The 64263-nt window shown below is 37.8% G+C and overlaps 3 protein-coding genes across 4 annotated transcripts in view; 2 read left to right on the plus strand and 1 right to left on the minus strand.

Moving 5' to 3' along the window:
* Nucleotides 1-284: 284 nt before the first annotated feature.
* LOC135472292 (transcription initiation factor TFIID subunit 1-like) lies at nt 285-35091 on the plus strand. 2 transcript variants are annotated; one of them, XM_064751735.1, is made up of 43 exons: nt 285-484; nt 869-1000; nt 2143-2367; nt 2897-3005; nt 3509-3649; nt 4676-4959; nt 5770-6126; nt 6716-6895; nt 7706-7949; nt 8719-8778; nt 9366-9469; nt 9869-9991; nt 10688-10756; nt 11114-11230; nt 11819-11992; nt 12680-12853; nt 13436-13626; nt 14237-14351; nt 14938-15079; nt 15398-15528; nt 15807-15887; nt 16156-16422; nt 17072-17150; nt 17754-17850; nt 18296-18419; nt 19764-19907; nt 20479-20615; nt 21023-21082; nt 21583-21685; nt 24208-24413; nt 25320-25428; nt 25806-25904; nt 26216-26308; nt 26917-27001; nt 28123-28190; nt 28969-29091; nt 29377-29469; nt 30143-30295; nt 31138-31261; nt 32104-32216; nt 32496-32588; nt 33528-33624; nt 34112-35091. In XM_064751735.1, the coding sequence occupies exons 3-43, from the start codon at nt 2251-2253 to the stop codon at nt 34537-34539; spliced, it is 5808 nt and encodes a 1935-aa protein (XP_064607805.1). In that variant the 5' UTR covers nt 285-484; nt 869-1000; nt 2143-2250; the 3' UTR covers nt 34540-35091. The 2 variants fall into 2 exon arrangements, with proteins under 2 accessions (XP_064607805.1, XP_064607804.1); XM_064751734.1 differs by lacking the exons at nt 285-484; nt 869-1000; nt 2143-2367; nt 2897-3005 and having other exon boundaries at nt 3514-3649; nt 21583-21700.
* Nucleotides 35092-37943: 2852 nt separating this feature from the next.
* On the plus strand, nt 37944-46796 carry LOC135473814 (uncharacterized). The gene is made up of 10 exons (XM_064753722.1): nt 37944-38404; nt 38678-38861; nt 40146-40683; nt 41834-41939; nt 42521-42653; nt 43266-43358; nt 43693-43820; nt 44122-44168; nt 45090-45207; nt 46038-46796. The coding sequence occupies exons 3-10, from the start codon at nt 40172-40174 to the stop codon at nt 46203-46205; spliced, it is 1305 nt and encodes a 434-aa protein (XP_064609792.1). The 5' UTR covers nt 37944-38404; nt 38678-38861; nt 40146-40171; the 3' UTR covers nt 46206-46796.
* A 1450-nt stretch (nt 46797-48246) lies between these two features.
* LOC135472693 (ubiquitin-like protein 3) overlaps nt 48247-64263 on the minus strand; it is a 24323-nt gene continuing 8306 nt past the window's right edge. Inside the window, exons 2-5 of the mRNA XM_064752319.1 lie at nt 61678-61786; nt 56911-56997; nt 53061-53138; nt 48247-52362 (exon numbers count right to left, since the gene is read on the minus strand). Coding sequence (XP_064608389.1) covers nt 52301-52362; nt 53061-53138; nt 56911-56997; nt 61678-61786 — 336 coding nt within the window. The 3' untranslated portion in view covers nt 48247-52300. The remainder of the gene's footprint in view (nt 52363-53060; nt 53139-56910; nt 56998-61677; nt 61787-64263) is intronic.

Genomic DNA, 64263 nt, shown 5'->3' on the forward strand with positions numbered 1-64263 from the left:
CTGCACATGGTAGAATAGTGCATTTACCACGTAACTAACACTTCACTTCACTTTCACTTCGCCTTGTGGAAACATGCCGCTGTATTTAGCCCCATTGAGAAAAAAATGTTTTGCTTCTCACAGAACGCGAGTACCTCTATGTTGGATCTAACTACAAAAAAAAGCCTTTTCGAAGTAAGTAACTTTCTGAGAAAGTGTCTTAGAGTATAGAAAATTACTTTTTTTTACAGTGATCGGGCCTGTATGTTATAAAAAAAATCAGATCAGATTGATGCTGTTGTTGCGGCATTTTACACAAGATAATTCTGTTTGAATGATACTAGCAATGTTTTTTGAGAGAAATAAACTATAATGAGTAATGGGTTGGAGATTGTTTACCTTGCTGAAAGGTGTTACCTAACCAGCAACAACAAAGAAAAAGATCATGTGGTCGGGTACAGGTGGAGCTTAGGCCCCTGGCCTCAGATGCAGTGCGGTAGAACAGGTAGGTTTGATTAGCTACCTCTACCAGTTTTGGTGGTCTCACCTTTTTCATTAGCAGCCTGCTTGTCTCGAACATCGCCACACATTAAAATGAAATCTGTCCATTATCATGGCTGTGGCGTGTGTAAATAATGTCACATCCTTTGTGTGGAGACTTTCCAAAGAAGCTATGATTCTGCCACATCAGCATAGTTCATTTTGAAACTTATGACTACTGCAATATTTCACCAACATATGTGAACTACAAACCCATAACTACTCCACTTGGGTTCACAGACTAGTTCTATTTTGTGAAATATTGAACTGAGCCAAATGTTACAAAAGTCACCTGCCATTGCTCTAAGAGTGGACGCAGTCGCAATTACGGTTTGCTTTCGTTTTGTAGTGGGATGATGATCTTCGAGGTGAGGCCGCTGAAATTGTAGCGCATATTTGTGGAGGTCTGTACTTATACAGGAGACACTCTAAAAGTGTCCGAGGAGCAAGGTGGCAGAACTCTGGCACTACTCCAAGAAATGTAAATATAAGGATGTGTGACTTCTGAATCTCTGTAGTGGCTTTAAAATGATATCGAGGTGAAGGTGTCATCTAGCAGGATCAGCATTTTGCCAAAAGATTACTAGTCCTTTCAATCCCACTAAGAGCATCTTTAGGGCGAGTTGTTAAGTACATATAACCACCATTTAATGATTAAATATGGTATTGATTTTTGCCCTAGATTTTTGTTACTAGAAATTTTAGGTAATTTCAAGATGGTCAGTCACATCTCTTTTACTTGCTAAGTGGGCGAAAGTAAAGCCCACAAGTAGGCCTACTCGAATCCAGCCACTCAACCCAAAACTACATATTGCTTACCCACAACATCTAAGAAGTAAAGGAACACAGTTTGTGCAACAAGGCAAAATGTAGTTTCACCAATTTAAGCGATCCACTGCTATTTGTCAGCTGTAAGCGGGCAGTGTAACCTTTCACAGCATAACACCACGAATAACGTAGCGGTTTCAAAAGATGCATAAAAATAAAATGTCTAAGTTGGTGTCAGATTCTGCGTCTAAAAGAACATTGGCTTGAAACATATTGTATTCATTTACCTAATAAATCATTTTATTATTTTATTGGACGGCTGTCAAGGCCTGATTCCTATTGTCAATTTATAACCAAAACCATGTTAAAACCATAAGCCAAACCAGACAAGCCTGTGCATTGATTATAAAAAAATGGATGGGATTTGACTTGGTACAGAAATTAGCATACATTATTAATATAGACCTGAATCATTCAGCAATGTCCGTTGTAGTTACTCCATGTCGTTTTTTAATAACTCTAAGAGTCAAGTCCAATATTTCCATTAACCGGAAGTGAAATTACCGAGCACAGCATTCGGCAGTTCTTCTGTGCTGAATGGATGCTTGAAGCTGTCACTACTCAAATGCATTAGGCTTGGAAACTCCAGTAAGAAAATCCACAACAGCTAAAATTTTGACTCAATACCTTGCTGTCATTAAATGTTCAGTGCATGTATATTCTTAATTCTAAATGATAAAATTGAGCTAAGAAGCCTAAGGACCGATCAGTTTTGTTCATCACCCATACTGATTCCATTCTTCTCTTATCTATAATGAAACAGCTCTGATAAAGCTTATTGTTTTTTCTGAACAGGTTGTCTATATAGTATCATGGACTATAGCATGGTACCATCCCTGTTGTACCCCCCTGACTGATAATTGGATAGATCAGAGCACTTGGGACAAGCCTTAGCCAATCAGAATGGACAGCGAGGATGAACATGAGGGGGATCACCCCTCCACTGAGGCCTCTCTCACAGGCTTTCTGTTTGGAAACATTGATGAGAAGGGAGAGCTGGAAGAGGACTTCTTGGATGAGGTGATTAGATAATGACCTGTTTATTCATTACATTATAGACAAATATATTTGATTAGTAGACCAATGTGTTTTGAGGCATCTGTAGAGAAAATGTAACAGGTAGAAAAAAGATCTTTGAAATATTCTAAAGGAAAGAAGAAATTATTACATTGAATGACAAATAGTTACATGGAATTTTCTGTAACAAGTCATCCCTCTGTACCATCTGCTGTAAAAAAGAGTTATTATTTGGGGAATAAATTGTGTGAAGTTTATATGTAATTCACTGTTACGCACATAAAATTTCACATGATTTTTTAATAGCCATCTTAGTACATCAGGTTGACTAGTCAGTGAGAAATTCCATGTAGGTGATTATCTTATTATTAATAGATCACTTGCTGCTGCTTTAATGTTTAAGTTTTAAGAAACATAACGTGTTTGATTTTGTTTACATGCTGGTGGCCTGCTTAAGTTTCCTTTAAATTTGCTTGTGGTTACATACAGTAATGAATATTGTGTGAACTGACAGGAGTTGTCGTTGTTGTAGGAATCTAAGCGTCATCTGGGGGGTCTGACAACACTGGGTATTGGTTCCATGGTTAAGGAGATTACAGAAGACCGAGGCTCTGATGATGACCAAGGAAGCTTTGCCGATGGTAATCCAAATATAGTTTATTGCATAAGGCCACAGCAATTTAAATTGTTATTTCAAAGGCGAAATAATTATTTTTTTTCTTCAATGTCATCAGAGGGTATGAAAATAAAACTAAAATTTGAAAATTATATAATTTGTGAAATGCGAACTGCATCCCAGCAAGTTTTTGCTGTTGAAGACAAATATACACGATCACAACGCCTTGAAAAACATGAAAATCGTAAAACATCAAGATTGGACAAAATTATAAGGTGGATTATCGGTTTTATTTTTGATTGTGAGAGTTCTATTCATCTTAAAAGGTTTGAGGTTTGTTTGGGAGGTAGGTTGGTAAAATATAAGTTTCAGCACCTAAGGTTGTATTTTATGACATAAATGGATTTTTGGGGCGAAATTTTAGGTAATGCAAGTTAAATAGTGATGAGCACAGGATTACACCTCGATCAAATACTCAAGTCAGTGAATTGTCGTCATTCATTTGTGTATTTTCTCTTGATAATGCAGACAAATCTATGCTCTCGTTTGACTATGGGAGCAAGTCCGAAACAGCGGTGGACTACTCTGATATCACAGAGACAGTGGAGGATGACACAGAGGACAGGAAAATACGAGATTTCATGTCCACTGTTAGTCTGCCCAGACATGGTGAGTTGATATTTGTTCAACTCAAACAGCTGTTTAAACATGAGTGTTGTTCAGTCTATGTATGTCGGAGCTGTGCGTAGGCTGAGAGATGTGGTGAGTTGATGTCTTTTTTTTGGCCCGTCCTACTGCTCTAATTTTCAGCTGTGGCCTCCATGGCCTAGTGTTTAGTGTGCTAGCGCATCACATTGACTCAGAAACCTCTCACCAAAGTAGTCGCTGTAAGGTCAAGTGCATCTCATGCAGGCTTCCCCTCCTGTCACACGTGGGAAGGTCTTCCAGCAACCTACAGATGGTCGTGGGTTTCCCATAAGCTGTGCTTAGTTCCTCCCAGCGCAAAGCTGATTGTCATCTTATAAAGAAACGTTCTTGAGTAGTGCGTAAAACTCCAATTAAGTAAGTAAACAAATAATATTCAGTATTCCATGCAATGGCTCAAGTCAGGTGTTTCTTGTTTGGGATGTGTGAGACAAACCCATTTGATTTCCTGAACATTCTGGCCCTTCAGCAATCCCACTCTGCCACTGAGTACTCATATAACTAAGTTGATTGAGATTGTCAGGCTTGCGATATGTGTTTAGGATGTGACACTTTTCTCCACCTATAGAACTGATCGCCATCATATAAGTGTAAAATTTTTGGGAGTATGATGTTCAGCAACAGCATAAAAAATAGATAAAAAAATATGAACATCACTGTTCAGTGCACACGGTAAGAAATAATATGTACATAGTTGTAGTGATTGTTTTCTTTTTACTGTAATTCTTCAACCATTTCGCATATTTGCAAGGTTTTTATTCAAGCATATTCTGAAGGCATTATTCTTTGTAGACTGCTGAAGTCGTACTTATTGTGAAGCCCTTAAATTGGCCAATCCAACCAATGTAGGTTTGTCTCCAAAGTAAAATTATAAATGTGCATAAATTACATTGAAAGTGGCTCTTTCCTATGCGAAAATGTTGAGGAATTAGGGTGTCTTATTTAAAGCTCACAGTGAATGAAACCCTATGTGTTGTTTATGTGTATCAGATGATGATGATGAGGATTATGACCAGGAACCCCAGGCTGACACCAAACTCATGCCGCCACCCTCATGGCTGCCGCCCCGGTCCACCGGGCCTGGGCACATTGGGGCTGGGGGGGATGTTGTGAAAACTGAGGGAGCCCTCCAGACAGAAGCACAGGCTAGGGAGGCCGTACTGACTGGTAACGCTGAGGCCCAGAACCTCAACACCCCTCTGGCGGCAATGTTACCCCCAGAGCTGAGGAAAGTGGATGTCACATCCTTGTTCCCGGAGTTCAAACCAGGCCAGGTGAGAAATTAGTCTGTTGATAAAAAGAATGATTGCAAACTATTCCAGAGGTCAGCATCTTCATAGTCATGTAACATTTTATAAATAAAGTTCTTGTGCTATATGTATTCACATCTTGTGAGAGATTGATGTACAAAATTAGGCAGCAAAGAAAATGGGATTGAGTGTCTGATTGTCCTAAGTTATTGAATTGAATACTGTAATGCGTCTAATTTTTGGGACATCTTATGGGCTTTTTTTTGGTCAGAATACATGTAATTATAACAGGACTACAGAGTATTTCTTTTATCACGTGGTATGTTCATCAAATTAACAAAATGTATGTATGTTTGCTTTCTATAGAAAACGAGAAAGAAATGTATTGCCAATATATGTCCTAAAAGTTTAAAGATTTACAGTATCTTGTCATTTATGTTGCTTGTTTTATGAAAGAAACTACACACAAGTAGTATAGCTCCAAAAAGTGAAATGAAGCTTTGGTTTTCTGTATTACACTACCTGTATATTACGAGAAACTTACCAGTGGATCCAGTTGATTTAAAGGATTATTGTAGGCCAAATAAATGCAGAAGCGCACATTCACATTCTTGCTATACATCACTTTTATCTGTTTTATCACTTACTAAAGGGCCATGGATTTGTTGTTAAACTGAATCTGTGCGAATGAAAAAGCTTTTGTCATGGTGAATACATATAGAGGGAACTTCCTATTGTACTAAACTGTTATAAATGACCAGGCTCAGGTGTGGAGTGCTGTCATCACCAGATGCATCTGTCCTTCTGTTACTGAAATATATTGTGTATATGTAGGTGCTACGGTTCTCTCGGCTGTTTAAACCAGTTCACGTACCTCACCTGTATAGACGACGAAAACGAAAGAAAAGTCCAGAAGAGGAGGCGACTAAAGATGGTGTGAAAGAAGAGAAAATAGTGAAGGAGGATGAGAAAACTCCTAAAGATGAAAGTATGGAGCAGAAAGGTGGGGAAGGGGTGAACTCCAGTGGGACTGTATCTGAAGAGGGTATGGGGATGACCAGCACCCCTATTAAGATGGAGGTGAGGGAGGGGGAGGAAGCTGACGACGAGATGGAAGAAGAGGAGGAGGTGGTGCTGAAACTGAACATGGGCAGGGAGGCTTTACCAGAGGAATGTATGCCTGATGATGAGGTAGGTGGTCAGAAGTCGGGGTAGTGGGGCACTTACCAGTGGAAGATTTCCTCATGATGCAGTACGTGTTCAGAAGTTGTTTTTGGTATTTGGATTACCACAGGAGTGTTTGCTCAAATTGGAGTGTAATGTCAGTTGGGGGGTGGGGGTGTGGGAGATGGTATGTGTGCCTGATTTATGAGGTTTGCGAATTAAGAATGGCAGATATATCCACCAAAAATGTACAGCTCATGTTATTTCTCTTGCTCAATGTCCTTTGTGCAGATTGTATCTTGTTTGAACACTTGAGTACAGTACTTTACTCCCTTCAGACTGTTTAAATGTTGTAAAACTCTACACTGTATTCATCAGATTAGTTGTTTTTCTTATTCAGGCTTTAAAAGTGTACATCAGGTCATTTTTATTTGATGAATCAGTTGCTTGACATCCCTTCTTATACAGAATTGCTGCATATGGTCTGGTATTAGCAGTGTGAGTTAAAGCCATAATCATTCACCATTTCTCTCCTTGAGTGTATGTGAAGGCTTAAAATAATGCGAAAATAAAGTTGTTGGAATTTTGTTATATGATGTTGATTTTTTTTCTTCAGTTAACAATGTTAGAGTCTGTGGAGAAGACAACTGCAAGTGATAATCAAACCCCTAGTGGAGATAACGACCAGAAAATGAGGGTGGCGCCATGGCGATATGGCCCCGCCCAGTTGTGGTATGACATGCTTGGAGTGGATGAGACAGGCGAAGGATTTGACTATGGCTTTAAGCTGAAATCTGTAAGCTATAATGGTTTTGGATTAATATGTGACATGTTTCTTGTAAGTTTAAATTTTTAAATGTTCCTCAAAGTTTAAACAAAATGAATTGGTTTTTGTCTTTTGGATAGATGAATCTCTTACATATATGTTATGCTGCTATGACATGGACGTACATGTATTTGGGGAAAAAACAGTTTGTTGATAACGCTTGCCTTCTATATTTATGTGTATTATGCTGTGAACCAGGGTGTTCAGTAGTGTAATGTAGTAAAGTAGCTACAGTGTTGAATATCTGCCCTAATCTCATAACTGATAATGAGATTTCATCAGTCACTGGCTTACTAATCAAAATTTATTTCTCTCTTGACCACTATGATTGAGTGAGCTATGACTTACTCAGAAGTACCTGATATCAGAAAGTTTGAACAGTACTTTGCAGTGGGTTTCTATGGCTCTGATCAGTTTGCTGCAGTGTATGTGTTTGTGATGCAACCTGAATTCTATAAAAAAAAAGGAATTTTGTTAAAATGGCTTTTCTTTCAAGAGATTTTTTTTTGATGCGTGCGTGCTCGACATCATTAGTGGAAAGAGTGTTGCCGTTGTGATTTGTTATTATCACACATTACTAAAATTTAAGTTGTTTGCCAAGTTGGCTTACTTTTGGTATTTGGTTCTGTGTTGTGGGGAAAAAAGTGCATAAAGCAATAAATCTGTGTTTGATAGTTAAAGGCTGGTATTAGTAGGGAATTTTGTTTGATAGTTAAAGACAGGTATTAGTTGGGAATTTATGGATTCTTCTTTCCTTCACGTTTTTCATTATTTTCACAGGAAAGAACAGATGAGACTGAAGTGAAAGCTGAACCGGAATCAGAAGAGGAAAATCCAGACACGAAGATTGACTTTCCAGATGAAGCATTTCAGATGGTCACTCAGGTTCAGTGGGAAGATGACATCATCTGGAACTCTGAAGACGCCAAACAGAAAGTGCTACAATCTCAGAAGCTGAGGGCTGTGGCTGCTGGATGGATCCCCAGCACAAACTTCAGGACTGCCACACAGTTCATTCAACATGGTAGGTCTCAGTCCTGTAGCTGCTGACAGGAACTGACCAATCACAACACCAGTAATAACCACATCCACCACACAGGTTTCTATTCAGACTTGTTCGCATGATGGACTCTCTTGTCTGATAAAATGATGGCATCCACAAGTATCAGGTATTCTTATTGTCTCATGTAATATTTTGTCAGGTAGAGCAAGCATGAGTTGATTACGAATACCATTTGAAATTACATTATGACATAGTCAAAATAATATCAGAACATAGTGGTTGTGAGATTAAGCTGGAAACTGATTAAGGATAAGTTCTAATAGGCCAGACAGCTGTTTGGAGTAGTGCTTCTGTGGGCATGTGCCTATCCTGTCATAGATGGGACAAACAAAAGCACGTGATCATTTTATGCCTATGGTACAACATTACAGTCTTCCACGACATCCCAGAATTCAACTCCAGTCCAATTTCTTAGAAAGTATTTTTCCAAATTTTCGACTTGAAACTGCCCTAGAACACATGTACAGTGAGAACATGAGGATTAAAATGCACAAATTTTGCTGAACTGTGTGTAATTGCCAAAGGTGATAAAGCTTTAACAGGGTCACATAGATTTGTTTGTTCCAAAGTGATGAAGTCCCGATAATGCACACTGGAGACAGCTATCCAGCTTATTCCCAACCATAGTTTTAAAGCAATTTGGAATGTTTTATGATCAATCTAGGGATTTAAAGATATTTACAGCATTTATTGAACCTGTAAAATTCATGATCTGTTGTTGATTTTCCAGCCAGAGCACAGAGTGGCTTAGGTACACGATCTACAATGAAACATGGAGGGTTCTTGAAAGGTAATATAAGTGTCATAACAGGAATGCTATACCTGATTTTGTACCTGTATAGCTGAACTTTTCATTTCTCACCTTAAACACTTTCAGTGAGTACAACTGTCATTAGGGTAATACATACAAGTAATTAATCACATATTCTCCTGTGATTGTCTTATCATATATATTTGTATTCATCAGTTTTTACTTGAACATTGGGTATTCAAACAGCCTTTGGGGAATTGATTTTGAGGTAATCTGTTTTACGCTATCTGTGGTGCTATTATTATAATTGTAAATTAAATGTGACCCGATGTGCAAAATGCTAGTATCATGTGTAAATAGTACTTTATCCATGTGAATCAGCTACATACAGATGTGTCTATAAATAATTACTCTAATTCCTCAACCTTTTCGTATGTGAAAGACCAACTTTCACTGAGTTTTGTGAACCTTTTCAGTTGATTTTGGAGATGAAACTACATGTGTTGGGTTACCCAATTTCAGGGATTCACAAAAAGTATAATTTTATCAGTCAGTGTCTTGTCAGCATGTGAAAATGTTGAACAATGACAGTATTTGAAATCAACCATAAGTTTTCATGTTGACAGAGAGCTCTGATCTGAAGGATGGTGTGTGGTATTCTATCTTTCCCATTGAGAATGAAGCCTTGGTCTATGGCAACTGGGAAGATGATATCATCTGGGATGCAGAGGTTTGTAGGCTTTTGAAGTTTGCAGTATGACTTATGGTCTTTGTTACTTTTGCTACAATCTACTAATAATTAGATCTGACATCTGTTTCATACTTCCCACCTTAGCTTTCAGAAATACAGATCTGTACTGTAGTTATTCATGAATAATAAAGACCATAATGTAATATTTAACACAGATGCACCTGTTACAATGACAGCAAGCCGAACTTCGCTAACCAGTCTCAGAGCTAGCTAATAATTTCAGCAGTATGAGTAGTAGAAATTTCAGGTGGCTTTTGTATAGGGTGCTGACAGCATTCTGTAGCCAGAGGTTCCAGACATGACTAAAATGATGAAAATGTCATCCTGGATTCCATTTAGACGTGCTCATAATTTAAATTTATGTTTGATCTGTCATAGAATATGGACAGGATCCCGTCCCCAAAGGTTCTTACCCTGGATCCTAATGATGAGAACATCATCTTGGAGATCCCTGAAGACCGGGATCCCAAACAACAACCAGAACCTGCCAAGAAGGAAAAGGTCAGTGGTTGAAACCACCCAGTGAAATTACTAATACATGTGTATTGTTATGCGCAGTAGTTGTTACGTTTCTTACAATGATGCTGGAGGTCAAACTGGCATTTCCGGACTATGTGACTCCAACTACAGTTCAATCAATTCTGTTTCCTTGGATTCACTCCCCTGTCTATTATCATGTGCAAAGGAGATTCATTGACTTCCAGTTTTGATGATGTCTCTTTCAGTTTGTCAAAATTGAATATCGGAATTAGGTCAGTTGTATATTGCAAAGTGCAGTTCATTTCAATGTGTGTTGGAGTCATTGAAACGAGGGCCAAGGTAAAATACATGACTATATTGAAGTGGCATTGAGGAAATAGGCTTTAACCGTACAAGTGAAGGTTAGCTTGACTAAGAAATTTGTAGGAAAAACAAAATTTGGTCATAGGAAAGGCCAGATCACTGGCTACATGCAATTTGATTCAGGCCCCATAATTTTAACTTTTATAGTTTTTTTTCTACGGGACCAGAAGTGATTTCTTCAAAGAATAATAAGTGATGTGTGGTCATGCACAATTCAAAAATGCACCACATAATCCTGAAGAAAAATAGCATCCTGTACAAGGGCAACACCACCATGCTTCCCCAGTGCTGTTTGTTGCACAGAAAAATTCTTGAGCGTGAAAATTTTATGTTTATTTACCTTAATTTCACCAGGAAGTGAAGAAGTCTAAGATCCTGTTGGGGAAGGCTGGTATCCTGAAAGAAGATGAAGAAAAAGAAGATGTGAGCACATGTATTTCAATGTCTTTATTACATGTGTAGTATCTCATTACAGCTGGAAATTATGATTTGTACATTTCATATTAATATTCTTAGTTTGAAACATCAATTTTCTCTTCTACATGCACAGGTATTTATATTAATGAATATAGAATATATAATGAATTTAAATAATAAATTTGTAGAAGTGTAATAGCATAGAAAACGGGGGAATTTACTACAGATTTCAAGTTGAATGCACCTAAAGATTTCGCTTTAACTTCTAAAAATTAGCCTGATGGTCAATGAAGGCTAATTAATGGAAGCTATTATTGCTGAAATAACAATGCGATATGACACTAAATGTTTTCTTGTAATCAGGATGACACTTCCTCAGTACAGAGTAAGGACCCCTTCAATCTGTCCAATGATGAGTATTACAACCCCAAACTAACCACAGACACAGCACTGAGGACCAACATAGGGGGTAGTCTGCAGGTAAGATGGTAGACACAGTAGGAAGGAGTGAACAGTGATATATCTGTCAGGATACTCTACCAGTGTCTGGGGAGTGGCCTCTGTGACTCAGTTGGTTAGCGCGCTAGCACGGTGTATGGACCTAGGAGCCTTTCACCAATACAATCGCTGTGAGTTCAAGTCCAGCTTATGTTGGCTTCCACTCCACCCGTACATGAGAAGGTCTGCCAACAACCTGCGGATGGTCATGGGTTTCTTCCGGGCTCTGCCCAGTTTCCTCCCACCATAATGCTGGTTGCCGTCATATAAGTGAAATATTCTTGAGTACGGCGGAAAACACCAATCAAATAAATAAATAAATAACTAAGTACCGATATCTGTAGAACAGCACTTCAGAAATATTATGTTACAATACTGTTTTAATTGCTCATAACAAATTTGTAAATCCTGGTATTTGCCAAGACTAATGCACAATTTTTGTTTTCCAAATCTGTGCATTCATGATGAGTATATAGCACAACCGTGTGCAAAATCTTTAATTATGTTTTATCATAGGGTTTGTCAAACCTTCCCGTACGTTTCTTTACACTCTTGGCTTACATTTCCCAGCACTCCACCCCAAGTCTTGAGCTTCGTCAGCCGTTCTTCCCCACCCACATGGGACCCATGAAGCTGAGGAACTTCCACAGGGCACCGCTGAAGAAGTACTCGCATGGGGCCTTGTCTCAGGCAGGACCCCACCCAGCTCTGCCCCTGCTCAAACAGATCAAGAGAAAGGCCAAGGTGTCTTATTCTATGATTACGTGACATAAAGTCTTAAACTTTCAAACAGTTTTCTAATGATGATTATTACATATGAACTACATGACTGAAAAATGTAATTTTTTTTCTGATTCTGTTTAATAATGCCCAGGGCCTCCTTTCACAAAGCTTTGCAAATCTTTTTTTAATAATTAGCATTGCCATTGGGCATTATGCCCCAGGGAATGTCATGTAGTGAATAGATTACGAGAAAATGCATTTGCATTAAAAGTGGCTTTGGGGACCTACTGGCAAGTGTTCTGCAGCACAGTTACCCAGGACATCTCACCAATGCAGACATTATGAGTTCAAGTCCAGCTCATGCTGCCTTCCTCTCCGACCAAAACATGGGAAGGATGGCCAGCAACCTTCAGATGGTCAAACCCCACGTAATGCTGTCCACTTTTGTATAAGTGAAATATTCTTGATTACAGTGTAAAACTGCAGTCAAATAAATAAATCAAATAAATAAAAAATTGTCCATGTTTTCCTTCAGAAAAAAACAACTCTCCCTCTTATTTGTTTGCTTTTGTCTGAACCTAAGTTACAACAGTTGTTTGTATGTGCTGTAATAGTAAAAGTATTATTGTAATCTCCAGTTTAGTTTAGCCTGATGTGACTTTGAAGTTGTCTGTCCCCAGTACATCATCCTGTATCCTTTTTGATCAGATGCGAGAACAGGAGCGTCAGGCGTACGGGGGAGGGGACATGTTCTTTATGAGAACTCCACAGGACCTAACAGCCATGGACGGTGAGCTGATCCTGGCTGAATACTCGGAGGAATATCCGCCAATCATGATGCAGGTTGGCATGGCAACAAAGGTTAAAAACTATTACAAGAGGGTAAGACATTACTTCCGTTCTTATGACCTGATTCAGTCATTTTCAAGGTTTCTCTTCTTCTTGCAATTTGTATTTCAACTCACATAGGTTTGTATATGTGTGAGCAAAGTTGGAGTGGAAAGGTGAAATAATTTCAGAGTTAATTGGGAAACTGTTACAAGAGGGTAAGACATTGACTGCTTTGTTTGCTGGGTTACTTCCGTTCATACAATTTGATTCAAGTATTTCAAGATTCCTCTTCTTCATGCTATTTGCCTTTCTACTAATGTAATTGACTGATTAAAATTGAAGTGGAGAAAAGTATTTTGGGACTAAATAGGGATGTTTTAATTAGTGAGTTATAGATTGGAAACTTTACCTGTTGGGCCTATAGCGTTCTTACATGTTAGACCTGGCAAAAATTACCAAGTTTGCATGGTATGTCCGTCGGTCATTTGATCACATGGTCCCTTCAATTATCAAGAGTCCTAATATACTTTTTTATGGGATTTCACATCTAAACATTACTCTTGTTTAGACATTGCACTTACTATTTATTCAACCAAGTTCTGTATTGACTCAAACTTTATTATTGTTTTGTAGAAACCTGGCAAGGATAACAACCCTCCACAGTTTAACTATGGGGAGTTAGCATATGCGCACACGTCGCCTTTCCTGGGGAATCTGTACCCGGGGCAATGCATCCAGGCTTTTGAAAATCACATGTTTAGAGCCCCGATCTTTGAACATGATCTCCCGTCAACAGACTTCCTCATCATTCGCACCAGACAGCAGTAAGGCAGCTACTCTATTATGTGTATGCTTAAACAAAAGTAATGTTTGTCCCTTTTGTAATGTGTCATGTATGAAAATTTATCACTCTGATCTATCTGTCATGGTTTGAGCTTCATTCAGTTTTGTTAAGAACCCAGAATGAGCCCATCAGTTATTAAGGTGTACATTTATGCAGACATTAGTATCATTGTTATTATGGGTTTGTTACTCATGCACTTTGATCTGAAATGCAGATACATCTATGTAGTATGTTGAGGTTGTAGTATTAAGTTGCTGTGGGTCATAGTCTCTAATACGCTGATCTCTGGAACGACTGCCAACAACTTAGAGAGGTATTGAAATGTAAGCTAAAAGACAGACCTGTCAAACATCTCACCTACGTGAGCATCTAATAGGGCATGATAAACTACTCTTATGGAGAACTTCTTTTCGGGCCTTTCTACATGTTGAACTTCAGCTTTTTTGACATTATATGTTTAATAAGCACTCTTTTACTTTTGTTTAAAATTTATAACCCTTCTTAAAAAGAGAGACGTTTATGGCAGTCACTCTTTCTCTGGGTCCACGGGTCCGATTTACCTGATCTTTTCGTTTTTTTTTTTACCCCAGCTTCTTCATTAGAGAAGTTAATAATATCTTCACTGTGGGTCAGCTGTGTCCATTATATGAGGTCCCAGGACCAAACTCAAAGAGGGCCAACAACTTCATTAGGGATTTTCTTCAGGTATTGTAACAAATACGCCATTTCATTGTTAACAGGCAGATGTTTGTGGACTCACCAGAGAATATGCCTTTCTTTTGTTAGGAATATTATCTGATAATTGCAGGGTTCATAGCGAGTTTGAAGCTCTGGTAGTTAATGGCTCATGACTGTCTTTTCTATGTGGCCGATGATGATTTGCGTGGTTTTATTTTTCATCAGTACACATTTCTGAGTCAGTTACATTAATTTTGAACAAAATACCCATCATTAAAGAGTTTGTATTGGAGATTTTGGGCTAAGAATCCATCGTCGCTAATCAAATTAAAGTTTTTGTATTTACCAAAAGTAGGTCCATAATACCTGTACTACTGTATTTACAGTAGAAAAAAGAATTTAAAGTGATTTTAAAGTTTGAAAAAGTTACAGTTCGACCAGTTTTGAAAGGTAACATGTGCCCAGCTGAGGCTGATGTTTTGTGACAAGTAATTATTCGAAGTGTTATATAATAACATTGAAAGTGTGATTAGATTTGTGCTGAACAAATTTTTGCTTAAAATCACTGATATAGTATCTTTAAGTGCTGAAATATTTAAACAATTTTCTTCAGGTATTCATCTATAGGTTGTTTTGGAAAAGTAAAGATAATCCACGGCGTATAAAGATGGATGATATTAAGAAGGCATTTCCGTCCCATTCAGAAAGCAGTATTAGAAAGAGGCTGAAGCTGTGTGCTGACTTCAAGAGAACTGGTGAATAAAAAGTTTTACATATTTTTCTTTTGAAATAACATAATCAGGTAGTTTTTTGAAATCTTGAAAAAATTCTGGTTTTCTATGAACACCTACATGTATGAACATATACAGTTTTTATCATTCGCCTACTATTTAAGGATGTTGAAATGCTGTCAGAGGATATAGTGTATCAGAAAGTCCCAGAAATAGACTTTCCATTTGAAACAAGTTTTAATCTCTGGATAAGAATTGTTTCCTCTTGTTCAAGATGAACTCCAGAGCTTTTTAAGAAGATTTTCTGACCACAGTTGTTGTTACTGAGACTGGTTTTTACAGGTATGGACTCTAACTGGTGGGTGCTGAAGCCAGACTTCAGATTGCCCACCGAGGAGGAGATGAGGGCGATGGTCTCCCCTGAACAGTGTTGTGCCTACTATAGTATGCTGGCTGCAGAGCAGAGGCTGAAGGTATGGCACAAAAGTGTGTCGAAAGTAGGAGCTGCTACTGCAGCATGATGGTTGTATGGCGAAAGCTCATGATAAATGATACACAGAGCGTTAAATTATAAATCCGGGAAGTTTTAAAGCTGAAATAATATGATAAATATATCTAAAAAAGAAATTTTGATAAATATTTACCTTATTTTGCAGGAAGTTATAACACCATTTTGGAGTCATTGTTTATGCAACTGTGGTATTAAAAATATGTGCGTCCCATGATCCTTACTGAATGACTGTCTTTTCAGGATGCTGGGTATGGGGAGAAGTCATTATTTGCTCCAGAGGATGACAATGAAGAAGAGACACAGATGAAGATAGATGATGAGGTGGGGAGCAGGTTGTTTGGCTGATTTATGTGAATTACCTGAGTATATATTATTTTACAGAATGACTGTGATATGTTTAATTATAACCAACAGACATCCTGTGAGACCATCACAGCCTGATTGCAGTGTTTCGTATTACCTCGCTAATTTATCAAAGTGGCACACTTGTCTGACCTGAATCTTGTGGATATTTTAAAAATATTTTTTATGGTGTCTTTTTATTCACCATACAGCTTTATATATTTAAAACCGTATTCCCTTGCTGTAGGTGCGGACAGCTCCGTGGAATACAACACGAGCTTATATCTCTGCCATGAAGGGGAAGTGCCTGCTGTCTCTGACAGGTGTGGCTGATCCCACAGGGTGTGGGGAGGGCTTCTCCTATGTCAAGGTGCCCAACAAACCCCAGCCTAAGGAGGACAACAAAGACACCCCTGTGAAGAGAACCGTGACGGGAACAGATGCCGATCTCCGCAGGCTTAACCTCAGAGATGCTAGAGGTTTCCTCAAGAAATTTGGTGTGCCAGAGTCTGAGGTGAATAGATTTCAAATTAATTTCCATGTTTGAAACCTATTGGAACACTTTGGTTTTGATATCATTGTTCAACCCATAGAAATTTGGTATGATGGAGTCAGTAATTGTGTAACTTTTCTCATAAACTTGTAATGTAATTAATATTTGTCTTCCACAGAGTGGTGTCTCATAAAAAAAAAGGTAATTGAAAAGTGTCACACATCACCATGGTATGGTTGTAAATACATTGCTCTGTGCACGTATGAGTTCTGTAAACCCGACCATTATAAAGTTATCTCATTACAGTTTGAAGTGACTTCCAATGATTCCTGCAGTTTTGTTTCATCGCTTACATTCTGTTGAAATACTGTATTTCACCTAAAGGTTAAAATTTTAAAGTCGTACATATTGCATGATTCTGATTGATTCTTCCAGTATATCGGATCACTTAAGAGTGTTTTGTGAAGTTTGATTAATTTTTTTACCAGAATAACCAAGTGCTGGCATCAGAATTATTGTTTACGGTTCTATATGTGGTTCAGAAAGTGAATTGTCACATTCCATACTTTAGGTGAAATAAAGTGTTTAAAAACAGATGATAAGTTAACTTAAAACTTCCCAAGTCTTTCTAAGTGTTTGTCATAACATGAATGTTTACTGTATTTATCAGATCAAGAAGTTGTCCAGGTGGGAAGTGATTGATGTGGTCAGAACTATGTCCACAGAACAGGCTAAAGCTGGGCAGGAAGGTAAGATTCTCCTACAGACTGACAGGGGCCTTCATGGCCTAGTGGTTACTGTGCTAGCACAGCACAATGACCCAATTCAAGGCCAGTTCATGCTGACTTCCACTTTGGTTGTATGTGGGAAGGTCAGCTAGAATCCTGTGGATGGTCTACGGTTTCCCAAGGGCTTTGCCTAGTTTCCACCCACCATAATGTTGGCTGCCATATAAGTGAAAAATTCTTCAGTAAGGCATAAAACCCCAATGAAGTAAATAGATAAATCGTACAGACTGGCCACAAAGTGTGTACTAGCTGTATCACCTGCTGTCATTTTCTGTGGGTCCTTCGTGACACCTTTGAAAGGTCTTACAGTGCAAGTTCACCGACGACCATTTTTGTTAAACCAGTAGTGTTTTGCAAATCAATCACTCCATTTTCCTTCACCCATAGAAGTGACTGCTATTTTATAAGTGCAATATTCTTGACTACAGCTTAACATGTATATCAATGGGGCATTGTAGACTCTTCCACAATGCACTGATGATGCATCAAAAATTATGTGAGAAAGCATCAATAAACTTTCTGCAGACGAAGGAACAAACTACTGTATCCATTATTTTTTTACAGGAATGAGCAAGTTTGCCCGAGGGAATCGCTTCTCTGTAGCAGAACATCAGGAGAGATACAAGGAAGAGTGTCAGAGGATATTCGACCTTCAGAACAAGTGAGTGTTACAGAGATAATTGGCTCTGCCACCTTTGTATTTGTTACAGCGCGGTGACTGAACGGTAAACTGACTACATATCATCAGTCTATTAAAACAGTTTTCAGACTTCTGTTTCAGAATTTTAAGAAATTAAAAGCTGTTCAACTTATACTAGTTGAGGTATGAAGATCATTCTGTATACATGTATATTAGATAGTAGGTTGAAATTATCTAAAAAGAATTAAAAAAACAACAAATATTTTTTCTTTTAAGTGCACTTTCATGCATGTTTGAGTGTCTTTATGATTACTCATTGCATCTAGCTGTTCCGGTTTGCATTGTTCAGCCGGAATAAATGAGTATTGCCTAAATATTGCGACATGAACAAAATGGTGTGTGTATACCTTTCGAATTTCATATATGTGATTATATGTAACATGGACATTGTGACGGGTTTTGACAGAGTGCTGTCCTCTAATGAAGTCCTCTCTACGGATGAGGATTCGAGTTCTGGTGAGGATTCTGAGTTTGAAGAGATGGGCAAAAACATAGAAAACATGCTGGCAAACAAGAAGACAAGTTCACAGGTAAAGGACAACTGGTTATGGTCAGTTAGAGGCTTTTAAAATGTTCATTCATGCAAAATTATCATTTGAATGTGTATACATGTAATTCAAATTTAGTGATGTTTGATGAACATTTGGCGAAAGAACAGTAATAAATTTGGATTTTGCCAGTGTCCGTGGTATATTCTCGCATTGCATTTTGCATGCATTGCCATGCTGTTCCTACGCTTTATGTTTAAGTGAACAGAAAGTCTGCCACTATATATACATAGAAAAAGGGATATAGGACACAGTTATCACAAAAAAATATGTCAAAAATTCTATAAAGTTTTGAAAGCCAAGAAGATGAAGTTCAGCATTGAGCGTCACCTGATAATTGGCTATCACTTCAAAAAACCTATTAGCTTTCGATTGTCAGTGTGGTTTCTTATAGGAGATAGACTGATGTTGATGCAATGAATCGGAATTGTGGTTAGTTTAAGTGTTGAAGTGATGCACTTGCATCACACATTTATGAGCAGGGAAGTGAAAATGTCTGCCCATGTCACAGTGCCTACGTGTTGGGCAGGAGACTGCAGTAACTTGTCGCAGTGAGTTGGCAAGAAAACCTCCTTGAGAGAGTCATTGCTTGAAGAAAAATACTGTGATGTTGCCTTATTTTTCCTTGGTAAAGTCAGCTTTTTTATGAAATATCTTCCCAAAATCTGCATGATGTCAGTACAGCCAGCTAGGCCTAATACTTACACCCATGCAGGTTACAGACGAAGAGCAGGACTGCTAAAAGATGGCCGTTGTGCCAACAAAGATCGTCCTGACCGAGCGCCAAACTAATAGAAACATTGACCCTTTGAAAACAGAACAGAGCTGAAAGTCTGGTTGCTTTATCAGGCGTTTTTGTTTGTATTTTTGTCATTACCGCACTGTTTAATAATGATGGTACAGGAGAGCTCCCAGGTTTTGTAACTTCACTCTAGATAGCTATAACATGGCAAAATGGTGTCACCAAATGAATGGCTAGGTGCTGATGATTCTTTGCTATTTATTTTGTCGATAAGTGGTGTAGAATTTTAAAAATATTTTTAGAACATTTCTGGAATATTACTTTATTAATTAATTCAGATTTAGTGGCTGACTTCAAGTTCACGTAAAGTTCATATCTCAAGCTATTATATTATAAAAGATGAAGAAATTGTTTCCAAGGTGCCCTTTCTTTGGATGCAGTCATTCAGGAACTCTGGGTTTGTTATGTTGCAATTTATAAGTGATGTTGGATGTGTATATTTAGTTGTAATCAACAATCACATTCATGTTCTTGTGTTGTTGTGCCAGCGTGTATTATAACATGTGTTGTTGTTGTTGATGTAGTTGAGTTTAGAGAAGGAAGAAGCTGAGAGAAGAGAACTACAGAAGATGTTGATGGGAGAAGATACGGGTAAAGACAAAGACAAAAAAGGAGGCAAAGGGGGAATCCCTGTTAAGGATGACGACGCACTGGCTCTCGGGGGAACGGTAAGAATAACTACCTTAATCCCTCAACATTTTCATATTTGAAAGAGCAACTTTCAGTGCAATTTATGTACTTTTTTGTTTGATTTTGAAGACAAAGCTACATACAAAAAGTATCATTTTACCAGTGTACACAAGTTAATGCCCTCAGGACATGCTTAAATAGACATCTTGCAAACATGCGAAAAGGTTGAAGAATCACTCTAGTTCTATTTGTGAACCAAAGTCAAAGAATAACTGTTATTATAGATCTGTTTGTGAGCAGAGATTGGCAGGATTTTTTGGTTCAGCCTTCGATATTAACTCCAGGAGAAATTTACAGGATCAATTATATAGTCACTTATAAAATTGCAATTAAATTCAGCATAGGTAACTTTTTGCCAGATTTATGACCAGTGTTTTGAATAGCCTACTTGTGAGCTAGTGTAAAGATCAGGCAGAAAGTCTTGGTTGAATAATCTGTAGGACAAGACAAAGTAAATGTGACCATCAGTAAGATTATGGGAAAGACTGTGATGTAAGTATTGTGGCCTGTTTTAGTATGAATATGAAAGTTAACCATGTTCCTTTTCAGGGTGGCAAGATTTTGAAGATCACTCGAACATTCATGAACGAGAGTGGAAAAGTGTACACAAGGGTGGAGATTGTGAGGAAGCCTGTTATCATTGACACCTATGTGAGAATCAGGCAGACAAAGGACCCTAACTTTATGTGAGTCTTTGGCAGTGCACACATGTTTCACTTGATGGAAGTTCAGGCATTCACTCTGCTGTAGTTCCTGCGTTCTTTTGAATATAAAAACATTCTACTTTTGACATTGTCTGCTACTCAGCTTAATTTCTATTCAGTTTAAAATATGTCATAGTGACCAGAACAGTTTTGCTTGGCACTTGTCACAGGTTCAGAAAGTTTGGAAACTTTAAGCATCATATGGTTCTCGTGAAATATGTAGCTTGTGAAAGTCAGTTCTGTCCATAAACTCTTGTAGTTCTGCAATTATTATTATTCTTATTATCATCATAATAACTATAATTTTACAGTTATTTTTACCGATAGACACTTCCAGTTATTCTGTGTACTACAGTATCTGACTTCCTAAATTGTTGTTGTTATTTCAGAAAACAGTTTGCTACTCTGGATGAGCAGCAAAAGGAAGAGATGAAGAGAGAAAGGAGGAGGTGATTTTTGTAGATCTATTAATTATCTAAGCCTTTCTTACCTTTCGTAGAGGCTTTAGCCGAGAGTGTCTGTGAACACACTACAGTCATACAGTTAAGCTGTTTATTGAAGAGAAGTTAAGATGTTAGAATAAATGTGAGAAGTATGAAAATGCATACAATCATGTGTGGTATGCATACTGTTGACGTTAAATTGTAACTGCTTTGTGGTATTGTTCTTTTTCCCCTCCATCCAAACAGAAAGGAAAGTGTGACAGGAAAACTATACATCCTGCACTATTAAGTAAACCTTTGTGTAACCAGTTCCTAGAGTAAGTACAGAAATCTTCATATTAAACGTATGAGTTTAGTGCATATACAATAGTATTCTACTTTAAACACTGCTCAGAAAAGGTCAGATTGATCAGCTTTGGGTAACTTTTCTAATAAAATTAACATGAAATACAAAAATAACGTGGGGCAAATTATCAACCTATAATACTGTGGATTCATGTGCACAGGCTACAGGAGCAACTACGAAGAATCAAACGGAACCAGGAAAGGGAAAAGTTTGCTCCACCTCCTCCAAAGAAAAAGAAGAAAAAAGAAACTCCATCGGTAAAGGTACGCCAGTCTCAGGTACTGCGAGGGTGAACTATAGTAACGAGGGTGTGGGGTCAGGATTAGGGGTGTAAGCAGTCTGGCTGAATGGAAGAACAGGACATTCTAAAGGAGTGAGGAAAGCCTACAAGGGCTACATTTTCCTCTGTGTCCACAGTGATCAGGAGATATCCAAGGATCAGCAGTACTTCTGGTTTAATGTTAATTACCTTTAATAATTTCCATTACATAGAAAGTGATCAGTACTTCTGGTTTGACATTACTCCCTGCCGTAATTCCTACACAACCTTCAACTCTGATAGTAAATTGCATGGGTTTTGCATGACGAGTGTAGCTGAGTGTTCTGTACTGTTGTTCTGTGGTGTTGACCCATGTGTTTGTGATCATGTATTCAGTGTGCTTTTGCATGACCATCATACATTCCTATAGCTGCTTACACCCTTAATGTGCTTGTCTTGTCCAGCTGATGACATGTAAGGTATACACCAGAACAGCAGCCATGTTGTTTAGTGATATACTTTACCAGACATTCGTATACCATTATTGTGGTAAATACCCTGAAATTCCACCCGTGACTAAGTCTTACCTGATTTGGAGAGCTCAGTTGATTTTAAGGTTTGTTTGAAGCTAGGATGATATCCTACTAGAAAAATGTAAATTTCAGCTCCAAAATTAATATTTTAGGACATTTGGTAGCCTCTAAAAATGCAGTTTTTGGGGAGAACATTTTAGGTTATTTACGGTATCAGTAACCGAGTTACAGCAGACATGGCTGTTTGAAAGTGGAAATGCTTTGTACCTTCCTATTCATCAGCTGAATATTAATATTACCCTGTATTTTAACAGTTTAGCAGAGTGCAAATATGTTAAAAACAGCTCTCTGCAAACTGGTGATTAAAAGCTGTGGTCACAATACGTCATAGTGATCAAGTTTGATTTGTTTATTTCATTTCTGTCTCTTTTACCCCATTTGTCTCACTTGTATGATGTTGGACAAGTTTTATTTTTTTTTTTTAGAAGACTGAGCTTATCAAACATGAACACATTGTGATGTGACTGCAGCTATTGATGAATGCATTGTATTTTTTCATCCTTTTTGACTGGTCCACTAGAGTAAAAGTCCTGAGTTATGTCAAACTCTGGTGTATGTCAACATTTGAAAAAGGTTGAGAATCTGCAATAATTCATTCAGTACACTGACTAATTTCTCCAGGATGGTTGTCCAGTCTTTTTCTCTTCTCATCGGGTGAGGTATCTCGCTAGAATGAAATTATCTGAGTTGACTTGGTCAACCATCCATCCAAATTCATCATGCCAATCATAGGACTGCTTTTTGCTTGCCAGGTGCTTGAAGTTTCACCTATAAAACACCATTCTGTGGAAACTGTGATCAAGAAAAGTGATAAGATGATGAATAATTACGCCAAATTACATCTAGATGTGATTTAATGTTAATCATATTTACACCATATTGATACAGCGGTTTGATTAGTTTGTGAAAAAAATTAGTTCCATGAAATTATAGGTGATTTACTTGGTGCAATGGTAAACTTCAAAAGGCAGCAAAAATCGCGCACAAAACTGGCAGCCAACGAAATTGCCTTTACTTAATGTACCTGCAAGTGAAATGTTGTCAGGATTTTAGCAACATGAATGAAACCACAATGATTTTGATGTATTACTTATATACAGTGTTTGGGTGTATATAGTCAGCTTGTAACGCCTTGATCTGTGACATGCCTATGCTTCAATCCCTAGGTGCTCACTGTGTGTTACATGTGGGTGGTGCTGTGCTGGTGCATGCTGTAAACTCTCCCAGGCAGACTCATTACATCCCCATTCTGTCTCACTCAGCCTCTCATCTACAGCTTCCCCAAGGGAATCAATATCTGTTTTTCTTTGCATAGTTTTGTTATCATATTCTGTTTCTGTATAAAGATTCCTGTCAGAGGTGCTTGGTAAATATTTATAAGCAGTTTATTTGGGAACATTGTGGAAATATATCTTAGATTTTGCATGAAAGTCTTTATCTGGAATGTGTTGGGTAGAAAGTCTAAACTTCTATTTGCCATTGCACAACATAGTTCTGGTAACATTACAACATAGTTCTGGTAATATTGAATGATTAAATGTGAAAATTTTGTGATTGCTAGTTTGATAGTGCTCACAGTGTCTCTGCATGTTTTGTCTCTGTTATTATCTGTCTACTAAGAATTAGCCTTTGGTTGAAAAGGAGCTTATAATTTGTATCTGAAGAATTTGAGTAGCTGGATTTTTTTGATTTTTTTTTTTTTTTAAATTTTATTAGTGGGATCAGGGAATGAACATTCTGGTCTAACCACCAGTCCATCAAAATAAACATGTTTATACCTCTCTTTTGAGCTTAATGTCTTACATGTAATTCAGTGGTATAGTGTAACAAAAGTTGATACATGTAATTATCAACACACACACACAAGAAAAGCAGTGTCTTGTTTCACATCTTGTGCTAACATACTCTCCCCAATTTTTCCCCCCATTATCAGTTAAAGTGTGGGGCATGTGGTCAGATTGGTCACATGAGGACTAACAAGGAGTGCCCACTGTATCACCGTGCCGGCCCAACCGCACCCGTCCAGGTAGCCATGACAGAGGAGCAGGAAGAGGAAGAAGAGATGGCCCTACCCACAGAGAACGATCTCATGAATATTGATGGCACCAAAATTAAACTCTCCAAGAGGGTCGTGGAACAGTAAGTTTGAAGATACTTTTGATAGATGCTTACGGAAGGGCAGATAGAATCTGTAAGGCATGAGAAAATAATGAAATTGCTATGAGCTACCTGTAAGTAAGAACTTGTAAACTTTCAAACCATTCAAGAGCTTTTTGACGAGTATATTTATTGCGATGTGACCACAGGCCGAAGGAAACATTCAGTATTAAACTTCATTATAGACCAGTCAGAATGTGTCTTGTTGTCTTGTTCTTTACAAGAAGATAGCCCAAGCGCTGGTCATTCTGTAGCTTGTACTTTATTGGTTACATAGTACCTCAGTGGTAGGATACGCAAATATATGATGTCAGTAATCGTCATCCCAATAAGAGGATATATGACACCATATATTATCATATCACTGAGTCACCATGTAGCGACTTTATCCTACAAAGACCTATCAATTTAGTGCATAAGTATAAGGTGAATCACTTCAACGATGTGACCAACCTTGGACCCTAACAAAGTGAGATAACCTACTCAGCAGACACATTTGATGTTGTCTGCAGGATGTGGGATAAATTTGAGTACTCTGTCACTGATACACCAGGTTACGAAATTATCTTGCAAAGACCTATCAGTTCAGTGAATATATAAGTGAATGTGACCATTGTTTAACCCCAACAAAGAGAAATGACCTACTCAGCAGACACATTTGACATAGTCTGCAGGATTCAAGAATATATCTGTACCCTATGTGACCGTTGTTGTTCAGTGAAAAGCAGAGTATTTTGTCTGATGCAGGATAAAGGTAGTTACGTGTATGGGTGTCTTGTCAAGTGCCTGACATGGTACTAACTGTGATATTGTGATAATACTATTCAAGTTACAGTGAAATTTTAGTGTCATTCGTTTAACTGTCATTGCTGTCTTTTTTTAACACAGCCATGAGATGATCCGCCGGCAGTCCTTGGTGCTGAAGTTCCCTAAACAGGCCATGGAGACCAAGAGAAGGCGGCGAGCTGGCACTGTCATACACTGTGACTACCTCAAGGTGAGTGGGTAAAACATAGTGGAAGAATGTCATACAGGTATAATGCAATAGAGCTATATATATATATATATATGCTTACATACCATTGATTCAGGGAATCACTTATTTATTTATTTATTTATTTGATTGGTATTTTACGCTGTACTCAAGAATATTTCACTTATACGACAGCAGCCAGCATTATGGTGGGAATTAACTGGGCAGAGCAATGCATTATTTTTGAATAATACATAAGTGAAATACTTCAGTTATCTAAGATGGAATTATGTACTGAAAGTGAAAAGAAAACACATTTTTTGAAGTTTCTCCAATACTTCACATCTACTCTATGAGTAAGAAATATCAATAAGTTTAGTTTTGTTACCTGCTGTTTTCAGAGACCCAGTCAGTCCTCTAACCGCAGAAGAACTGACCCAGTGGTCACCCTGTCCAGTATCTTTGAAGGCATCCTGAATGAGATGCGGGATCTGCCCAATGTAAGTCATAACTCTATGTGTTTGTTGTTGTTATTGTGTTGTTGGTCAGTACAAGGTAGTCATCATTAACAGATAATTTTTTCAGCAAAGACTCTTCCCTATGTTGGCATTTGTGGTGTTTTGGCGTTTTAAGTCCCCATAAAGTTCATGTTTGCTGTTTTTTTTTTATGTACAAAAAAAATGTTTTGTGAAGTGTGTCCCATTGTTGTTTAGCTTATTTTACCCCCCAAAATTTAAGCTGATCATAATAAAAAAAAAAAAAAGAGAGAGAGATCCTCTTTTTGAAAATAGTGCATTATTCTTCCTTGCAGACTCAACCATTCCTGTTTCCAGTCAATGCTAAGGCTGTACCAGACTACTACAAGATCGTGAAGGAACCTATGGACCTCCAGACTCTCAGAGAGGTAAATCGCTTAGGAGGAAAGCAGCCCCTTCTAACTGGTTCATCCTATAGATTAAATTTCGATGAACTCCCATCACTGTTGGCCATGTGCTCGAAACAAAGCTCTTACACTGCTTGACCACTGAGGGTGTGTGCGGTAATCTGCCTGCTGTACATGATTCATCCAGTACAATAAATTTCAATGAATTTTCATCACCATCCTTGGCCAAGTGCTCTAAAGTGCCACAGTTCTTGACCAATGAGGGTGTGTTTTCAAATTCAGCTCCTACAAACCCTGATACAACTTTATCCCGTAAAGTAAAAAAAAAAAAAAAATTGGCAGAGAAAATTTGCCATTTAGTGAAAACTAATTTGTTTAAATCACTTACCAATGGCTGACCTTTTTTTGTGAAATATACAAATGCTCACACAATTAATGGTTGCTAATATTTTTTCCATAATGTATTGTTTTTCCAAATACATAAATCTAAGTCTGTTCAATTTGTGGTTGTATTGTCACTAAATGCTGCTTTCTTGGGCAGTTGTGACTTTCACTCTCGGAAAAAGTTTATTTGCAGAGCTTTGGGTGTTTGTCATTTAGAAAAGCTAATTTGTTTACATCACTTACAGGGCCTTAGGAGTAAAAAGTATAGATCCAGAGAGGACTTCCTATTGGATGTAAATCGGATTGTTCAGAACAGTAAGATATATAATGGTAGGTCTTTCAAGGTGTCAATAGGACTCGTCGTTTTACACGTGAAAATGTGATTGAACTTTACTCATTAAGAAATTGTTTGTATGAAAACAAGTAATTCTGAATTCCATCTTTTTTTTAAAGAGCCACTACAGTGTCAAGACTTGTGTGTTCTTAAAGAGACATACCAAAAGAAATTCAGAATTTTGGAGTTGATTCAGCTAAATGCAAAAATGAGTTGCATTTGACTCCTAGCTGAACCTCCTCTCTGTATTTTCTAAAAAGTGTCAATCGATAATTAGAAGGGGAAATCTGTCTCTGGCCTAAACTATCCGCCCGACGAGATAACATGCAAATGAAGAAGTGCAAAGATTATCACAATGCCACGTTCGCTTGTGGATTTCACATGTAAACAATATGATAGGTTGAAAGCGAATTATAAGTTTAGTAAACCTAATTCGATCTTCTTTTCTATCTGTTTTATAAAATATTTTTTATATTTTATGTGTCAGAAGACATCTGAAAGTCTCAACTTTATATAGATGATGTCTAAAATAACAGCACAAATTTTTCGATGTCGGTGATGCCCCTTTAAATGCAGGGTTAATTGATAAGAATTGAGTCTGAATTGCTCTCCTAAATTATAAAAAATTGCATTGCATTAAAAATAGTGTTGTTAGTTAGTTTTCTGTCGTTAAAATTCGGCCTGGTGTGATGTCATACAAGAACACTTTTCATCACCCATAGCTCACGTATAGCCCCAAATGACATCGTACTTACAAACGCGCAATGACGTCCTACTTACAAACATGCATGATGCCATTCCAGCCTGATGCATCATCACATCTTATCACGTCACATGAAGAAAATCTTACTGAAGAAGATTTTGTTTTTGAGCACTTTTCACTCATAGTGTTATTTATCATAAATCTTTTTGAACTGAGGTGTTAACTCTGTTCCTTAGAGTATCCTTCACATCATTGTAATACTTCTGCCTTGTTTTGCTTGAGACTGAAGTACCGCTTTAAAGCTTTTTTTTTAACTAGAAATTTGCACGTGACTTACTTCAGGTGTAACTATTTCACCAAGATATCCGTGACTTTATTATCCATGTATATTTTTGTTATGTTTTCAAATGTTAGGAGGGAAGCACCTGATAACACTAGCAGCTCAGTCAATGTTGGACATGTGCCTGAAGAGATTTGCTGAGGTAGGTTCTAGTGGTATAATAATCATCACCATGATATCAAGGCACGTTCTCCACCAGCTCATGCTGGCATTCTCTCCGGTCATAAGTGGGAAGGTCTGTCAGCTACCTGCGGATGGTCATGGGTTTGCCTCCGACCATAATGCTGGCTGCCATCGTATAAGAGAAGTATTCTTGAGTACGGCATAGAACACCAATGAAATAAATAAATGAACGTTCTCCACATCAGTAGGGGTACGTCTTGGTTTTGTTTAAGCTTACTGTTCAGAATCGTCATGTGATTTTTTTATTTATTTATTTTCTTTGGTTGGTGTTTTACACCATACTCAAGAATATTTCACTTATACGACGGCGACGAGCATTATGGTGGGTGGAAACCAAGGAGAGCCCGGTGAAAAACCCACAACCATCTACAGGTTGTCCTTGTAAGTCCATCAGTTTGGAGACAGAAAGAATTTCCGTGACACTGTTTATCATAGACGAGCTTCTGGTAGTAATAAAGGGTTGCTTGTGGCTATAAGTTATGGGATGTGTCAGATACCTGGCAAACAGCTACGGTTTTCTCCAATTTTCTTCATCCCAAACACCTGTTTGATTGACGTCGTTAGTGAATGAAAGAATTTTGAGTAGGGTATTAAACTAAAACAAATAATTTCTGTAAGTTGATATTTTTTCCAATTAGATGTGTCTGGCCAATGATTGTTTCGTTTTTTTTGAGAATGAATTAACATTTTAAGATGCAAAATTTGACATGTGTCTGTGATTGCATTTTCATTTACAGAAAGAAGAAAAACTAATGCGCTTGGAAAAAGCCATTAACCCTCTGTTGGACGATAATGATCAGGTGGCATTCTCGTTCATACTGGAGACAATTCTCACAGAGAAGATGAAGACTGTGGAAAATGTAAGATATTCATTGTTTGATTATTGAATGAAATATGATGAAATTATTTGCTGGAAAGAGAAACTGACATTAATTTCTTAATCTTTTTAGTGCCATTTTCTTTTGGCAATATCTTCTGTAAGATTTTAATACCTACTGTCTGATTCAGCTTAAATATTACAATTTTTACTATTATGAACATCACTTTCATGATATAAATGAAAAAAGTTGATGTTAAACACCAATCAAATAACTAAAAATATGCCAAAGGTGAAAGATAATTTTTCATTTTCAATCTTCCTTCAGTCTTGGCCGTTCCATCAGCCTGTCAACAAGAAGTTTGTAAAGGACTATTACACATGTATCAAACAGCCCATGGATCTGGGAACATTACTGAAGGTAAGTGACCGGCCCTGATAGCACATTTGGTAGAGCGCCCGCTTCAGGAGCAGTAGGTCCAGGGTCAATCCTTTTTGGAGTCACACCTAAGACCTTAAAAGAGGAAGTTGTAACTTCCTCTCTTGGCATTCAGCAAGAACAGGGTAGTGCAACGACTGGGTGACCCGTATCAGTATAATGGCTCGGGCGGGGCATCTTACTTGCCTTTGGTAAGGCGTCTCAGTTAGCCGCAATAGATAAAAGAGCAGTGGAAATCTGTCCTGCAACAAGGAGGCACATCACATGCCCTATAAAGGATTCGTTCATCGTCATATGACTGAAAAATTGTTAAGTACGACGTTAAACCCCAAGCACTTCAGTAGTATGAGGGGCTTGAAACCTGTTTGTATAAACAAAAACTGATATTCATTTTGGGTTTTCTATAGAAATTGAAGAATGGTATGGACTTCTTCTTCTTGTAAAATCATGAAGTTGTCTGCATTAGCAACCCTTGTAACTGAATACTGAGTGGATTATTAGTATCATTTAGATTCCAGTCTAGTAGAAATTGTGACTTGACGGAGACTCAGAATTACAACAGTGGGTGTCTAGATGCACTCTTGTGTCAGCTTGTTCGCTAGGTTTCTGGTATTGTTGTTTGATCTGAATATGTTGGATGACTTGCTGTTTGCAGAATGTGTGCAGCCATAAGTACCACACCCGTGAACAGTTCATGGCAGATGTGGAGCTGATCTATAAGAACTCCGCCCAGTACAATGGGCCTGATGGGGCTCTCACCCAGACGGCCAAGAGGATTGTAGATGTGTGCCGGGAGACCCTACAGGAGGTGAGTCCTGATGGTGGAGTGAAGTTAGTTTGCCGGAGGGCTGGGGCACAAGACAGTGTGAACTACATAACTTTGACTACTGTATTTCACAGGCATGTAAAAATGCACTTTCAGAAGCACATAAATGCCTTAAAGTGATATATTTGATGCCAACACCTATGTTTTTGGGATAAGAAATCGGTCAAAATGTGTCGCTTGATAAATGCTAGAACATTATGACACGTATATAACACAATATACCACATGTTATATGAAAGAGGAGGTGGAACTACAAGTTTCCATCCAGATCAAGTAAGCTGTTTGCTTCAGATATTCACAGAAAATATCACCCTTTGAGGAAGATCATAGTATGATGCTCACCTTTGACGTATTTATTGTGGAGTTCATGTCAGGATTGTTTCATATTGATTGGTTGTAATCAATTCGTGATTTGAAATCAAGGACCCCTTTTCGTGATGAGTCCTATAGTTTTTTTAAACGTATTTCAGGTGGCACATTTTGCTTTATTCTGATTGATGAAAATACCTTGCAGGGCCACTTAAGAATTTTTTGTGATATTTGATTCATTTTTTTAGTGTTGGTATCATGAGTATCATTTTCAGACCTTCTTATGAAAGTGCCTTTTACATAACAAACTTGAGGTGAAATACATTATTAAAGGTAAGTTCAGGTTACAAGTACACATTTGTAACAGTTGTGTTAAGTATCACAAAGAAATTCATTTGTTAGAGAATGCTGTTTCACGTGGTACAATATATTGGTCTACATTGTAACGGAATGGTGTGTATATTTGTTGCTTTGTGACATTTTTAACATGTATTTCATTCATTTCTGCATTACAGAACGATGAGACATTAACAACACTGGAGAAAGATATTAAGGCTGCCCAGGAGGCGGCCTTGGACGCCGTGGAAACGGACAGTGTCATGACTGGCACCTCTCTCAACTATGATGATAGCTTCTTAGGTATGGTAGAGAATTGCAGTGATGCAGCGTTTTTAATGTCATTTATAGTATACAGGTTTTCCATACATGTATCTGCATTCTGTCAACTTCTTTCCATACATTAAAGACTCCCACCTTTGGTTTCCGGACCAAAATGATTTTTATTTGTTTTTTAGATAGGAGTCAAAATTTTGGATGAGAAGTTTGTTATTTGACTATAGGTCCGTAATCGTACTCTGAACATTTATTATTTATTTATTTATTTGATTGGTGTTTTATGCCGTGTTCAAGAATATTTCACTTATACGACGGTGGCCAGCATTATGGTGGGAGGAAACCGGGCAGAGCCCGGGGGAAACCCACAACCATCCGCAGGTTGCTGCGGGACCTTCACACTTATGGCCGGAGAGGAAGCCAGCTTGAGCTGGACTTGAACTCACAGCGACCGCATTGTTGAAAGGCTTCTGGGTCATTACGCTGCGCTAGCGCGCTAACCGACTGAGCCATGGAGGCCCCCTACTCTGAACATAGGACACATGGTATTTTTTAATGAGTGTGAAGGTCAGTCGTACTCACCACAGATGATCTGCTTCTGACCAGTGACACTGCCGGCTTGAGTCCAACTCTTGCTGGTTGGGCTTCCAACTCTTGCTGGTTGGGCTTACAACCGATGCTGCAGTTTTGTGGTTTACTCTGGGAACTCTGGTTTCCATAAAATGACTTAAAATTCTTTAGTACAGTGTTAAACACCAGTGTAAATAAACAAATACAAGAAGTAAGTAAACAAATGCTTGAGGGAACAGTTACAGTCAATAAAGGATGTGCAACACACTGGTCATGGTGTGTGTGACAATGTTTTGTAGGTATGGACAATGAGAGTCTGGGCAGCATGTCCAATGCTAACATCACCATCAATGAAGGCACAGCTGATGGCACTGGGGAGAAGGACTCGTTTGAACAACAGAGCAGCCGATTGGTAAGATAATGTGAATGAACTAAAATTAACTTGATCCTTTAATTTTGGATATGAAACCTGTTTCGCAAGCCTTTCTCACTGTGTACATGTATATGCGAATGTCAGAAAAATGAAATCTTGATAGGTGTAAACTAAAAAATGTGAGGACATCCAAAGCTTTAAGTATGTACAAAAATATGTATGGAGTATGTTATATTTATGTTAAAATCACTGGAAGGAATTACAACAAAGGTAACACAATTTTGTGTCTCTGTAAACATGTGACTGATTGTTTGGCAGGAGGATGTGGAGTCTGACTTTGTAGATGTAGAAGCTTTTGATGACAACGCCATGGATATGACATTCAGCCAAAGGAGGAGAGTTTCACAACAGGTATGGTTATTTTGTGAAATGTCAGACCAGGTGCATCCAAATGTGACAGTTGCCTTTTGGTTAGAATGTGTGTCTTGTTTTTGCTGATGTTTTCTCGTTTAGGACATAAATGTACTAACATGTGAGAAGTTGTACTTGTTAAGTCTTCAATTGGTGCTCAGGATTTATGTGTGTGGACAGAGTGGGGAGTTTGGAGTTCAAGCTCTTTTGTCGTTAAAGGTAAAAAATGACCCTACATGTGACTTGTTAAATATGTGAGGCAGCCATTGACATTAATTTACCTAACACCTGTTTCACTGTGTTCCAGGGGAACAAATAACTCCTCTTTTTTCTAAGAACCGGTCAAATGACTGAAAAATTGTAAAGTACATGTACCACGTAAAAAACCCAAGCATTCATCAGTCATTCTGAGAACTGCTTGACTTCACAAATGTTCAACTGCTCAGTTTTCTCCATTGTTTGTCTATTTAAAATTGCTTAAAATTATTTGTGGCCGGTGTACATGTGTGTTACATGTTGTAATTCTTCATGTATGTTCTGAAGGCATTATTCTTTGTTGACTGATAAAATTATACCTTTTGTGAAACCCTGCCCAGTACCATGTAGTTTTGTCTCCAAAATTAAGTCAAAAATGTGCATAAATTGCACTGATAGTTGCTCTTTCATATGCAAAAAGGTTGAGAAATTAATGTACATTTGGTATATGATGTCACTAATTTGTTGCAGAGTTGCAGAGTCATCCTGCAACTAAATTCTGATGGTAAAACTTTTAAAATATTGCAGCTGTTGTTTGATGTTCTGGGTATGATAGTTTAGTTATATTCCTGTTTTTCCTCTTATTTCTGGCTGATGTACGTTAGATGTATATGATGTGACTACTATGTTTTGACAGTTGTCTCTGTCTAGACAGTTTATTTATTTGGCTGGTGTATGTTACAGCTGGATAGCTCTGGGCAGGATAATGATGAGCTGGCCAAAGATCTGCAGATTACTCCAGAAAACACAGACAATGAGAAGGAAGATGATGACGTCTTAGGTAATGTGACAACTTAAGAAAATCATGTTTGCGTGAAAACATGTGCTAGACGTTTTGTTTTAGGTGGTGTAAAACAGTAAAGGCAGGGTAAAACATTTAAATTTGTGGTGAAACAGTAAAGGCATGGTAAAACAGAACTACGGTGAAACAGTAAAGGTATGGTAAAATAGTTAAAGCTGTGGTAAAACAGTTAAAGCTATGGTAGAACACTTAAAGCTCTGGTGAAACAGTAAAGGTATGGTAAAAAAAGAACTATGGTGAAACAGTAAAGGTATAGTAAAACAGTTTAAGCTGTGGTGAAACAGTAACGGTATGATAAAACAGAACTATGGTGAAACAGTAAAGATATGGTAAAACAGTTAAAGCTATGGTAGAACAGTAAAAGATATGGTAAAACAGTTAAACAGTAAAAGCATGATAAAACGATGACTGAACTGTTGGTTACTGAGCTCCGTCATTAAAACGGTTGTTGTTTTTTTACTGTTAGGCAAGCTTAGTGAGAGCGGGGAGAGTGACATGGAGGAACAAGATGCGTCTGAGCAAATGGACTTCCAATCTGCCGTCAGTAACCTTAGCATGGATGAGACGTCCCAGGACTATAATATGACTGACGAGCAGTCATATTATGGCAGCGACGCGCCTCGTGCACCCTTCTCCATTCCTGCTCCGGACCAGGATGACGAGCAAAGCTTTGACCCCTCTGACTTCTTCATGAACAGCTCATTGGCTAACCAGGCCGCAGCAGAGGCCAATCAGCTGCAGGATGAGGAGGACAGTAATGCTGTCGGGGGTGCAGACATCAACAATGACCTGCAGGTGTCCGAGTCAGATGAGGAGAGCGATAATGACATGGGTGCTGCTGGTGATAACCAATCAGACGATGGCTTTGATATTGACGAGTTCCTTAAAGCCTGATGGTTTTCATTTACCATAACATTGGACAGGGAGTAGATAGGGTCTGATATCAACAGTATGAAAGTATGCATGTTGTAGGTATTTGGAGTTGTATTAAGGCCAGTTGTTCCATTCTGTTGAGCACTGACTGTTAGGTCAGATGTGTAACCACTGCCACATTTCTCATGCTTTATCATTAGCCTCACTGAAAGATGAATAAATGAATGTATAAAGTGAAAATTGACTTCATATTGGTGCAGATTATTGTATTAAGCATTGATGTTTGAACTGAAATGTACTTCTAGATAGGATTCCTAGTTTTCTTAGAGATACCTATTTATGGACAGTGTGAGTATGTGAAATATATGCTCAGAATGTATTATTTTTCATGCAAGTCACAGTTGTTATCCCCTGCTTAAGTTAGTCAGTTTTTGAGAAACGTTCTCAAGCAATGATATCGAATGGTAACGATTTCATGATCGACTAGTGATAAGTTAGTCGTCTTACGAGAAACGCTCTCATGCACTGTCAGATGTTAACCATTTCATGACCAGTGAGATCTTGTACTGCTCTGTTATTTATGTTGTAAATAGCAAATGTCCTGATTGTTTAACCATGTTATTCTTTATCAAATGAATAACATATCTTAGCTTCAGGAAGCCGGTGCTTGCAAGGATGTAAAATTACGTAGATGTCCATTAATCATCATTGTAAATACAGAACACGCATCATTGTGTACATTGTAGATAGGAAATCATGTCGCATTATGTTTTATTATTGTTACTCATATTAGAGATTCGCACATTCTGTTGTAACACCACAGTCAAAATGGCATAGCATTTGTCTTGTTGCAGCTTTGAATATTTTGCTAAAATTTATGCCTGTGTTAAATGAAAAGAACAGAGGTGTTATATTTTCCAAGGTGTGCCTGATTTGTTGAATCGATATGTATTGTTTTGTAGTTTGTAAGAACACTGATTGAAGTTATACATCTCTACGGATTTACAAAGTAAGTTGATCATGAATGTTTATGTCCTGATTTATAATTACATGTATGTATGTCTTTTACAGGACAGGGCCTACTTTCACAAATGTCCAAAATTCCAGTTCCTCAGAACTTTCATTTAGGCTACTTTGTAGATAATGTTGTCAGAGATGTACTACCATCAGTTATTAGAAAAGAAAAAGAAAGTTGATTTATGATGCTTTATTGTTTTGTCCCTGTTCGGAAAAGATTTATGGGCAAACATAGCTTATTTTTTGTGTTGTGGGGAACACTTCTTGGAAACAGCTCAGGTGCATGTTTGCCCTGCACAACCAAGTAAAGAGTTCTAATTTAAGAGGAGATAACTCCCTCTTTCCAAACAGGCCTGTAACTTGATGGATCCAAAAGCTACGCACGGCATTGTACTTTGTCTTAGTGTCCTCATGTAATGACTATGACCATCTGTATGATTCTATCATTGGGCAAGTGAATGACAACATCCACATGTTACACATCAAAACATTGTTGTTTCCATAGTAACCACATTTTACTTCATTCATCTCATCATCTCATATCTTGTGATCATCAGGAACCATCTGCTGGTGTAAATATCAATACATATATATTCACAACAATCAGAACGGTGTTTGATTTTTCCCTGAGCTTCATTTTTCTATCATCGTAAAGATATCAAGTCTTCCTTCCAGTACTAAGCACTGATATCGAAGGTAGGAGGTTTGTCGGGTATCTGTCAAAACTGATGGTTTCCTCTGGGCAGTTTTAGTGTCCTTCAGGCAGTCTAGGTCTTTCAGGTAGTCTTGGTTTCCTCCAGGAAATTTTAGCGTCCTTGAGGCAGTCTTAGTGTCATTCAGGCAGTCTTGGTTTCCTCAAGGCAGTTTATGTGTCCTCCAGGAAATCGTAGTGTCCTTCAGGCAGTCTTGGTTTCCTCAAGGCAGTTTATGTGTTCTCCAGGAAATCGTAGTGTCATTCAGGCAGTCTTGGTTTCCTCAAGGCAGTTTATGTGTCCTCCAGGAAATCGTAGTGTCCTTCAGGCAGTCTTGGTTTCCTCAAGGCAGTTTAAGTGTCCTCCAGGAAATCGTAGTGTCCTTCAGGCAGTCTTGGTTTCCTCAAGGCAGTTTAAGTGTCCTCCAGGAAATCGTAGTGTCCTTCAGGTAGTCTTGGTTTCCTCAGCCCATAAACTTGAGTGCTGTCGTATAATTGATATTGTCTTGAGAACTACATTGGATACTAATGAAATGAAATCCTTTACAGAAAACAATATAACCTTACCATACTTACAAAAGACAGACCTAAATGGTCAAGAGTTTGTTCTGACGGACCGTAAATCAGCTTTTAATCTGCAATTCTTACTAAGCCGTGTTAGAGAAACTGGAAATTCAATGTCGCATCATTGGTACAAAGGCTAATATGGCTAAAAGGCAAAAAGGGTTAATCAAATGAAGTTTTTGAAGAACATTTCAAAAAGGGCAATTCTTCAATCACTTTGCCATGTTGTTTGTTTAAACTTATTTTGATAGTGTTAGTTTTCTTTTATGATGCTCTCATGATACAAGAGAGAAAATGTATGTATATTCTTATTTTATTGGTTTTAATTTAAGGCATGCATCCACATGCCTGATCAGTTTGCCTGTTTGGAGAACATAGATTTTCCTGTTCAAACCATAGATTTCATATCATGAAAAAAATGGCTTCATCCGTTGTTGAAGTGTGGCATAGTACTCTAGCTGACACTATATAGTTTGCACTTGTGCCATAGATGCACACGTACTTGCAGATGGGCTGACTTCTAAACCTGTGGCTGATAGTAAGGCTTAGCAGGCCGTGGCTGATTGGCTAAGGTCATGAGACACATAGACCTAATGTGCAGGTTCAGATTAGGACAAGGAATCTGTTGCTTTTCCCCATTCTCACTGCTTGGTGTGGCCTTGAAGACTGTAAGCAGTTGGTGGTGTTTGCCCATTTTGCAAACACTTCTTCCACTAAGAAGGTTAATGCATCTGTATATCTGTATATCAGTCGTACATATGAAAGTTTGTCAGTAACTTGCCACAGGTCGGTGGTTTACATCAGGCGTTCTGTTTTCCTCCTCCAGTACAACTGACCACCACCTTTAAGTGAAATACTCAGGAAAATCGATTAGGCAATAAACAACAATCAAATAAATACAGAATGAATTGAAATAAACCATAATGTACTGGCCCAAAAATTGTGATATTCCAACGTTAATTTCTGAGTAAATAGTGATATATGGATAAAGGCTTATGAATTCTGAAGACCATGATAACGGTGCCAATCACTCCAAACCTTTAGGCTCTGCAAAATTCATTTTACCCAGTAGTCCGTTTTCATTTTTGTAAATGCTTTTACGGTCTGTTGTGGCGCGTAAAAAATGTTGCTGTTGTTGTTGCTGTTGTAACGAAGCGTGAAGAGACTTGTTTCATTTGAAAATCAGCTGTCAAAATTTTTGTGGATGTGTGTCTAATGATGGCTGAACGTTCATTGGAAACTAATCAGTCTTAAAACGTTTATGACGTTTTTGATCCAGGTTTGTCGAGGGAGTGGCAGTACCCTACGTATTTTTCCTCCATCACTCATTCATTTCATTGAATGCCATTTGACCCTCGTTATTGCGGGAAGCCATGCCAGGCGGGGTATTATTCCTGCAGTAGACACCAGGGTATATGCAAAACAGAAGCACACTCTGTATCACGACTAATATATATATACTAGGTGATTCCGTCTCAACGGCGTTCAAACACTCAGCAAAAGGGAATTTTGGAGGACTATCCTGGACCGAAAATGGGGCATGGTTCATTTTTCTGGGAGTATGTACAAAAGAAAGGCGCCGTTTGTGGAGGGCTATATCACGACTAATATATAGTAGGTGATTCCGTCTCAACAACTATTGTCGATCGAAAAAGGGGCATGGTTACATTTTCGAGGGCATACAGAAAAGAAATGTGCAATCTGTGTGTGTGTGTGGGGGGGGGGGGTATATATATATCTCATAAATGGCATCTTAAATGGTTGACATCCCTCAGATAATTGGCATCCCTTAAATGATTGGCATTTCCTAAATGATTGGCATTTCCTAAATGATTGGCATTTCCAAAATGATTGTGATTTCCAAAATGATTGTGATTTCTGTTGTAGACATTGCTAAACTCATTTACAAAAAATGGAACGAACAAGAGGCATGTAGGCTTACTTAGATCTACTGCACTTGTGGTGGAGTTTTGCTTTCCCTGTATAGCCACTGAAGTCCCCTCATAACAACATTGTACGTGTGGTACTGACGGCCATATATGCCTTAATGCAGATATTGTAAATGTTGCAGGTGAGGCTTTAACTGCAGAAGTTGTATTCGTTCCAATAGGACAGCTGGATCTAGGCCATTAACGTATACGAACAAGGCTATCCGGAATCGCTGCCAATTGTTTAACCCTTCATTCAGAATAGCCTTCTGACATGTCTGATGGCAGGTAGTCACAATTTAGCTTCACTGATGCAGCCTTGAATGGTTGCCCACATTTTGAAAATATGTTTGTTTCGCATTGACATAACTTCATCTGACTTTCACTGATTTCTGAATGACTGCAATGCAATGAATGAGTAAGCACTAGTGCGCAAACCCTATTGTTTTGTGTGTATGGGTATATAGCTGTATATCTGCATGCGTTATGCCTGAGGCAAACTTTGTGTGTGCAACAAAAGGGTGAATATGCAATTTTGTGTTTGTTTCTCTAGTCGCCCAAAGCATTAGCCCGATTTCACACACGCATTTCTTGTATATCGGTACGCCACCAGCCCTCCCCACGTCCGCATTTATTGGCTGGCATGTATTGTGAGTTAGAGGTGGGATGCTATTTGGCAAGTAATACTAATTCTTATATTAGTGTTACAGCATCCCAGAGTGGGTTTTAACCCACATAAATTTTATCTTGAGATAAATTTGAGGTGCTTTTTCACAACTAATATATAACAGGGCTTAGGGCTATTGCCTAGGGCTTAAAATGAAAAGAAGACTTGATGTACATAACTTCTGATCTTCTGTATTCTGACCAGTCTCCGACAAATGATACCCGGCATACTACGGGTGTACGGCTTTCTCAATATACATTCGTGTATATGTAGTTTTTGTCATGTTACTAAGTGTATTCCATGCGGCGCTATTCAGGGTATTTCACTCAAAAATACATATTTGCTGTTGATGATGACCTATCCATGGCATCTCCATATCTGATACCAAGAAAACTAGTATTTTTCAGAACACTAGCTGACAAAACTCTGTTTGCTATTTTAAACACTTGACATTCACCATTACAATGTGTTTCAGTGAATGTCAGAATTTGAAAATAACACTCTGATAAGTACTGCCTCCAACCATTTTGCTGACCGCAGTCCTATAAATGAAGTATTCTTAAGTCTGGCAAAAAACACCAATCAAGATGATCGAAAAAATAAATAAAGAAGTTGCATATTAACACTTCAGTTTACAGGGAAGAACCAGTAAAGATTATGCAATACAGTGCTCATATTGATCAGTTGTCCTCCTTGACACCAGCTTTGCTCTAATATTGTGGTATTTTGTATATATTTGTACTTAAATTTTTGTTTTCAGATTTATTTGCATATGATAGGTCGAGGATGAGTCACCGTAAGCTTCGTGTGACAGAGTCTGATCATAGACTTGCAGTGGGTGCTCTGTTGAAGCCTGAGGTTCTCCCAACTCGTTCGTCAATATCACCAACTCCACGTTCTCTCAGAGGGCACACCCCTTCTTCTGTGCGCTTTTCTGATGCTGCGGAGAGCCACCCGTATTCCAGTACTTTTGAGGATGCACCAACGGAAACCAGAACTGTTTCTCTGTGGAGCGATAACTTTGACTCTGCTGTGACTTGCAGGACATCATACACAGACACTTTTGTTAGCAAATCCAGTGTTAGAGCGTCTGAATCGCAGGCGTCCTTGTCAAGGAGATCACTTCAATCTCTGGATGATTCTAGTGTCGGAGCATCATACTCTGACACTTTTGAGGCCACGTCATCAAACCAGCTCTCAAGGACACAGGATGTTTCACAATTAGGTTATAGCTTGTACTCTTCTGAGGCAGACAGGGATAGTCAGAGCACAGTGAAGTCTGTGATTGACTCCCACAGGTAGGCACATGTTCCCCAATATGACTGTATAATGAGAATTTATTATTTATGTATGAAGGTGAAATATCAGGGTGATCTTTTCAGATAAATAGGGATAGTGCACAGTGAAGGTTGAATAATATAAAAATTGCCTGAGTGTGAGGTGGAAATTGTATAACCCAAGACTTGACATACTTGAAGCATCATGTGGGTTATCATTTTGCACCTTTAACAAGAGCAATATTTATGGTATTAAACTTTCATAGTGCAATATTCTATTTATTATTTATATTTTGACAGTACCCTCCCACTACCGTCCTACTTTCCTACTTTTGCAGACAACCCTCCCACCTGTCCAACTTTCCTACTTTTGCAGACAACCCTCCCACCTGTCCAACTTTCCTACTTTTGCAGACAACCCTCCCACCTGTCCTACTTTCCTACTTTTGCAGACAACCCTCCCACCTGTCCAACTTTCCTACTTTTGCAGACAACCCACCCACCTGTCCTACTTTCCTACTTTTGCAGACAACCCACCCACCTGTCATACTTTCCTACTTTTGCAGACAACCCTCCCGCCTGTATAATTTTCCTACTTTTGCAGACAACCCACCCACCTGTCCTACTTTCCTACTTTTGCAGACAACCCTCCCACCTGTCCTACTTTCCTACTTTTGCAAAAAAACCCTCCCACCTGTCCTACTTTCCTACTTTTGCAGACAACCCTCCCACCTGTCCTACTTTTCCTACTTTTGCAGACAACCCTCCCGCCTGTATAATTTTCCTACTTTTGCAGACAACTCACCCACCTGTCCTACTTTCCTACTTTTGCAGACAACCCTCCCACCTGCCCTACTTTCCTACTTTTGCAGACAACCCTCCCACCTGTCCTACTTTCCTACTTTTGCAGACAACCCTCCCACCTGTCCTACTTTTCCTACTTTTGCAGACAACCCTCCCACCTGTCCAACTTTCCTACTTTTGCAGACAACCCTCCCTCCTGTCCTACTTTCCTACTTTTGCAGACAACCCTCCTACCTGTCCTACTTTCCTACTTTTGCAAACAACCCTCCCAACTGTATAATTTTTCTACTTTTGCAGACAACCCTCCCACCTGTATAATTTTCCTACAATAAATGTGGCAATCTCACCTTGCAACTCTTCTTTTCAGGAGGTTAAGAACTGAAGACACACAGGGTAGTCTTGTTATCAGATATGATTACACCGACTCATTTGAGACATCAGATTTAAGTCCATCTGAAGAGGAAAGCGAAACTGTGAGTTAATGTACGATATATGTGGATGTTGTAAAGAAAAGGTTGCTGCCATGTGGTAGTGATGTCAATTCATTGAAGAATCTCCTTTTCACTGTGAACATTTGATAAGTGGGTCAGCGGCCAACAAATGGTCACAACTCCAGTATTTTTAATCAGAATGTAGTGTAAATGTCTTTGACACTTATAAATATGTCTTTATATTTTATGTTTGTACATTAAATACATGTATGACTGAAATAAATTTCACAACATCAGCTGTTAAAAGAAGCAAACTTTTAAACAAGTACCATGTGTATTGCTCTGCCTCTGCGTTTTGCAGGCCTTGGTAACAAGAAAGGGGCAAATGTCCCTTTCCCAAAATCGGTAAATTATGCTTTACTTTAAGCTACTTGTAGCTTTGCAGTACAAAACCTGTGTGCTGTGTGTTGGAGAGCTTGTCAGTTACTCTGTATGAATTATAACAAACACAGATTCTCTACTAGTCACTTCAGTTTTCTCCACCGACATGTATACAACTGATGATTATTGTATAAATAAAGCATTCTTGAGATTGACATTAATCCCCAATCAAATCACCACAGGGTCTACCAACCATCAGTGAGGACGATGCTCGCTATGAATTTGTCAGGCGTCTTCTGGACAGATTGAGAGGCGAGAAGGATGAGGGCTTGAGGAAGTCGGCAGGATCCATATCACAGCACTCAGAAAAGACAGGTGGGGTAACGGTATTTGGAAGCACATGTAACGGCTTCACTTACCATAGCGCACTTCTAGGGCCATTACAGTTAGTAATGTATTGACAACTCTCTCTCTTTCCCTCAGTATGATGAACTGCATATTTGCACCAGACCTCACATTAACTTATTCTAAAAAAGAAATATTGATTTATCTATTAAGTGTGATGCAATACCATAATGCAGACATGTAGTACCGTAATCCATAAATGCATGCAATACTGAAGAATGGAGGAGGTAGGGGTGGGGGTGTTGGGGGCAAAAATTGTGCCCCATTTACCCTATTTGTGTACGAAAATAAATAGGAAACTCCAGACTTAAACTGCAACCGAGCGGAGATCATTTGAGAACAGAATGATCAACACTGCATTATTTATACATCAGTGTCAGTATAGCTTACATGTACAGAAAAACTTCAGCTCACACTTACATAATAACAATACAACAGGAAGAAAGCTAACCTATTCATAGGTGCATTAAATTAGCAGTTGACTTGTATTACCAAAGATGTGATTCTGAGGGTCACATGATATGCGTGCACTGTTTTATTTGTACATTCATACAAGCACTTTTCATATTGCTTTAAATACAGAGTCAGCAAAGATGCTTAAGGCCAATGATGTCAGTACATCCTCAAAGTACTGCAAGGAGAAAATCAAACTTCTGAAGAGGAAGAAAAAATATGGCAAGTTTTAAACCTCCTTTCAGATTTCCTTGATTTTTTACAAGGACCGGAAGATGGACTGGAAGACGGAAATATATTTTATACAACCTATTACTATAGAGGGATGCAAAATTGGTGATTTGTACAGAATGCTTTTAATTTATGATTTTTTCAGCTCAAATTGAGATCAATTTTGAGTTTTCTGACAAACAAAAAAACAGCCTTGGACTTTCATGTTTCATGGATAAAACTGACCAATGTTGCATAAGTGATATATTCCTAATTAATCAAGCAAATGAGTAATCACATAAGTAAATAAATTGCGACATGGGTGTTGTTTTGTTTTTGTGGCTAGGAATGGATTGTAGGAAACAGAAAGATAGCAGCCCAGTTGAGGAGAAGGTGTCAGTAACAGAATACGGCTTCCATCCTTCTATTATAGAAAAGCTAAAAACTAAAAGTTTTATGGCTGCCATGGAAAAGGTAAGTTAAAGAATATGCTGAGATGCAACAAGTTTCTTGGCATTTAAACCCTAAAGTGAAACAAATCAAAAAGAAAATAAATTTGCAGTGAAACATTCACTGAAAGAGAAAACAAACGGTTCACTGCATTTTGATTTTTTTTTTTTGTCTCTGTCAACTCAGGCTTCCTTACTTTGGTTATTCTTTTACTTCATAAGCACAATGATTTTTATGACATACACAAAAGTAGTGTTTTTTTTTCTTTCTTTTTTTTTGCTGTTGTTGTCATGTATGATCACTTTTGAGCCTGAATATGTTTCAGGCATCCAAAGCTGAAATCCACGAGCCAAGACATTGCAGAGACTGCAGGTATGTTATTTATTGTTGGTATAAGGGTGAAAATATTGAGCTTTCCATCACAGATAAAGGTGATGCTATATCACGTTACGACTACTATGTTGGTAGGAATGCTTAATTTTAAATTATTTCTTTATTTACACGATTATTGTTCAAACCATAATGACACAAGTAAAATTGGTGGAAAGCAAGAAGTCTGCAACAACTACCGTAAATCACGAAGAGTTTAGCCGATGATTTCAAACAGTGTATTCCATGATTCCTTGTGTTTAGTTGTGATTCTTGGTAGTTGGACACAGCTGTAGGGCAGTAGGGGTCTGAGGAGTGTGTTTATAAAATTGTACATACCTGTGACAAGACCAGTAAACACTTTGACGCTTCACTGAACCTACTGCTGTTAGCTCTAGTAGAATTGCTACACAGCTACTGCCAGAATGCACATCTCACATATGGTGTGCCGAGTGAGTTGTGCGAAAAGCGCTAGTACCATCTCTACATATCTTCTACCAGAATGCATGTTTCATGTATGGCCTGCAAGAGTATGTTGTGCCAAAGCAGGCGGATTGAGTTTAGACAGTGGACTGGTAACAAATGAGCCCACATTGATAAGCATGCAGGTTTTTCAAGACATCACCAGACAACGAATATGTGTCTAGGGTAAAGTAAATAAATATCCATATGCGTTTTAGAAGCTAATTTACAAATATAAATACAACACTTCACTGCTCTGACTTACCGCGATTAGGTTCAGCTTTATAGGTTTGCCCATGTTGGAGTAAGATCATCCATTTTTACGTAATTTGCTTGAATCAAAACTCGTGATCACACCTTACCAGTGTAGGCCATGATAATTTAAACATATCATTCATTAAATGGAAATTTCGGATGTCTCGTATGACTCAGGTGTCATTTTGGCTTCTCACTTGTTTACAGGGTTGTGCTGGAGGAAATCGAGGAAAGGGAACAAGAAAAAATATTCATCCGTGGAAAAGTGGCAGATCTTCAGAGAAAAATAATGGAGGATAAAATATGTAACCACTTGGTGAAAATGGTAAGTATTTTATTCTGAGTAAGTTACGGCAGATTAATATTTTGTGTTTTATGGATGAGCACATGCGAAAAAAAATCCAAAAATGGAATAAAAATAAAATAGAGAATGCACTTTTTTATTGTGTCAAATGTTAATGTTTCATATGTGATTTTTTTTGTTTTTCGATCACATAAATTTGTTTTTAACAGAAACCATTGCTGAGACATTCCATGTTTTCCACAAATTAGATGATTTTCAGTTCATATGCCTGTCAAACAAAAATTGAAATATCAATTCAGGCTTCCATTTTGCAAAGCTTGCATGACTGTGACAGAAACAACTGTGACGGCAATGAAATACTTCTGTATATGACATCTTGAGAAACATTTGCGCAAATTTCCACATGCTTTGTACGATGGGCCCCAGGTGTGCAAATCAGCATTATGATTAAGTGAGGCAGCACTATAATACTATAATAGTGATGACATGGTAATGATTCTGCTGAAATGATGAACCTGCAAGAAGTACCTATGTGGTACCTCCTAGGGGGGGGAAAAGGGAGTACACTATCCGATTCCCTTGTGCAAAAGAGTTTAGCTGTGTTAGAATTATATAACATTTTAGATGAAAAAAAAAATTCTTGTGCAGTAAAAACCTCACCTTCATTGACAGTTCATATCACCTCCACTGGCAGTTCTTATCACCTCCACTGACAGTTCATATCACCTCCACTTCATACTAAAGTCAGTGGAGGTGATTTTTTTTTTTAGCTTAGAAATATGGAAATTAATTACAAATTTCTCAATATTTTTGCATTAGACACTGAAATCTTCATTTGTTATCTTCTTCAGGATTCCATCTCACTGATAGCAGATATTTTACAAGATTTGCCCCGAATGAGTGACAGCCCTGCTGTCATCAGTAAACGTTTGAACCAACCACTGACAGACCATCTGGATGTTCTACACAGACAAACCTTACATGTACCTCCTGAGAAATCCTCTAGTAGTACAACATGAAGTTGTATATCTGTCACAGCATTCGACATCTGCAATGCTTTGTCCAAAGATATGTTACGGGTACTAAATATGTATATTTTGTTTTACTTAAAGACAAATTTATTTATAGATCTTTTTCTGAAACCTTAAAGATTACAGGCTTAGCTTGGCTGACCTAGGCTGGGTGTAATATAAGCTCTAAAAATTATTTTAATGAAAGGTCAGTCTGATTTTGTAAAAAAATCTAATTTTACGTTTATAATGCTCCAGCATTAACAATGAAACAAATGCCTCTGGCATCTTTACTGAAAGCTCCTTGGCCAGGTGTCTAATTAGCCAGTTACCAAAAGTCCTAAATGTGTCGTGTATTGACACCATGTTAACTCATTGTTTACTTTACGTGTATGATTATCAAGGATTTAAATTAGACTGCATAAGAGAATGTGATTCCAAAGATTGTGGTCGCAAGAACAGAGTTACAGATTGGTGTCCCTTTGTTTAGAATATATGATGGTATGTTACAGTAATTAGCCTATATTTATCATGACATAGACTCAAATGTAGGTCTTCAAATTTCTACATACATGTACATGCAATTTATAACTTTCAATGCCCTGAAATAAATAAATAAATAAATCAGAAGATTCTGATATCGTGCGGTTTTTACCATTTAATATACACAAGTCTGTGAAATGTGGTTGAAATTTTGACACAGCTAGCACTGTGTTTAACAGGATGCACAGGCTCCAGGATCAAGAAGCTGTCTTAGACTTAAGTCAAGCTGCTTCTTAATATGTGGTATTATTCTTAAATATAGATTTGAACTTAGACACCAATTTTCCATTTTGTCATGAGAACTAGTGTTGAAGTAAAAATTACTCCAGTAAATCACAATTTTAACGTGGTAAACTAGTTTCAAGTAGACAGCTTTATCAACCTGGGGCCAGCAGCTTGTCTTGATGGAAAGAAGCGTTCCATAAAAAGATGATACTCCTGCCTGATACTATTGTGTCTATATATTAGTATTATCAATCCAACAAAAGCTGAATTTTTAATTTATGGGAAAAAACCTTGATACCATCTTTTTAGACTGAAGGTTTATATGCCTGCATGATACGAAACACCGCAACTCTATCCTACAACCCCCACCACTGGTGAGGTACTGTTACTTCTGCCTTTCTGAGGGGTGTCTTTCATGTACATAATGATGTAGAGTATGATTTTTCTTATTTTAGCTCCGTTTCCTCTGCAGTGTTGCGTGCACTTCATGTAACTATTTATTTGATTGGTGCCGTACTCAAGAATATTTTACTTATACTGTGGCTGTGGCCAGCATTATGGTGGGAGGAAACCCACTGCTATCCCCGGGTTGCTGTCAGACCTTCCCACGACTCCATGTAACTACTTATGTACAGTTTGGTGCAGTTTCCTATGCATGGTGTTGGAGTCTTTTTCATTTACTTAATGATGTTGACTATGATTTTCAGATTTTAGCATGGTTTCCTCCAGTCTTGTGTATTTCATTTACTTAATGATATTGACTATGATTTTCAGATTTTAGTATGGCTTCCTCAAAAGTCTTTTCATTTACTTAATGATGTTGACTATGATTTTCAGATTTTAGCATTGTTTCCCCTGCACAGTGCTGGATAAAGAAGATCCAAGTGCAGTGATTGGTGGGGCATGCAGTACACACGAAACTATCAACGAAGCTGCCACAGTTCAGTTTAGTGTTTCCCATACTCTTGCCAACAAATGAAGTACTCAACTGAAGACCCCACGTTTCAGCTTAAGGTTTCTTATAGATAATTTGCTCTTACCGACATGTTGGATCAGCAACAAAAGAATTTGATGGTATAGCTCTCTTGGAGTGAGCCTTTAAGTATATTCGCTCAGCCATGAGATTCTTTTGTTAGAGATCCAATTTCACCAACATGGCCATAACTGCAATCTTCTCATCTAATAAAACAATTACACGCAGATTTCACATCCCAGCTTCGTGTTTCCTATACTAAAAACAGAACATATGCTGTGAGCAAATAAAACAGACTGATGAGGGTGTGTTATGTAAAGATTTATTGACTGTACCGATGTACACTGATGAGAGCTCTGTCAAGTGGCCCTGTGAAGAATGGATGTGTAAAGGGAGCGCTGAAGGCCCATTATGTACAGAGATTTAACTGTGAGGAAGAGGGTTACATTACAGGATGTGATGTACAAACCAACGTGGACAGAAAAAATCACAGCATTGAATAACATATAACTACACCTTTACACAGATAAACCAATACTCCAGTTGTACAGAATTTAAAAAAAAAAACCCACTGAATCTAAAGAGAACTGTACAGCTGAAATTAATGGTCAAAAATTTATCACACTATGCAAGATAATGAAAAGTAAGAACTTGCAAGTTCTCTGAATACAGATCTATGTAAAAAGAGTAATGTTAAGCATTGTTTATACTACATGCAGAAAATACTCAGAAACATAAATAATGCCGCACTACAGTAAGTCACCAAACATCAAATTATGGAACAAGAATTTCTCACAGTAGAGGACACCTTAAAAGTAGGTAGAGTTAATTCTACAGTGTCATTCACCTGTTAGGAGTTTTACTAAAATTTTCTTCAGTTTCATCATATTTAATATTGCTATATTTCTTTTAGTTTCATATCAGAGTACATTGATGTTAGTTGGGTATAACTTGCATTTCAGATTAAAAAACTGATGTACTTTAGTATTAAATTTCCTGGATGGAAATTGTACTGTACGTTGTATTTGCTTGTGCCTACCTACCCTTAAAATATTGTATGTCCATAATAGCATGAGCTGTACTAGATTACATCTATGAGGATTCAAATTTCATTCAGGAATATAGAAGGTTTTAGCAGGAAATAAAACACACTCTGTAAACTGAAGCCATTTGTAAACAGCCGATAAACTTTCACATACATGTGCTTCAGTCCAGTGACACTGTTCAGTCTTGGATAATATAGTGCAGCTGATACTTTGCATATTGAGAAAAACTCTATTTGTGACTAATATTTCAGTCATAAATTTGGCCTTGACATGGTGTCTTATGCTGTGTTCAGGAATAGTTTTCGTATGGTAAAAGTAGTTAAGGAAAGCAGACAAAAGGCAAAAACCATGCAGCACCAGTTACCTGACAATCCCTAAATTATAAATCACTATATAGACAACATGAGCTGAAATTCAACATGTTACCTCATTTGGTCTGCAGCTAGAACTCTATTTACAGCTTGGCCAGCAAGTGTCCAAAATTAGCCCTTCATCAAGAGATGAAAGCCAAATTTAAAATGAACAGTCCAAATATGAGGTCAAAATAAAGTTTTCCTCTAAATTCCAAGTAACAACTGACATTTATATACATGCATATTGTGTTCTTTCACACTGGTACTTTACAAGTATAGCTCTTGGGAGGGCAGAAAGAGTCTTTGGAGATGGAAAAAAAAAGAAAGAAAAAAAAGCACATGTAAGCATGGATTTGAGCAAAATAGACGTACATGCAATTTTTCATCAGATGACTTTAACTTCGTACATATTTATCCAGGAAAGAAAGTAAGAACATTGAAACAATACTTAATAACAAGCTTAAAAAGGATAGTGAAGATGACTACATGTATGTAAGCCCATAACAACACCTTGTACTAAACATTCTCTCCCTTATGAACATGCACTGTAAGCATACTAGAGATAATCCTTGCAGGAACCTGAACACATACAAATAACCTGAATAGGCAGGGTAAGTCTCTGAGCTCCCTTACCGACATAGAGCACTATTTCTGGACTAGACAGGTAAAGGTGAGGTGGTGTCGCTGCATCAATCATTAGGGTAACATTGTTGAAAGCTTTTTCTTGGCTAATAATAATAATAATAAAAAAAGCAGACCTAAAATTTCTGGCATTTCCAGCAAATTGCATCAAAGAACAGAACTGTCGAATACTGGTACAACGCATGTAATTTGCTTTTCCTTGTTACCTAGGAGTGTAAACTTGTGATTCCAATGATTCGGGTACATTGACCTCTCATACGTGTCTAACACACTAGTGACTACTACTTGCAGTTCCTCGGGAACTGATATTCGTTATACACTAGGGTATGTATATATGTAGGTCTGGTGATTCAATTTTTTTTTTTATATACATCTTAAAAGTTCAATCCTGTATTTTCATAGCTTTCACAAATGTAAGATGCTTGCCTCAGAAATTTGCCAATGCAGGTAGTGATGTTTGTTATTTTCAGATTAATCCTTTCATGCTGGATTAGCATCCTAACACACACCCATGTTCAATAATCTGTCAAAATGATTAGAAAACTGTTTATCACTGTTTTGCGATGTATTGCTTACAGTATTGATTTTGCTCTATTCACCGTCAATGTGATGTACAAATAGAACACACATGTACAAAAAAAAAAAAAAAAAAAAAAATTACCATAGCAGAGAACACACTTTCCCCAAATAACCTCACAGCATATTTCATAAATTCACAAGTTTTTCTGTCAATCTCTATCAATAAACACAACTGTGATGATAATAAATTATATACACCCTACTTCCAACCATGGCAAGTACAATTCAACATTAAACAATCTGTACAGCAAATTTTCAGTTCATTTCAACATCAAACCCTAGGAGCAGATTACTTGCTCTTAGGTTTCAGATGTTTTAAATCCCAATTTTAACCATATTTTGGGGCCGGAAATTAACCGTCAATATGATATGAATTCAATGTTTACCAGTACGTCTGATCATTATATATATATTCAAATGTTGTGAAATCAAAACTCGTTCCTCTATCTTTATATTTCAAATCAAAATGAAAAGTGTAAATTATAAGAGTCTTACTGAGGATCCATCATTGAATTGTCAGAGTTGAAACTTTAAGATAACACCAATCAAAGCTCCAACACTAAAGAATGATGCTCTGGTCAACTAGTTTCTTCGTTGCATTTAATATCAAAGACGGGTGACGTGTTTTCTGGTTGTTATAAACTGTACATAGAAGCGGAAATCTTTTAAAGCAACTGCTTCAAGAACAGCTGCAATTTACTTTAGAAATATAATGGATCTGCTGATCATAGGCATTCTATAAAATAATGTACATCACAAGATGGGATTGAAACCTTGCTACTCAATACTACTTCTGTATATCACTTTTCTTCTGATTAGACATACTTTTAATTCATGAAAGTGGAAAAAGAAATTCAAGCACTACATAAATAAAACATCAACTGTAAAACTCAACTGACCATACCCATCCTGTTTACCATATCAATATTTTTTTTTTCTTAAACATAAATTTTTTTTTTACACATTTTAGTTTTTAATTGCAATCATATCTGATATTTGTCAGTCAATTGTCATTTGTGTTGACTGTGTGTGTCAGGGGAAATGTTAATTATTGGCTAACGGTGGGCTATACAGATAGAATCAAGAATTCATAAAATTATTTGACACTCATAATGTACTGTTATTTACACTTTGTTACATTCAAGTTGAGAGAGATGAACATGTGAGAACCATCATGCAATGGGGACTACTCACTATGCTCATATGATAAATAACTGTAGATAAATCAGTCTCTTGTGATCCCTCCCCTGCCCCCTAAAACCCAAATTGACCAATCACCAGAGGCAGATCATCAGTAGATCCTGTCACATAAAGCCAGGCCATCAAAGGTCAGACAGTCTGGCTGATTGGTTCACACAGTCCCTGCCTGTGTCTCAATGACCAATCAAATAATTTCAGCACTTGTCTATCATGTGCTCCACACACAACATTGCCGGGCTTGTAACGTCACGGGGTGGGCATGAATTACAGGTGATACGGCTGAGCTGGATGAAAAATCCAATTTGAACATGTTGTTGTTAAAATGATATCCTTGAACTATTAAAGCAAGTCCGGTGGTTTGCCGGTAATTGGCCATTTCCTTGCAGCGGAGCCGATCTGGGTTCCCTGGCCACTGGAGCGGCGGACAAACGCTGTGGTCATCACTGACAGGCCTGATCCCCACAGCTGAAAGACTGATTGAGGTGAGAGGGTAAGGCAGGCAGCCCCTGTCCCCAACCCCTCTGCCAGGCCACGCCCACCTGGTCAAAGGATTATACAACAGTTACTACAGCTATTCTCTCCACTCTTGTCCTTCTTCAACTGACCTGTAACAATAAATATAACTGAGTTTAATGAGGATACATGTTGGCCTACTGATAAAATATACCACTACAACTAGACAATTCCACAAACATATGTCATTAAGTATTCCTTTTGGTATTGAGGCATACATTTTTCTGGTAGGCTATCATGCAGCTTTCCAATCAAATCTGAAAACTGAAAGATCAAAAGAGCTCTCACAATTAGGCAAAACGTTGTTTAGGTCATTTATTCTAATACCTTAACTAGACCACATTACACAACAATTTTAGGTAAACATCACAAGATGACCAATATAAAAACTATTGAAAAGAATTATACGTAAATACGTTTAAATATGTGAATTCCAATACAGTGAAATACAGCGTACACTGATCATGTAGATTGTCCTGACAGACACTGATGAAGCCAGAAGGCATTCTCATCAATAAATTTATCTGACTGGCATTCAACAAAGTACTTACGAATTTTTCCCTTCTTTAATGGCAGTTAGATTTAAGGGTGGACGAATATTCAACCAGACTGATGTATGATGAGAACACTCTCCTGTGCATAAGTTTTCTTTGTGTAACTAAACAGGAGACAGAATTAATGGACACTCCACTGAACAATGAGTGAATTGTATGTCATAGGTCAACTAAACATGGTTTGCTCAAACCATTATCACTGTTTACAGAGAAAAGGCCATGTTAACATGCTTTACCTTGGTTATTGGGCTCTGGTAGATGTTCTCTGGGTACAAGGTGCATCACTGTTGTCTTTCCCATCTGTAACTTGAGGGCTGAAAGTAAAAGGAATATTGCTTTAACAATTAGTTAAGACTCTAGAGGCTGGTCAAAGGAAGCTGAACCAAGAAAAACTCCAGGGGGAGGAGGGAGAAGGAGAGGGATGGGGCATTCACCATAATGGTTACCCTAAATGACCATAAACTGGCCCATTTTTCCTGATTGTCTATTTATTTTAGAACGATGTCCTGAGGTTTCCATAGAACATGGGATGATATTCTACTGGAAAACTGTAAGACATAGCACCAAAAATAACATTTTGTAACGTTTATTAGCTTCTAAAAAATGCACTTTAGTGGGCAAAATTTAACGTCATTTAGGGTATTTCACCTTTCACTGCCTCTTTACATGTAACATGGCAGTCAGGTTTATTAGTTGAAGAAATGGGAGTGTTAAGATTTACATGTAAGTTACCGGCCTTCATATATCAGAGAAACCGCTAGATCCCACCAGTCATGGGCCAATTGGTAGAGACAAGCCAACTGTGCCAAACATGGACCAACATTTATAATTTAGTCAGCTCATTTTAGCATTCTAAAATAAACAATCTCTAACCCTGAGTGAAATTTTGACTGATTGATTGATTGATTGATTTTTATTGTGGTGTTTTACGATGTATAGAGTGAATTTCGAGCCCAAATACATGTACATATATTACTGATGACAATGATAACAACACAGTTGGACCCCATACATGTGTTCCAAGTGTATTATGTAACACATGCGAAACTGATACCTGTAGTATAGTTACACTGTGCATGTATATACTGTATCCTACCAATATGAAGTGGCATGCTAGTGCATTACCATTTTAATTTGTGGCGCACTGATTATCAAAAATGTACTCGTGGATAAGATGAATCTCATGCATTATGAAAAGCAGGTTATGTGGTAACTTGCATCCCTACTCTCACCCAAAATATCTTTTGCCGGAGAGCAGACAATCCTGCCATTATATATCAAGACATCATCAAGCATCAGGAAGTCAATTTTTCCAGCTGACATACATCCTACCCTACCCGTTGTTGGCGTTGCTAACGAGATAGAATCGGGCGAGACAGGTGAAGAGAAGTTACACCTGGCTGGGCAGGAGATGCTTTAACATCAGCAGAATGACAGCCAATCAATACTTCTGATTGATTCCCTCAGTCTGTGTGCCGTGTTCATGTATGTCATCTTGGGTGATGCATGTAGACTCAAGAATAGATTATTATCTTGTCCATGACACAGCAAAACTGCATTATTTAGAAATTGGGAGGTGGTGGGAGGATTATAATTAAAAAAAAAAAAAAAAGAAAAAAAAAAAAAGAAGAAAAAAAAAATTGTGAAACCAGGCATAAAAACTGGTTAGGATGAAAATAGGGCTTGACAAAGCTTTAATCATCTGTCTTGTGAGGTTGTAAATAACCAGGAAACAAACCTCTAGAGAGTAACCTTGAGGCATTACCTACATGTGGCACCTTGGTTGTTAACCCAAATACGATCAAGGAAGTGAGAACCCCAGTAAAATCCTTGTGGAGAGTTCAGGAGAAAATCGTTTTGTGTATTTTTAACTGAATTTCGAAGCCTTTAGTGTGAAGTTTACAATGGGAAACCCACGACCATCCCCAATTTGCTGACAAGCCTCTTGCCCATGCTTGATACAATTTCTACATGTTCATTGTTTTAAACGCTATATACATACATGTATGTAGTAATTTGATTAAAATAATAATCTGAGTAACCTCAACTCCCACCTTTCTCAGTTTAACACTATAAAAGACATTACCTACAATTTTAAAGCCCTAAAACATAGTACAGAAAAGTCAGCCAACTCTTTAAAGGTCACAGTAAGTGGTTAGAAGATAAAGGCAGAATCTGTGCATTAGCCTGTTGTAAACATGAGACACAAGAGACAGAGAGAGAGAGAGCTACAAGCACTTAGCTGCCCTTCAATCGGCCCGACACTGGACAAGCATTGGTTATTTAATCAACATCCCCAGCTCTTTGATTTCCAAAGCCATCTCCGGTACCAGCCAGGATGCCCATAATCACACTAAGATACATCTACCTCCACATAATTACAACAAATTTACCTGACAGGTTTCCATGACGATAGACTCTTTGAGGACCCTGTTTTCGATAGATACTGATGTAAGCCACACTGAAGAACTTTGACAGACACACAAACTCCTACTTAACTAATGTCAATTAACAGCTGCACATTATACATGTAACGATACACTGCATCAGATCAGTGGATGGAACAGAAAAAAATACCTGAACACTGTGTAATATGCAAGCCAGATGGCTGTACTGTACACACAAGTAAAACAGGTCATATGCGGAGAAAAATCAAATCATATGGCCATGTATGCCTATTCTTCTGAATTAGACTTCTGCGACAGATAACAAATCATCTTAGTTTTGGTTTTTTATGCTTGTTTTTTTCTGTGATTCAATTTGAAAGTACATGTATGTTCGAACGCATTTACATGTACGTAGCAAGACTTCCATAAAACGCATGAAATTTGCTGAACTATGTGTGACTATTGAGGGTTGCCAAGCTTTACAATAGCCCTTAAACAACTCTTAATACATGAAATGGCCCCTAGGCCATTGTTGATTCTAGAAAACTGACATAACTCGACAAATTCAAAATCTCAGTTGTATTGGAAATGATTCCCATAATTTGCTAAATATACATGACTGTTAGGTGTATATCCAGTTGTGAGAGTATACTGTACATGTAATCCAGTTCACCGTAATAGCTACAACTGTAAACAATAATACAAAAGGGGCGTAACTCTGCAAACTGGAATCTAAAATGTCTATTTCCATCATTCCTTAAAATACATGTACATCATACATTCAAAGTCTTGAGTGGCAAAAGTAATCGGAAAATGGGCACAAAAAACATGTGCGTAGCAAGTTGGAGTGTTTAACAGCCTTTTACTTGCTACAGGCCCTTGGCTTCCTCTGGATACTGGTTTCACCCCAAAACAGGACAGGCTGTGGTACAGTGTTTAATAGTCATTTACTTGCTACAGGCCCTTGGCTTACTCTGGACAATGGTTTCCTCTCAAAACAGAACAGGCTGTGGTACAATGTTTAGTAGTCATTTACTTGCTACAGGCCTTTGGTTTAATCTGGACACTGGTTCCCTCTCAAAACAGAACAGGGTGTGGTACAGTGTTTAATAGTCATTTACTTGCTACAGGCCTTTGGCTTACTCTGGACACTGGTTTCCTCTCAAAACAAAAGAGGCTGTGGTACAATGTTTAACTGTCATTTACTTGCTACAGGCCTTTGGCTTACTCTGAACACTGGTTTCCTCCCGAATCAACACAGGCTGTGGTACAGTGTTTAATAGTCATTTACTTGCTACAGGCCCTTGGCTTACTCTGGATACTGGTGTCCCCCCCCAAAAACAAAACAGGTTCTTGCACAGTGTTTAATAGTCATTTACTTGCCACAGGCCCTTGGCTTATTCAGAATACTCTGGTTTCCTCCCAACACAAAAAAGACTCTGGCACAGTGTCTAAAACTCCAATAAAATTAATAAATAAATGTTTGATGCCTTATTAATGAATATCCATGGCAAAAAGTGATCAACAACGTTAAGCTATTTCTCCATCATACAATCAGTTCAATGTTAAACACTATATTTGACCTAAAACTTTTTAAAGCGTCACTTTTTGAAGTTAATTATATTGCCTGAGAGAGGGAAGTAAAACAGAATTGTTTATTACAGAATAAACATTAAAGATGTAAATGTAACAACATTACCTCCCAAAGTGACATTTCCATGTAGGAATCTGCCCTGATATATCAGTCGTAGAATATTCACAGCTGGTAATTGCTCATCACACCATTCTGCAAAAACACATAAAATAACAGAGAAACTACATTAAACATAAAAGTAACCATGGGCAATATTTAAATCCTGAAATGCAATCATGTAGGCTGTAGTTTTTCTACATCCCTGCTTCACACAAAAAACATAATAACTGCAATAAGGATGAGTCATCACCAAAGGTGTCTATCACCAATCATCTTTTTTTTTTCAGCTGTGCCCCCTTTATTAACTTAAGCTGAATAGCGCACAATGTTGCAAACTGACATCTTCTGTTGTGTTGAATAATTCTACATACTGCATCTGTATTTCTAGAACGTTATCTTATCTAGAAATATGTATGTATGTATGTATATATATATATATATATATATATATAGAGAGAGAGAGAGAGAGAGAGAGAGAGAGAGAGAGAGAGAGAGAGAGAGAGAGAGCGAGAGAGAGAGAGAAAGAAAGAGAGAGAGAGAACACTAAAAAGAGCAACTTTTCCTGTGCACAAACTGAATCAATTCATTCGAACAAATGCATCCTATGCTGTTATATATAGATGTCGCCAATTTAACGTAGATGTAAAAATGCTCTTAAACTGATATTATCTGTACAGGTTGGAGTACAAAAATATGAAACTGAAAAAGAACACCTAGTTCTGGTATCTGTATAATGTTCAAATGCTGGTGTTGTCCAGTGCTCAAGGATTAAGCTCCCCAGTTATTCATCAGCCACAGTGTTGTGGGTCATTTTGCTTTAAATACAAAGCAAGTGGACTAGGTCAACTATTAAACTCTTAAATCCTGAGCTTGGAATGTCAAGGACAGCCATGTTTGTTTGATTTAATTAAAACACTAAAGCACAAACATATCTTGGTAAAAATGGAGGTAACAAAACTGTAATCATCATATTTCTGAACAGTTACTAACATATAAGCCATTCACAATGTGGTGGACAATGAAACATATACAGAACCTGTATGTGCCAGCTTTTTAAAAATGGCAAGCCTATTTGTAATTGTTACTGAAGAGTTAAAAAAAAACATGTCCATATCAACTTGACATATACAGCATAAGCAGGATTCATGGCCATATAAAGACATATTATTTCTCAAATAACCATAATGACAACACATATAACTTGCAAACATTGAAGGGATTCAAATGCAAATGTGTAACAGTGACATATAAAAAGGGGAAATGAAGTAGCCATTGACAAAATGAGGTAATGGGATACAGGATATGCCATGTCAGACTGAAGTACATGCAGTTGCCTGACAGGGCACAGTGAGGGCACAGTGCTTTATTATTACATGAGCGCTACACCCAGGATGGGACACATGTGCAATGATGACAGCTGTACTTGAGGAGAGATAAACAACGTAAAATTCAGAAATTTTCTTCTAAAAATATATGGTAAATATCTGCATGTACTTTGTATGGTTTTACTGCTTGTCATCTAAAACACTATGCATGTTTCCATAGTAATTATACCCAGAACACGAAGTACTCTTAATGACCCTAAATTTCATCCATGACTAACTTGCCCATGTGTCCTGATCTTGAGAGTTCTGTTGGTTTAAGAAAGGTGTTTTGAAGTTTGCTTAGAACAACAGGGGATGATATTCTATTGGAAAATTGCTCCAAAAATGATATTTTGTGACTTTTATTTGTCTGTAAAAATTCACTTTTGTGGGCAAAATATTAAGTCCTTTAGGGTATGTTCATTTTTAAAGGATAAGACTGCGCCTGGCTAAAACATATTCTGATCGAAAGCAGGATTTTCGAGCTTTCTAAAAAATATCATACTTTATTATTTTAATGAGATTTCACCAAATAACAGGTAAAACAAAATGTCAATGCTGCACAAATGGTTCGTGTGAATCCAGGCAGACATCTTGAGAATTTTATCCAATCAAACACGCTGTTATCAGATTGCACTTCCTAAGTTGTAACACAGCCTTTACTCATTCACTAAAAGGAAATGACATATAATAAAACTGAACTACTGCATAAGACCTCATTTTGAAATAGTTTAGAATGATTTAGCTACATGTAGCCAAAGGACCACTTCACAAAGTGTTTTGGGGCGTGTCTGTATCATTTACGGACCACCACAGATGTAAAATCAGTTGATTTACAAGCCATGTAATATTCAATGTATTGACGGTATTACAAATTATGTCAGACAGTAGCATACTGTCTCACCCCACAAAAACACTTTCTGATGTTAGAGTTTAGTCAGCAGTTTCTAAATAACAAACATCAGTCAGTCAAAAATTCATTAGGTATGCCGAAGGCAGACAGGAGCGAGAAGACAGCATCTCACCAGACAATGCTTAAAATTAATAAAATCTTACGATGTACTTTTTTTTTTCTCTCCAAGTTTATGAGAATTGAAGAATTTAAAATTTTGCTCTTCTGTCTTTCTTGCACACAAGGGATGATTACTTTCAATTTTCTTACTCGGTTTTCTTACTGAAAAAAATACAGTAAAATTATTGAAACGCTGTGTTCAAGCCAGCATGCTTTTTCTGACGTATGTGATAACTAGGTTAGCAACTGAAGCATAGTATTTAGCGACAGCCAAATGCCTAGTTCAGCATCAGTGGTGCGTCACATTATTTCCACTTGTTTCAGAATTGAGAATGAATCTAGTTGTAAAACAGTCCTATTGTAATTTTGTAAATATTTAATAAGAGAAACACCCTGGTTGTGCATCTGCAGGGTACTCCTAAACTGTATAAATGATACAGCAGGCTTACCGTATCTACAGTTCAAGCAGTGGAAAAAATATCTTTTCAGTGTGTCCAATATCCAAGAAAGCTATTTATTTATCACTTGGAACAGCATTACAGAAATTTTATCTGCCATAGGCTACTGCTTTGACAATAATACGGAAAATAACTTCCACATTAGAGAGCTGGGGTAAACGTGATGCCACCTTGCCGACGACAATGGAGACACACTGAAGTAGTGACAAGACTAAGTTTCACTAAAGTTTTACTGTGCTGAGGACATTTCTTAAAAACATTTAATGCCCGTTTAAGATACTTTGAATGGTAGTCTTTCAGTAGACACAAACATTAGTCAGGTGCTGTCTTTCACTTTAATCAGGCTTAGAGATTTTCATAACATGTGCAATAAGTTTAGCCCCATATAATGACTCCCTTCAATCCAGTAATGAGCATAAAAAGCAACGAGAAAATACAAAGTAACACGCACACAGAGAAAGCTACTTTCTATTTGATGCATGCAAACAGTGCACAACTGCAAACTGATCATTTTTCACAAATTTGTGTAGACAAATAAAAGGCCCATTTATATTTCGCTCGAACAAATGTAACCGTATGTATTCAGACGTATCTTATTTCCTGATTGACACAGGAAGGTGACCACATTACACACTGTATAGTGGACACTGCAGGGAGTCCATACATGACCTTGTGGTTTTATGGACACTGAGCTGATCAGGATCTAACAACACATACATGTGAACTGTGACCTGTAAACTAGGTGATCTAATTATGATTATTATACTACATCACTGCCTCCTGACAATGCCAATTAGTACAGGCCAAGATTTAATCAGATGCGAGTAACACCCTAGCGAGTCAGTGAATTTTCCCTGGTCGAGTGGTTAGCATCACAGCACAATATGTCAAGACTGTCGCTCCAAGTTCAATTCCAGCTCAAGCCGGTTTCCTCATCGTATGTGGAAAGGTCTTGTCAGCAAGCAGCGGATGGTTGTGCTTTCCCCTTGCCTCTGCCCAATTTCATACCACCTTCGCCACTGTGCCAGTGGAATCTTCTTGAGTTCGACATAAAACATCAAGTAAGTGAATACTATGCCAATCTCAGTTCTCAATGATTCCTACTAGACTCCCTGCGGCTTTGGTTCTCTTCTGACAAAAATGGTGTCAGATAAATACAAATTTCACTCCCATGCCCCTTCACAAAAAGAATTTGTAAAACACTACTTCTCTCTTTTTATGTATGATTTTCATTTGTTTGATTGGTTTATTTATTTATTTGATTGGTGTTTTACGCTGTACTCAAGAATATTTCACTTATACGACAGCGGCCAAAAATATATGGTGGGAGGAAACCGGGCAGAGCCCGGGGGGAAACCCACAACCATCCACAGGTTGCTGAGATACCTTCCCACGTACGGTTATTAGATTAGTGTTTTATGACATACTCCAGAATATTTCAGTGTTATGACGATGGTCAGCATTACGGTGGGAGGAAACCAGGTAACCTGGAGGGAAACCCACAACTATCCGCAGGCTGCAATATGACCTTGAGCTGTTTTTTTTTTCTCCTTCTTAAATTCTTTTTTTTCTGTTTTGTTGCATTCTACATATATTCACATAATTATAGTATACATGGATCCAATTGATTTCTTGATCAATACTAGACCATAAAATTCACACAACACATCACATGGCCATGAAACTACACACATGTGACATCATACAATGTGAAGCTGCTGTGCACTTCATCACAGTGGTGCATGTATTTCATATGCATTTGATGTCCCCTGCACACACATAAGTACAATCGTAGAACATGGTCGTCACAATAATGAGCCGATATTAAACATAACACTTAATTGCGCCTGAAAACAATTAGACTGGAGGCAAGGGGTTTCGAGGTAATTCAGCTTTACATGAGTGAGCTTATAAGTTTTCAGTCTGCTTCCTATCTTACCTTCGGGCCAGTTGTTGTAGACGTATTCTGTAATATCGGCTGCTGAGTCATTCGGTGAAAACAGGAACTCTCCAGTCTTCCCACTGACCAGGATTAACCGCAGGTTGATCTGCAATACAGCAAATTAACACATACATGTACTACATGCGTGAACATGAGAGAACGGCACTTGTTTTAAATATGTATATGCATTCGTTAGCTTGCTGTTAGCTTTGAAGTTTCCTGACTAAGTCTACTGTATTTCACTGTTTAATAGATCTAGGGCCTTAAAGTGATGGTCAGAAGAAAAAAATGTTTTTTGAAAAAAAAAAAAAAATCAAATGAAAAAAAACCCCCAGGAAAACAAGATTCTCTGAGCCTACATGTACATGTACACGTACTTCACTTTTTTAATTAAGGACACATCCACAAAGTCCCCAATCTAAAGCTGTACTTATAAATACATCCGTGTTGTCTTCAGTGTACAGTACATAGCTATTGATTAAAACATTTGTGATAATGCTGAACTGATATTGTCAGTGTTGTCAACCCCAAACGCCACAAACATCCTGAATGCCAGTATAATGCACTAATAAATTCTGTTTGATAAGGAATGACACACCTTTGTGTCATTAGGGCATGTAATACAGGTGGTGTGTACTGCTTTCCATCCATACATCTCTGATCAAACTGCAGTTCGTAACTATACATGTACATACACCTGTCATAATACTTTCAATGACACATTATTAAAGGATTTATGAATGACACATGTAATGTGTTTCTCCTGGTAATGTTTTCACACACAGACACACAGGAGTACAACTAAGTTTCTCAACCTTCTTGTTTAATGTGTTAAATGGATTAACGATAAGGGTATTAAAGCATCATCAGCTCTCCATGGGCTATGTCAGTGACATGTGCATGTAAAATGCATGGTGAACACAGTTAATAGTACATTCTGAAAACAAAGCTTTATATAAATATATTGTATTGGAGGTGGAGTACATGTATAGGTCACATTTTGTTGTATCATGTTTAACGCTTTGGCTTTTTGAGTTTTAGGGGCCTCCCTGCCTGAGTGACGCAATGACCCAGGAGCCTCCCACCAATGTGGTTGTTTTAAGTTCCAGTCTAGCTCATTAAAGGTTAGTTTTTGAGGTTTGAAATTACAGGAAGTGCGACCTCGTCTAACATGCAGTATGTGGGTTGTCACAAGAACATGATATCAGTGGCAGAAATGAGGCTCACTCCTAAAAATGTACCTTTCAGATGGGAGAGTGACCTCATAAGAATTAACTCAGTGAGGCCCTATTGTATTCACATGTAGGTAGCGGATTTCAGGGCCATTTCAAATACAATTTATTTATAAACTTTGGAAATTTCAACAAATTACAAGGCAAGTTTAAATTTTGATGCTCAATTTGCTTTTGTCACAGTTAATCTGTTAATTTGCTTTGGTAACATTTTGTCTCTCATTTTATCACAGGCATTATGATCCATAGAGCAAGTACTGTATTAAAACACTACGTTTCTGCACCCACAAGAAATCTGCTCCCAGACAAATTCTGCGCCTGGCATCACTTTCCGTAATTTCTAAGTACTCATGCAAAATATCAATAAATGAGCAAAATAATGACAAGACAGCAATTTACAATAAGTACATGTAGGCCAAGAGTGACAAATACATGTAATTGTGTTGAATCTTTTTGTTAATTTGTGTATTATTGGCCTAAATACTTAACCGAACAATGATTAGTTCCGGTCTATGATACATGTATATCCTTCAATAATGTATAACAAGCTGGCTTGTTGGCTTTAGGTTACCTTGGTTTTTCAATATTTATACTTTCTGATGGTATTTCATCATACAGTAGCATGTACTGCCTCAATGGAATGTCATGGTAAGATACTACACAAAAATGCCACACCCTGTCTAAGTGTCACAAAATACAGATACCTAAGTGACAAAAATATGCTCTCAGTAATAATGTTTCTCTTTCAGCAAAACATTTCCATGCACTCTGCCAGTCGTGCCTAGCTATTAACAAACCCAACTTTATTTGGCATATATTCAGATTAACAGGAGCAGGGGCAGGGTCAGGGTCAGGTCTCTTGATCTGAGTTTCCAGACATATTCAAGGCTGCTGGAATCAAACTACATGTGCATGAGCATGTGCCTGAAGCAACTTAACTGCCAGATTTGCCACTCCACCCAGCATGATTCAAAGTATGTATTTTACTCTTGTCCATCAGATCCCGGAGAGCCATATTATTTTCATATTGTAAGGTAGCAATTAAGGGAAATAACTTAATACGCTATTTAAGCATCTGGGGGTGCTGCTGTGTGTACCATTTGCCCTACACAATTTTGCAAACACTGACAAGGATGAAATGTTGAGTGATGAATAAATTTCATCATTTGTTGATTTCCAAATTTCGCATGTGACTTAGGAATACTCAAGCGCTAAGTACAGACTGCTTTACTAAATCAAAACAGGGAAATCAAAAACTTACTCCACTCCGGGCCAGCTAAATCTGCAAGTGTATCTTCCGTCGTTATTTGTAAGGTAGATAAGTCCAGTTTATGCTGTCTTCCTCTCCCAC

The sequence above is a fragment of the Liolophura sinensis genome, chromosome 8, assembly GCF_032854445.1.
Source record: "Liolophura sinensis isolate JHLJ2023 chromosome 8, CUHK_Ljap_v2, whole genome shotgun sequence".
In the NCBI taxonomy this organism is placed as follows: domain Eukaryota; kingdom Metazoa; phylum Mollusca; class Polyplacophora; order Chitonida; family Chitonidae; genus Liolophura; species Liolophura sinensis.

Excerpts from the sequence above, each read along its gene's own strand:
- LOC135472292 (XM_064751735.1), top strand. The coding sequence starts at position 2,251 with ATGGACAGCGAGGATGAACATGAGGGGGATCACCCCTCCACTGAGGCC. Across the intron at positions 12,854-13,435 it reads TTAAAAACTATTACAAGAGG|AAACCTGGCAAGGATAACAA; the intron begins GTAAGACATTAC and ends ATTGTTTTGTAG. Across the intron at positions 29,092-29,376 it reads AGATGAAGACTGTGGAAAAT|TCTTGGCCGTTCCATCAGCC; the intron begins GTAAGATATTCA and ends ATCTTCCTTCAG.
- LOC135473814 (XM_064753722.1), top strand. The coding sequence starts at position 40,172 with ATGAGTCACCGTAAGCTTCGTGTGACAGAGTCTGATCATAGACTTGCA. Across the intron at positions 42,654-43,265 it reads ACAGCACTCAGAAAAGACAG|AGTCAGCAAAGATGCTTAAG; the intron begins GTGGGGTAACGG and ends CTTTAAATACAG. Across the intron at positions 43,359-43,692 it reads GAAGAGGAAGAAAAAATATG|GAATGGATTGTAGGAAACAG; the intron begins GCAAGTTTTAAA and ends TTTTGTGGCTAG.